The sequence below is a fragment of the Colius striatus genome, chromosome 3 (genome assembly GCF_028858725.1).
Source record: "Colius striatus isolate bColStr4 chromosome 3, bColStr4.1.hap1, whole genome shotgun sequence".
Lineage (NCBI taxonomy): Eukaryota > Metazoa > Chordata > Aves > Coliiformes > Coliidae > Colius > Colius striatus.
In genome coordinates this window covers 93,082,367-93,154,455 of record NC_084761.1, presented here as the reverse complement: position 1 = coordinate 93,154,455, position 72,089 = coordinate 93,082,367, and the positions used below count along the sequence as shown (strand labels likewise).

Sequence of the window (72,089 nt, the reverse complement as noted above, 5' to 3'; positions counted from 1 at the left end):
AGCTGCTGGAGTAAAAGGAGAAGGAGCTGAATGGATACAACACAGCATGTCTGGGCAGCAAAAGAGGTGGGCAGGGAGTGAGATTTGGTATTGACTTCTTTAATATACTTTCTTTTCTTACTGTTCAATCCAGTTTGGTCCTAAGTGTACATTAAGATATTATCTCTTTTCTCCATTTTCCTAAATCAACTGTGCCAACTGGATCAGTTATGGGGGTCTGGAGCACAGTTGGAGCTGTAGTACAGAAGATATGCAGAAATACAGTTTGCTCAGGCTTTACACAAGAGGACTGAAGTGAAGCAGTATAGACTTACAAAGGAGCTGCAGAGGAGGAAAACAACTAACAGTGATGACAGGACAAGGAGTAATTGCTTTCAACAGCACCAAGCATACTTCAAGACTTTCTTCTAATGTGATTAATTTTGTGCTAGAAAATCTTGTTCTGTGAAACCTCCACCAGTGGAAGGTCTCACAAACAACTGAGGCAGGAATTATGTAAGTGTCCATGAACACAACTTATTCTGCCTTGAAGGAATGGGCTGTAGGATGAAATGCTTCTTTAAGATCTCTTCCAATGTTATCTCCCAAAACATCCTTTTATTTTCTCAAAAAACCTGGGATTAAGACAGGACTGATGGCTCAGAATTGGTTCAAAGTTTGGACTTGTTTCTCCCTTAGTCAAAATTTGTGGTCTACACTGTTTTCTCCCTTCCTATCTACCCTTTCAGCTCACTCAGAGTAAAGCAGACTGAAAACTGAAATACAATCAAGGCAGCAGCACTGGGAGCGCCCTCAGCCTCACAGCCCTTAACTGTTAATATCACATTCTTGCAGAGATTTTTCAGATGATATCATCCCATTCTCAGTATTTTTAATCTGAATCCTGACCCCTTTCTTTCCTATTCAAGCTCTACCTCCTCAGGGACAAGAACTGAACACTCCAATGTGTGTGTACAAGAGACAATCTGCTTTGGATGCTAGGCTCAGAAATTATGCCATGGACACAAATTGTTAAACGGGTGGTGGTTTCTGCACTAGTGAGGAAAGATTCTCTGTGTTGCAAGAAGTCACAGGGGCACCAAGCATCTGCTTTCCTGTACATACCTCTGTGTTTCTACACAGGAATTCTGTCTGCACAGATTTTGAGGACTTTAATGTGCTTCTGCAAAATTTCCAGCCATCTTGTAGCTTGAACAGTGATGGAAACCCAGTGACACCTATTGCTCTGGAGAGCAAGGTCAAAGCTCGAGGGGAACAGCAGACAAGGTGCCCAGGTGCTGCCCTGTACTATTAGACCTGCTCCTCTTCCCTTCTGCTCACCTACATAACGAGACCTAATGTAGAAAGGACAGGTTGTCTCTTGTCTATCTTGCATCTCCTTGCAGATAAGGAAACAATCTCTTTACTCTTAAAACTGCATCACTATTTACAGGCAGGCAGACAGTACATATTCTTAAGAAACAGATACAAAGACATGTTTTTCTCCCTGTGAGTACAACTCCCTGTAATTGTGGGTACATCTAACAAAAGACAATGACAGGCACAGAGAAATAAGTTTCCACTGCTCAAGTGTTGCCAGGAAGAGTTCAGGAAAATATTTTGATGCCTATGAAATCATCTGAAAAAACTATTTTGTTAATGTAAAGGGCTTTTATTTCTTTTCCTGTTTAACACCTTTGAATACCTTTTTTTTAACCAGATTTTCTACTGAGCTCATATTTAAGTTCCTTGCTTCTCTACAGACAACTTCACTAGTGCTAAACGTGGGCCAGCCTTGTGTTGCTGGATACGAAGATGCTCAGAAATCACACAACAAAGCTGTCTGTCTGCCTCATGGAGAGGGAGGAGGAATTAATCCTTTTGTACACATTTGTAATTGTGACTTCTGAGTGTAAATCCAGGATTCTCCAGTATATTCTACTGGAGATTATTTTAGATTCCTACATTTCAGTTTCAAAATCACATAGTGGGATCCCACTCCGTACTGTCTTTGCTGACAGCAACCCTTGTAGCAGGAATGTGCACAGCCCTCCTTTGCAGATGCAATGTTTTCAACCATCCTGCAGAAAACATTTTTGCAATGCTGGATTATTTGCAAAAGTTATTAAGTACTCAGTCTAAACATCTAGGAAGTCCTGACATAGTCAGACCATACACAGATACTAGCCAGTCTAAAGCTGAAGTGTTTTCAAAGAATTGGCTTCATGTCCTTGCACAGGTGACAATGTCAGTTCTGCAGGGGCTGTAGCTTTGGAGGACCATTTACACTTGTAGTTTTATCTCCAGACCTTAACTGTTGTTAACATAGGAACTACTCATCTGGATTTTATCCTTTCTCTCCTTATATGTGTATGTACATATGCTATATGTATTTGGACACTCCAGTTGTTACCATTCCCATCCAAACTTATCATCGTCCTCTCCTTCCACTCCTTTCTTCATGGTCCAGTTTGTTTCTCCCTTTACCTTCTCATGTCTCTCTTCCCTATTGCTTCTATATCTAAAACATCCTGACAGTGTCTCTGTTTACATCTCCACCTCAGTCAAGTCCCTTTTAACGAGTTATTCCTTTCAAAATGCTCACAAAGAGAAACTAATGATGGGCCAAAAGAACGCCACAAAGTCATTCACCTCTTTGACGCTGTCACGCACTCTGTCTCCTCTGTGTTCAGCATTTCACAGTGTGGTCTGCCTTTTCCCTTCTCAGTCCTGCCCAGTGCCAAGAAACTTCATAAATAATTAGGGGATGCCATTTGGTTTGGAGAATGAGGCGCTGACCCTGTTCTGCTCTCAGTCCTGCCATTAAGCTGTTAAATGACCTCGAATAACTTTTTTAACCTCATCTGTCCCAATCTGTCTCATACTGTGACTTTTTTCAACAAAACGTGTAAGCTCCTGGGATCTTGTTATGTGCAGTTAAAGCCCCTTGAACAAAAGAGCCCTGTTTTCCCATTGGTTGCCTCAGCTGGGACTTATCCCCTGTAACTACAGACATCTACACCATGAATGTCTACATCTGAGCTATTTGCTAAAGTTTCCTAGATAGTCAGGGGCAGGGGGAGCAATAGGCAGTTTCAGGTTGAGATTCACCTAAGCAAAAGCAGGCTTTACCTTTGGGATGAAATTAGTTACTCCTTCAGAATGTTTGCACATGGAAAATACTTTTCCAAATAGTAACTGATTGCAATTCTTTGGTGAATTTAGCTGAAACACCTAAACTACTTGGGGCCAGAGAGATTTTATATTTTAATAAATAAAGTACTCTGTTAAAACCAACAACACTCAGATCATCTGGGAAATACTAAATATTCAAAACACGGGTTTTTAAGTCTTTTCAGAAGTGTCTTTGTAAATGGATTCTTGAACTTCTGCTTCACCAGGAGGTTTTATGACCTCTCATGCTCCTGAAGAGCTATAACTCCATAATGGAGGTGGATAAGCAGCCCACACTGGATCCACCTCAGAGATCCCGTGTTGGTTCGATACAAGCAGAAAACATGGTCTCCTTAACAGCTCAAGAACTACATCAATATGTAAACCTGGATGTAACATCACAGTAATAAAATGAGACAAAGACACTTCTCCACTCTTAAATGACAAGTTGCATGAAGTGGCATCTGCTGAAGAGCTCATGGGAAGGAATAATCTGGCTTCCTACTGAAAGGAATAAGTTTTGAGAACAACAGACCTTTTGCAAGGCAACTGGATGGAAAGGTCATGTCACTCAGCAAATATGCAGAAATGGAAGAGCTGAATAACTGACTTGCTTGAACATTACACCTATCACTGGTAATCAGCATCACTTCATACAGCTGAAATGGCAGTAGAATACTAAAGTGTCTTTGAAAAAGACTAAATAACAGAATGAACTTTTAAAAAAGAAGTCAAAGATTTGCCAAAACTTATTACATGTGCTCCACAAAGCAGTGTCTGTGAGAAACTGGGAGGGAAACAATAATAATAAACTGGAGGAACAGTTTTCATAGGATAATAAATGAATTGCAAATAGCATACATGTCAGACACACTAATTCTAAACCAGAAAACGCTTCCAAAAGAGAAATAAAATGAGATTGTGACTGGGATAAACAGCCTCTTCATGCTTAATAAAAGAAAGAGACTTTCCTGACTAAACCCTTATTTTATTTTAAAAAAATAAGTCTTTGGCATTTGGGTGTAATATTATGTGCCAAAGTAAAAAATAAATAACATATACACCCATTCAACAACTCCAAAATCCCAAGCACCTAGAGAGGTTACTGCACAGAGTATGGGGCCCAGACAGAGAGCCCACCTGCAACTGGATTAGGCACAACTAGGATAATACATCTAGCCCTAGAAGAGAACCTTCTGCAAGGCAGAAAATCCAGGGAACTTGTTTAGTTGTTAGCAACAGTTATTGAAAATGCCTGTGCCAGCTGCATGAGGCTGGAGAAGTCGTCGTGGACAATGGAAAACAGAGATGGACACAGATCCTGTGAAGGAGACAGAGTAGTTAGTACCTTCCTGTGACTCCCTTCCTCCCAGGGCTCCTCAGGAAGGGCTGGTAAAATGTGGAGGCTTAATTTTTTCAGCTCATGTTAGTTTGATACTCCAGAGAAATATTGGAGTGGCTTGTAATTCTGAAAACTGGAAGTTGCTCAGTCAGAACCTTAGTTTAAAGCCAAGGAATCCACTCCTGTATACAGCAGCTGGAGATGCAAAGAAGTGGAGAAACACATAATACTGGACCACTAGTCCCCACGTCCCTCCGATCCCATGCCACTGTGTTGACCTGTAGATCATTGCTAAGGAAAGAGGGAATTGGCTGCTTTTAATAACTCTGCTGAGACCACTGCAGTGCAACTATGTAATATGAACACCTGGTGACTGAGGACAGATTGGAAGATAATCATCTCATTTTGAATGGGCCACCAGCCCAAATACCATTTGCATTTATTGTCAGGCTGAACTGGACTTTTAGCTGGGCTTGGAAAAGAAAATTGTGTCTCAACAAGCCCCTTGAGCTATCCTATTCAAGGAAGAAACAGCACTGAGATATCACAGTAAGGTAATACAAAAACATAATCTTCCCTCTTGAAATACATGTCTGATGTTTAGAGCTGTATTTCTTTGGTGGTAACATTGTGCAGGCCTATAGAAAACAAAAGCTATGTGCAGGTGTTCAGAAACACCCCAGGAGCAGCCACAGATGAATCCAAATTACGATCCTCCAGTCTTCTTTGAGGTAGAGCAGTGACAACCTGTATCTTCTGAGACTCGTGTTGATATATCCTCATAGAGGATCAGCACCAGTCTTGGAATCACTTAGGACTCTTCATAATGATGGCAAAACCTTTTAGAATTGAATAGGGATAAAAAAAAGAAGAAAACATTCTGTAGATATTAATGTACAAACCAAAGAAATGTCACAGGGAGTGAAAGCCTTTCTATAGGAAACTTCAAAGTTCTGTGACAAGGATGTAAGTCTGTACTTGACTCCTCAGAAGGATTTCACTGCTGGTTCAATCATAACCAGTTTGTACTCCTTGCATTAGTAAACAATGGTCTGCTGTAACAACAGTGTTTGTGTCTGACTTTATGAAATTACTGCTTATTTCATTCTTTTTGGTCAAAAAACAGTTGTGATGGTGTCAGTAAAGGAAGGGGATACTTAAGAAACAGAGGCATGACTGTGGTTTTGTAGTGAAGATTTATTTAGGCAATTTGGTATCTCTTACAAGCTGAAGTCAGACAGTATCTGCATGCAAATGTGGAGAGGCAGTGAAAGGGAATCTCATGCAGTGAGAGGGTCCTTTTTCTTCATTAGCATTTACAAAGTAAGTAAAGGACATAAATACAGGATCTGGTGACTGGTTACACTAGACATATCCTGCGTGTCACGAAACTCTCAGGGCTCTGTGCTAACACCATGTGCTACTATCATGTTCAGGTGCTCTCTTCATCCAGTTGACTTTGAGGATTTATTACCATTGTGGAAAGGGTCTGTAATCTCACATTGGCAGGACGTGACTCTCTGCTGCTGTACACAAGGAAAACCATTGTCCTTTAATTCTTCATCTCATGAGCAAAACAGCTGTACTTAGGGGAAGGTAATAGGGCCGTTCTCAGATGCCCTAAATTCTTTGCCATGCTGTCTATGGCAAGGAAAATGGAAAGAAGGTATGACTCAGAAAATGCCAGTGCATGTCCCAACCCTATCAGTGTTTGAGGCATTTAGACAACACCCTTAATAGCATTTAGTGAACCCTGAATTGATCAGGCAGTTGGATAACATGATAATTGTAGCTCCCTTCCAACTGAAATATTCTATTCTATTCTATTCTATTCTGATAAGAGACTGTGTGTATTCCAAGAAGAGGGGTCAGTTGTCTTTGCCTTCAGATCATGTCAGGACAGCAAGACAAAATTTCCTCACAGAGCATAACAGTAGCAATTACCTATATATCCTATATAAATCCTTTCTGCTATGCTCTGTGGCCACTGTGTGTGAGAGAAGAGAGAGGAGCATGGGAAGAGGCAGCAGCTGGCCTTGCACCAGGGCAGGTGATTTTGAGCAGCTTCCAGATGGCACCAGTACAGTCTGTTTTATCTGTCTCATGAAGAAAGTGGATCTGTCATTCAAGTCATTCAGACAAGGTTTCTTTTCACTCTGGTGGAAGTGTTTGACTTTACCTGGTGGTTTTCTTACTGTTAGCCATGCAATAAAGATTTTTATCAGTTACAGTGGAGTAGCCAGAGCTTCTTTATTGTCAGTTCTGTTGAAACAGGAGGCCAATGATGACTGGAAGAGCTGGCAGCCTGTTCAGGCTGATGTGAAAAATAATTTGCTGAGCCCTGTCATTCAAGGAAGGACAAAGGACCATGTCCAGCTCTGAGGGAAGACTGTACCTTAAATAAGGGCCTGCAATATGGCAAGAGCCAAGGCAGCAGAGGGGTATGGGTAGGGAGATATTTCTGAAGAGGAGCTTTTGGAAATAGAAGCTACAAATGAAGCAGAAGTGACAGGAAGCTAAAAATGCTTATAAGATTTTGTGCAGAAGGGAAGGGACAGAAAATCCATACTACAAGACCAAGTGTGCAAAATCTTCCCACCACTCTCATCTAGCCTGTTATTGTACAGAAAGAGGAGTGAAAAAGGAGCTTTAAAACAGGCAATCATTTCCTTGGAATTACACAAAAAAGCTGGGTTTAATTTCCCTGTTGAAGCACTTCCTTTTGCTCAGCATCAGTAAGTGGCCAGAACAAGACGGCTCAGAACAGTAGGAAGCTTTGTAAAGTATGATTGCAGCAAGGAGTTAGCAGAGACAGGAATCTGAATGTCTCAGTTCATTCCTTTTAGCCTAGCAATGGAATCAGAATATACCATTGGTAAGCGTTACGTGCCACACCTTAATTACAGTACTTACATACAAGAAATATTGTTACAGTGCAGCAGCCCCTCCTTGGCCTCCTCATGCACAAATACATGAGACAATACATTTCCCACGAGTCTTTCAACATGCCAGACAAATGGCTTTTTTCAGAGAAAAGACAAAAAAGGAAATCTGATGAAGGCTGGTGCAGGGGAGACAAGAGGAAGGGAAGGGAATGAGGAGTGATACAATGGTGAGCATAGAGAAGCTGCACTGCCTCTACAAAGGGATAAGGAGGGCTGTGGCACCTCCTTTCTGACAGCACATGGTACCATTTAGTCATTTGAAGGATGAGAAGAATCAGCACAGGAACATCCTTCTGTGTGTCCCACGCTGCAGACATCATCACTGCTATGTCGGATCGTGACAGATGGACAAAATATTGCTGACACTACTGCATGTAATGAATGGGTTCAAACTAAACTACTAAGAAGAATTTTAATATAGTTGTTTGGTTTCTTTTAAACTTCAAAATATTCCTTGAAGGCAGCTCCTCAGCAGGACCTGAAGGAAAACAGGCTGGTCGTGATTTAATGGACAGTCCCAGAGAGCTTTTCATAAAACAGTTACAATATTATAAACAAGAAATGTTGTAAGAATAGCTAAAATGGGAATTTACACAAAGTATGGTGCCTTTTATTTGCATATGACCTCAATGATTATGTGCAAGATTTGGCCCTCCTCACAATAAGTGCCACATTCTGGTTAGAGAAACACGATGCCTTTGTTTTGGCAGAAAATAAATCTCTGAAGGTAATCAAAAATTCATGTAACGTGTTCTAAAAATATCCCCTCCAAAACTGTCTGTGCCAGACAAAACAGGAGAAAATATTTGCTTTTGACAGGGATATTGATCTATAAAATGTTTCTTTTCTTCCCTCTTCTTTGCCCTCTTGATTTTCTTCCAAGCTTCCTTCTTCTGGTGCTTTCAATGGAGCGACGGTTTCTCCTGGGAAGGAACGTCCTGAAACACAATCTTGCCAGCTACCCCGATTTTTGTTTCCACTGAGGTCCTTTGCACTGTTCTGACAATTTAGAGAGGGATTAAATCCATTTTTAGCTCTTTAGATTTCCCCCAGCATGTATAAGGACGCTTGTATGAATGAGGACTTAATACATGCATTATTGCAAAGCTGCTTTGGATGCCCTCTCCCCTGCAGAGAAATACATAGAAGTGAACCTGGAAAAAATGTATCACTTCCTATGAAAGTCAATCCACCTAGGAAAGAATCCTTGTAAAGAGGAATTCTGCTCGAGGAAGGGATTTCTCTGAATAAAGTAAGTGTCTAGGTGCTCAGGAGGTGGATTTCCTATTTATTGGTGTACACTGGTGGCTTTATAATGCTCTGGTGATGCAAAGAGCCTATGCTAGCTTAAAAATACAAGGTCTGGGATCACTGGAACAGCAGTGCAAAGCAGCTGGGCTAGACCAATGTATCTGATACTTGCTGTACTGGTTGTGGAAGCTAATGTAGATCAGCTGTGACTTCTTTACGTTGGTCACTGCTCATCTCTCACATCTTTTTAGTTTAGAGTGAGGAGAAATTGCACCCCTATATGCCCCCAAGACGAGGATTTTGTTTAATGCTCACTTTTCTTCAAAGGCCAAACAGTGTAAAAAAGTAAATTCTGGAGGTCTCTCGCTGGTACAATTATAAAACAGGAGGAGGCCTTTGGGTACAGAGAGGTTACTTCTTGTTTTAGCAGAAAACAGCAAGTCTCTGAGAGGATGACATTTCCTAACAACAAATATCCCACCTGTTTCTTTGACCTGGCACCCTGTCACACCAGAAGAGTGATGGATTAAAGCTTTTATACAGTTGACTGCTGTTTCTGAGTCTCATTTTTCTGCCAACGGCTCTATTTCCCCATTAGCAAATGTTTTTATTTTGGGCAGACCACAATGCTTTATTTGTGTTTGTTTGGCAAGCTGAGGTTAGGCTTGGTCAAAGGAAATTTGGAGAACACAACTCATCCCTTATGTGACCGTCTTTTAACAGCTCTGAAATGCCACTGATGGGCAGCTGTCCCTTCTGCTCCCACATTGTACTTCAGGCAGACCTTTACTAAGATAAACCAATATAACCTCTTAAACAATAGCTGGCATATGGCTTTCAAGGAACAAAATCAGATAGGAAAGAGTTTAAATATTGATTCTGCTTGCACAGACTTGTAATTTGCAAGGAGAAACAACACAGAGGCTTACTCTGAACTCAGTCAGTCATTTCAGAGTGCACTCAGTAAAAGCAGTGTATTACAGTTGCTGGTAACCACAACCATGTGTCAAATGAACCATCATATTTTCTAGGAAAGAGAATTAAGAAAGTCTGGTTATTGGACCACTCTTTTTCTTGCAATACTATACATCTAAACTAGCAGCTTAAGAAAACATGACAAAGGTGAAGAGACATTTGCTGTCAAAGACCAAGGAATCACAGGGTTCCTATACTGACAGGTCTTTGGGGCCTGAAGGAGCGCTGAAAATGGTCTTTCAGTTTCTCTCTTTCTCTCCTTTCTGGTCTATTTTTTATTTGTAGTGTTTTTGCAGAAATACATCCTTGTTCCTTCTAATTCTCAACATGAACTTTCACATGGAATAGGCTTAGCATTTATTCAAGAAATCTGAAAATGTACATCCACATCTTTGTGCATATATGTAAGGACATGGAGGGCAGCTAGCTGTTCTTCTAGCAGTTTCAAGCTAAGGATTTCAGCTTTAGCATTCAAAGAAGTCCTTCAGTTCTCCAGAGTTTGTGACTTTGGTTTACTATTTCCAGTGACCTTTGAGAAACACCATGGTGTTCCTGGTCCTCCTTTCTCTGCAGCCCTCACAGGTAACAGATCAGGTCCTTAATTGCTAGTAGTTTCATACTTTTCAAAGCCAAACAGTAAGATAATCATATTTCATCTATCTTATAGTCCTCTGAACGGCTCTTTGTGGTTTTTATCCAGACCACACTTTCAAGAAAATTCAACTAAAGGATGAGCAGGTCATCAGCATCCTGTAACTTGTCACCTTCTCAACACAAGACTGGGATGCAAAGTCAGGGCTATGCACAACCCCAGGCAGTGCCAGTTTGTTTGAGTCAAATCATTCAGAGCTGTATCTTTGCTTCAGTCAAGGTTTGGCTTTTAATGAACAAAACAAACACTTTCATCCTCTTCTTGAAATCTTGAAGCAGCCTGTATTGTTGACAACATGTCATAGAATCACAGAATAGTAGGGGTTGAAGCAGGGTCACCTAGATCAGGTCGCATAGGAACATGTCCAGGTGGGTCTTGAAGACCCCCAAGGAAGAAGATTCCATAACTCCTCTGGGCAGCCTGTGCCAGGGCTCCCTCACCTGAACAGTGAAATAGTTTCTTCTTATGTTTAAGTGGAACTTTTTGTGTTCCAGCTTCATCCCATCACCCCTTGTCCTGTTGCTAGATACTATAGAAAAAAGAGATGTCCCAACCTCCTGACACCCACCCTTTAGATATTTATAAATGTTAAGATCTCCCCTCAGTCTCCTCCAGACTAAACAGCCCCAGTTCCCACAGCCTTCCCTCATATGAAAGATGTTCCAGTCCCTGGTATAATTCTTGCCAAGGGCATTTAGTGGGTTGTTGGATATTATGACAGTATAAGCTGCCAAACAGCTCTGAAATGTAGGCCCAAAATCCAGATGATCACACCTAGACTTGAGATCATTGAACTGTCTGAATCTGGTTGAGTTCCCACCTTTTACTCATCAGAGAGAAAACCCTCAGATTTCTCATGTGAAGGAGAGGAAGCCACCTCAGCCCCTCATTAAAATCAGTCATGGAAAATGAACTGGGAATTCATTAATATTATTTCCTTTCGCTTCCTCAAAGCAATTTAACTGCCTTACTGGCTGTGTAGTGCACAAAAACTTACGTGCAGCATACATTCAGTAAGCCAGTTAAATTGCTTTGAGGGAGTGAAAGGAAATAATGTCCCTCCTGAGGAGAGCATGAGTCCTTTCCTGAAGACACCATAGTTTTTCCTTAAACTGTGTGTCCAATTTCTCTTGTAAAAGCAGGAAGGAATGGGATGTAAGAATCCCTAACTGCATGGAAATAGGAGGTGTTTCACAACTTGATTGAGTTCCTTCCTCCGCTACCTTTGCCTGCCAGATCCTCCTGAAAAGAGCTAAAATAAAAATCTCATGAGACTGTTACCGACAGCTCATTACATTAATTTGAATGAGATTCTTGCTTTCAGTTTAAATCTGGAGATGGTTTTGCCATTCATGAATGATTTCATAGCTGTTATAAAAACACAGCACTGTGGGAAAGTGTCATTTCAGTAACACCTTTCACCAACACCTTTCATCTCATAGTTAGAATCACTCTCTGATTTTATATTAAAAGACAGGAAGGTTTCATGGACTACTTGGAAGCTTCCTCTTGACCTCTTGCATGTAAGATTAGTCAAATAGTGTTGTAGAATCAGAATGATGGGGGTTGGAAGGGACCTCTAGAGCTCATCCAGCCCAACCACCTGTTAAAGTAGGTTCCCCTAGATCAGTGGGCACAGGAACATGTCCATGTGGGCTTGAAAACCTGCAGAGAAGGAGCCTCCACATCCTCCCTGGGCAGCCTGTGCCAGGGCTCCCTCACTTGCACACAAAAGAAGTTTCTTCTCACATTCAAGGGGAACATCCTGTGTTCCAGGTTGTGCCTGTTACCCCTTGTCCTGTCACTGGGTACTATGGAAAAAAGACTGGCCCAATCCTCTTGACATCTGCCCTTTAGGGATTTACAAATTAGAGATTTACAAAATGTTGATGAGGTCTCTCTTCAGTCTTCTCTTCTCCAGGCTAAACAGCCCCAGGTCTCACAGCCTTTCCTCATCAGAGAGATGTAACAGTCCCCTCAGCATCTTGACAGCCCTCCATGGGGCTCTCTCCAGAAGTTCCCTATCTCTCTGAAACTGAAGAGCTCAGTACGATAGGTCAGATTATATTTGAACTTCATATCTCCAGGACCAGTGTTAATAAATTAGTAGAACAGACTTTCATTAGATATTTTATTGTTTCTACTTTATTACTGGGGCAATGCTTTTTCTATGAATTTGCAGAAACACATCAGTGTGCAGAACTCTTCTTTCAGAGATTTGTCAATTGTAAGTAGTTTTTAAACTGTAATTGTAAAATGGTCCCTTTTTTCCCCCTGGAGATATCACTATTTTGTAGAAGAATTTTGCATATCTGTGTAAGACCTTGTACATATAGGCACAGAAGCACAGAGTATTGCATCATTTGCCCTTGCATGGCAATTTCCCATAAATATAAGTTAAACTAGTCCATAAATACAGTAAACACAGTACAAACACAACCACATCAATGTTTTTCTGAAGCATTTTGGCAAATTAGTAGGATCTGGTTATCAAACATGTTTTTTCTGCTCTTGTAATAAATCTGTGAACCAATTAACAGAGTATTTCTCAAATATCATGAGCTATAATAGACCAAGCACACGTGGAAGCACAACCTCCTTCCTAAAGCTACATACTATGTATCAGACTACAGGGTTTTCTGTGTGCCCTGTTTGCAATGTTCTTTCAATTGAGGGAATTAAAATGTTTGGCATATATTTGAGACCTATAAAGGATTGGATTCATTTCTCCAAATAGCAAGTTTTCACTCAACAGATTTGAGTTTTCAACCAGTGCCTCCCACCATCAGATACAAGCCTTAATATTCTAATTATTAGCAAAAAGCAACAACTTCATTTTTACCTCACTCAATATCACAAGTAGACAAAATATTTTCTGCCAAAATAACATTTTCCAGCTTCAGCCTCAACTCACTAACATCAGACCACTTCTATTTCCTTTACCCTTGTATCCATCCATTTTTTCAACCACTAGCAGGTAGTTTTATGTTCTTAACATCCTGCAGCAATTAATCAGCAAATTTACATCCTTTGCTTCCCCTGTAATAGAAGTAAAACCAGCTTCCCACTGATAAAACAAGTGACAGGTTAAATGCTTTGCTCATGGTTGCACTGGAGCTCCATGGATGAGGTATCTTGCAGAAGAGTCAGGGCAGTGCTGAAAGTCACCCTTCCTTTGGGCAGTAAATGCAAACAGCTCCATGGGAGCTCAGAGGGAACAGAAGTCCTGGTTGATAACAAACTAATCATGAGCCAGCACTGTGGCACAAATTGCCCAGAGAGGGTGTGGAGTCTCATTCTCTGGAGGTTTCCAAACCCACCTGGTCACATTCCTATGCCCCCTGATCAAGAAGATCCTGCACGGAGTTGGACTGGATGAGCTTTGGAGGTCCCTTCCAACCCCCACCGTTCTATGATTCTGTGATTTTGCAAATACCCATAAGTTCAACCTGAGAACAGTGTTGCCCTTCCTGCCAGTAGCTTCACCTCTCACTGCAAAGGAAACAAACTGCAATTTGAATAAAAGCTGGTAATTGTCAGCACTCTGCATTACTGCTCAGCAGTAAAAGTTCTAGTCAAGATTCCAAATGTTCCTCTCTCTCTCTCATCCACATTTGCACCCTGTTCTGCTCCTGACAAAGCTGAGAAGAAGAGTCAGTGATGTTACAACCATCTAGCATACTGTTTACTGAACAATCCTTCATTACATCCCACCAACTGTTTTCTTTGGAGGAAAACAAACGTTCTTACAAATACAACAGATGACATATGAAATGATAAAAGTGCCTGTTGGGTAAATGAAAGATCTCCTTTATACTCAAAACCATACAGCTTTACAAGTCTAATGTGGAGTGCTGTACTATGCCAGATACATTTGGAAACCATCCCAACTATCACTTTGAAACTCTGCCTATTTAAAAGTTTTGGCAACTTTAATCACAGGCACAAAAGTTTCAGGAAAATTGCTGTTTTAATGAGACCAACTCCGCCAGGAAGCGACAAAGCAACCAGTGCCATCTGTTTGCATCTACCCACATTTAATCTATTAATGTGAGCCAAACTTACAATCATCAGTATTGTTTTACTGGTATCATTATCCAGCCTAAAAATAAGCTATGGGTCTTATTCATTGCAGAAGTAACTGAAATCAGCACCCTTAAGCTAGATACAAGTTTGGCCCAATGTTTTTTTGGCCAGAAAGAGGAAACAGGAAAAGTGCAGCTCCATGTGCTGCCAGTGCAGGTGAGCCTTGGCTAAGCAGATAAATGCTTTTTTTCACATGTGCATTACAAGCTGAGAACTAACAACACTTGTGGGCCACAGTGACTGTATTCTGAATCTCCATGGAGTTAAAATACATGGAATAAAAACAAGTTAAAAAGATGTTTTGTGTTCCTGCGCTACCATCAAGTTCCTATTCAGTGATCCAACACAGACTAGCTAAATAAATCCAACTGGCTCCTTCTCTGTGTAAGCCCTAGGTCCCTCAAGTTTTTTTCTCCATATATTTTCCACAGTTATGAAACCTTTGGACAATTGCAGTGATAAAACATGATTATGAGTATTAGTGGCTTCCTTATGCTTCAATGTTAAACCCATGAATTTTGACACTGCAAAGAAAGACACCACTGAGAAATGTCAGCTTCCATTTCGTGATGTCTCACTCTACACATAAAGAATAGAGTAACCAGGATTAACTGTGAACTGCAGGAACCTTGAGCAGTTCTTATGCTCTAATTCTGGGTGTGAGCTGTAGTTACATCACAGCTTCCATACAGAGAGAACCACAGGTATATCTCCACTCCCCACTTCCTTACTCTATCCTTCCTGTTTGCACTCATTTTCTACCTTCTGGGACTGTGTCACACAGATTGAAAGAAATCCAAACCAAGATCCATCAAGATCCCTGCACTGGTAAGCACTAAGGTTGTGAAGATGCCCTAAAGCAGATTTATCCTGCAGTCTAACATAGTTTAAAATGCTTCAAAATGTCTTGAACAACATGCAAGGCAAAGGTATAGGTTTTCACATAGTGGTGATATGAGCTTGTGAGGAACTTGCCTTGGTTGGCAACAGGCACCTGTCCTGCTGAAGTATTTGAGCCTAGAAGAGGAATTGTTTAGCTTTCAATGACTGTACAAACAGAAAAGGAGATGAACAATCAATGTTTACTCATTGATTAACAAGCACTAGCACAAAATAAAGATAATCAAAGCAAAGGAAGAGAAACTGTAAGATCTGTAACAACTGTAAGATTTGGTATGGGACATTTCTAATGGATGGAGAAGGAATTCATCTTGGTTTCCTACTTGCTTACCCCACACAAGAATACATATGTGTGGAATTACTACTCTCCCTCACTTTAAAACACAATTTACTACACGAAAGATGTTAGTTTCATTGTCTGAATACAGACATTTTCCTTTGATAGGAATAGTTCTGCCTAGTCCCTTAGGCCTTTCATGACATTATTTCTTAATCGTTTAAAAAGTAGGTAAAAAGTAGTTAAAAGTAGTTATTATCACTTATATCCTCTAAGTTATTTTGTTGTTGTTTTGGGCAGTTTAGGTTATGATCTCTGAGACTATAATGAATTTAAGAATTTCAGTTTGGACTTTAGTGGCTCAATCATATCACAGATGTAGAACATCACAGAGTACAGACTAAAACAAACCATGTAGCTGAGGATGGCATTTCTGTAGAAGCCCAGCGTGCTGTGGTACCTCAGCAGGTTCATTTTTCATGACTAGGAATTATTATATTCATAAGTCTATGCTACACAAACTACATCCTCTGATTCCAATGAAAATACTCTGTTTTCATGGCAGTACTACTTAGATTGCATTACAGTCCATTACCCATGGTCTTGTTCTGGCTATAAGTGATGACAGATTCCAGTGCCTTATATTTACTTTCAATGCTAGAACAATAGGCATAAACAAATCTGTTTTATAAAGATTTGGTACAGCTTGATATTACCTCAGCCTTCTCTCTGGCCAATACCATATTCTGCTTTTTGATGAAACTTTTTTAATGTATCAGTCTTCTCTTTTTTTCAGCAAAGCTCCTTCTGTCTTGTGTGACTGCTTCTTAATTGTCAGAAAGTCACTAAGCTGTGACATCAAGCAACATTTCCCATTTTCTGCCCCTTTAATGCCAAAGTTCACAATGGTTTATAGCTTTTAAATTACCATGTATACTTCGCATTTTATTGAAGACATTAGTTACAGGGTTTAATGTTGATTTCTCTTAAACACACAGTTCTCAAAATGAAATTACTTAAATGATACTTAAGCCCCAAAGACACAAGCACTGCAGAACTTCTGGAGAGAAGCTGCTATCTCTGATTTGGCTCTAACTTGTGCCTGGTGTAAGCATCAGCTACCACAGAACAAAAAGGTGCGAATAAGCACTTTTAGGGTAACCTCCAAAGAAAATGTCTTTTAAGCATTAGATTAAGCTTGGAAAAAGATGCATAGCAAATAATTGTGAAGAATAAGAAATGTGGTGGGGTTTTTCTGTTTTAGTTTCTTCTTATTTTCTCAGTGGAAGAAGAGGTTTGTGCAGCACGAGAGTGGGTTGGCAGCAGCAGAGACAAGGGAACAACATGCAGTAGTTGCATTTAGAAAGGAAAGTACTTACTGCTAACGACGAACACTGTGCTTTGGATGCTACGCTGTTGTATAGGAACACACAGATAATTCCCCTAAATATATTGACACAACCTCTGCTCTCTAACATCCGTGAACCACAGACCTAAGCCTCCAAACACAAAAAGAGAGAAAAATCTTGATGTGCTTGATTTTAAAATAGCAGCTTAACAACTGTTATAATAGCCTCTGATATTTATTTTCCAAAGCTGAATCCAGACCACCAGCCATATTTAGCAAGCACTGGAGCATGAGCCACCTCTCCAGCACCGGTTCCTCCGCACGGAGCTGGAACGGGGTAGCAATGAATCAGTTACACACTACAGACCACACTCCAGCTGTCTTACAATAAACTAAACTGCAGCAGCTCCAGAAGTTCACAGTAGCGGCACTAATTTTTACCAGCTGAGGACTTGAGTCTTTATCTCTTGTTTAGACTTCGGAATAGACCTCAGATTTCTGCAGCGTGAGTCTCCTCTAAACAAAGGGCTGATCATTGGGTTTTTCCCTCTTGCTCAGCCACTCTGAGCACTGAGTAAACACAGAGGATCATTTCCCAACAAGGGATGGTGTGTTTACACAGTTTGCTCAGCTCCAAAGAGCACGATCTCCTTTGCACTGTAAAGAGCGTGCAGCTCTGGTGACAAAAATGACATCTAATAGCTGGAACAATACTTCCAGGGATGCAGAAAATGGAGTACCTACCACATGGGTGCTACTGAAATGAAACGGGCCCCATGTGCCAACTCTGGAAAAAAGAACACTTTGTTTCTGCCTGGCCTTGGCAAGCTTTTAACCCTGGCTAATTTAACATTAAAGCTACACTAGCTGTCTCAGATTCATATTGTTAAAGCCAGCTGGATATGCCAAAAACTACAAAGAGAGTGAACTTTTTGCCTAAACAAATAATACTGACTGTCACTTTGTATCAGGGCTTAATCTTGTTAATGAGCTACAGGTGGGGCAATTTCCCTGATTGAATGCATTTTTCAGAGACCATTTTCATTCACTGTACAACTTGCTGATAGCCATAAGGTATGTACTGTAATCCAGACTTCACTCTTATTTAGCATTTCATTATGTAGAGTGCCTTTTCTTTTACCTCTACTCAGCCCTGGTATCGCTATCATGACCAGAAGGAAATGCTCTTCTCACCTCTTGAGGGGTTTGCAAGCTGTGTTCAGATTTGCAACACACTGCAGATTCATATTTTGTGTTGTGTAAAGAGGTTGTTTTGGGAGGTTTCAGATGGTTTCATTCCATTCTGCTCTATTGAATATTGGAAATTTCACAGGATTGAATTAACAGCAAGGAAAATGAGGTAAACTCCTTGGTTGTTCCACTTCAGAACATAAGATCTCACCTTGTGCTGCATAGAAACAGGCCTATGAATTGCATAACTTTAATGACTGATTAGGTATGAAAATTAGTCCCAAATCACTATTTATGTTAATTACAAAATTGATATTTTATTTTTCATGGATGTTGCTTTAATTTTAATTTGATTCCACCACGTTTTCATAGATGGAGAAGCAAAGAGAGAAAGTTTTTCATTGCTTCTGAAAACAAATGGTTCAATTCACCTCCCTGTTTATGTTATATAGGCATCCTTGAAAGGCAAATCCAGTGAATGACAAGATGCCACCTCAGCCCTCTGGAAACTGTTCAAGAGCAGCTGTTCATATATTGATTCTGCTTAGGTACAGCAGGTTGGATGAGTAGCTGTTGGGCCAAAATTTGCTATGGGACATTCTGTCCTGCTTAGCTCCTCTTGCTCTTCCAGGAAGAAAAAATATGGGAGAAGGTAGAGAGGAACCTCATGAAGTTCAACAAGGACAAGTGCAGTGTGCTTCCATGAAGGAATGATCCCATGCACCAGTACAGGCTGGGGATTGACCTGCTGGAGAGCAGCTCCAGGAGAGAGACCTGGGAATCCTGGTTGATAACAAACTAACCATGAGACAGCAATGTGCCCTCGTGGCCAGGAAGGCCAATGGCATCCTGGGATGCATCGAGAAGAGTGTGGCCAGCAGGCCAAGCGGAGGTTCTTCTTCCCCTCTCCTCTGCCCCGGTGAGGCCTCATCTGGAGTCCTGTGTGCAGTTCTGGGCTCCTCAGCTCAAGAGGGACAGGGAACTGCTGGAGAGAGTCCAGTGCAGGGCCACCAAGATGATCTTCCTTATGAGGAAAGGCTGTGGGAAATGGGGCTATTCAGTCTGCAAGAGACTGCAGGAGGATTTAATTAATGTTTACAATAATCTAAAGGGTGGGTGTCAGGAGGTTGGGATATCCCTTTTTTTCTGTTGTAGCTAGCAACAGGACAAGGGGTAATGGGATGAAGCTGGAACACAAAAAGTTCCACTTAAACATAAGAAAAAACTATTTCACTGTGAGGGTGAGGGAGCCCTGGCACAGGCTGCCCAGAGGGGTTGTGGAGGCTCCTTCCTTGGAGGTCTTCAAGACCCGCCTGGACATGTTCCTGTGCAACCTGATAAAGGTGGACTTGCTTCTGCAGTGGGGTTGGACTGGATGATCTCTAAAGGTCCCTTCCAGCCCCTATCATTCCATGATTCTAAGGCAGCCAGGATATCTGTTTTGCTATCCTCTGAATATGAATATACTGTTTCAGTTAAAATATTTCGTGTTTATCATCTTCCTGTTTTGGTTGGCAAGTGGGAAAAATATGAAAAGCCTATATATTTTTCAATTAATATGATTTTTAAAAAGTCACTCATTTCTTTTCATTGAAAACAAGTTCTGCTGCTGAAAATCACAGAAAGACCAACACTAGCTGCAAACATGGGACCTGAACACCTCACCTTCCTAGGCTATTTTGCAGGTCAGTACTGTAAATTATTTGCTGCTTGGTTTTAGACTAAGTACTAGACAAAAAGTGCTCTTTTGGGTTAAATGAATAAGTCCCTCTTTGAGTAGAGATACTGATAAAAGGCTGTACTCCAGCAGATGGCTATCTCGTGCTTTGTTTGTTTTTACCTGAATTAGATTAGTGCTGCAGTGCAATTTTGCCCTTATTAGACACTAGGAAGGCTACACAATGCAGCACGAAAATCAAGAAGTTCAGAGAGAGTTCACAGCTAATTAGATACCCCAGGTTTCCCATAGTGAAGCAGTCTCGATGGTAGAGTGGATTCTTGCATGTCTCATATGACTGAGCCACATATTTACTGTCACCAGCCTTTGTAGCTTTTCTGGTGCCTGAACACTCATTGCATCTAGCTAGTAGATTTCTCTCAATGGTACACTCATAAGTGCTGTCTCTCCCCTCTCAGTCTGCACATAATATTTACCGAAAAATCACTGAGAATTCTGTTTAAAATATGAAATATATGTCACATAAATGTTTAAGACAGAACAGCACAAAGAGGCCCAAGTGAGATCCCAAGAAAGGATCTGTGTAGCTACTACTATTTAGTATAACTTTTTGTGTGACTTTTCTAAATGAATCGTAAAGTGCAAGTGAGTTGTGGGGTTTTCTTCTTTTTATTATTGTTATTATTTTTAGGCTAAACAGTCAGACATTAAATATAAATTTGGTATTGCCAAAATGATAAGGCCAGATTTACAGAAAAGGATTCAAAAGCAACTGGTATGAACAAACATTTCTACTTGTTACCTTCCCAGACATAACAATCAAATTGACAGAAGTGTGGTTATTTATGAAATTATGTGACAAAATATGTGTATATTTCTTTTGAAAGCATCAAAAGCCAGGATGTGGGTTGGAACAGTGAGTGTGACCGATGGTGTTTCCTCCATTTGGCTTCTCTGAAAATTGTTTCTCTCCCTTCACTGCAAAAGAGACTTGTTACTCTATTTTAAAAGTAATTGTTGGCAGCAAATAGTCATATTCCAGGCCCCTCTGCCCAAAAACCTTCACCTCTTGCCTAGATGGTTGGGCTCACGTAACACTTCTGCCCTGCTCGGTTGTATTTTTGACTGTGAGTGGGAGACCACTGGCTCACGAGCTGCTTGCTAATGGTTTTTGCTGGAGTGAATTCAATGCTGGATGCTGGGTCAGTGATGGCAAAACCCAGCCTGTGCCCACTGCCTTGGCTCTAGCTGTGCTGTGTTAATATACTCTTTCAGGATCTGCTTATTACTGCTTGAAAGGAAAACGGAAGAGGTTGTATTCCCTGAATAGTCACAATTTTCAGTGTCTTTGGGTATAAAGAATATGGATTAAACACTATGTAAAGTTGGGGAAAATATATAGCTAGCACAGCAGTATCTCATTAAACACGATCTATGCAGTAATAGGACAGTGTATATGGGGCATTTAAATGTTCAGTCCTGTTGAGTGGTAATTCAGGTAAAACACAAGTTCAATCAGCATATCACAAGAAAGATCTGAAGCACTCTACATAAACTTCCATGCTTCTTTTTTTTTTACTCACAAGCTAATTAATTTTTTTTGGAAACAGGTTGCATTTAAGCATTTTTGGAACCCAAATGAAGCACGGCAGGGATCGCAGTTTATTGCCTAACAAAAACTAGTACTCTAGTTAAAACAGTTCTGACAGATACAGCTGAGTCTTACAAGAGCTATTCCCTTCTCACTAACTCTTTTTTTTTGTCCCCTGAAACACTATCACCACACTAACAATCAATGTAGAAAATTTGCAATTACCTCAATGACATATGTTTTTTTTCTGATTTATGTCTTTCTCAACTGATTCTCAAGGAACAGGAGATGAATTAATCATTGCAAACAACGGGAAGGCTTTCAATATATGTGCACCTCAGATACAGTATATGTATATTTCTGACATTTATTTTACAGCTTGTACCTTTAGTGGTAATACTTGTAACTCCATCTCCAACAATCGAGGTAAGGATTTTAAGGGAATAGTAGTTTGAAACAAAGTTTACTTCAAAGAAAGAGAGTTGTGGGTTGAGTTGTGATGTATTAAAAGATTCGCACATGTGAAAAATACTTATGAAGTTATTTCTCGGTTGGAGTTCCAGAGCCAGGATGCATGCAGAAGATTTCACCACTGAAGTGTTAGAACTATCAATCATAGACTGTAGGAAAGTCACCCTGAGTGTTGTGGGAGAAGTTCAAGGGCCCCACCATGCAAGGACTCCAAAGAGATTTCCATACACTGGCACAGAGATGACTTTCTACCCCATCCACACGTTTCTACAAAGACTGCCAAAAGCTGCCAATTTCAGCCTGCTTGTGGCAATCTGAACCCCTTGTTCCTGACCCCCAAAAGGCTGCTGTCTCATCCAGTGTGCAAAAAAGCTTTCATAGAATCACAGAATGGTAGGGGTTGGAAGGGACCTTTAGAGATCATCTAGTCCAACCTCCCCACAGAAGCAGGTTCACCTAGATCAGGTTGCACAGGAACATGTCCAGGCGGGTCTTGAAGACCTCCAAGGAAGGAGACTCCACAACCCCTCTGGGCAGCCTGTGCCAGGGCTCCCTCACCTCACAGTGAAATAGTTTCTTCTTATGTTTAAGTGGAACTTTTTGTGTTCCAGCTTCATCCCATTACCCCTTGCCCTGTTGCTAGATACAATAGAAAAAAAGGGATGTCCCAACCTCCTGACACCCACCCTTTAGATTATTGTAAATGTTAATAAGATCTCCCCTCAGTCTTCTATTTTCCAGACTAAACATCCCCATTTCCCACAGCCTTTCCTCATAAAGAAGATGCTCCACTCTCCTGATCATCTTGATGGCCCTGTGCTGGACTCTCTCCAGCACTTCCCTGTCCCTCTTGAGCTGAGGAGCCCAGAACTGGACACAGGACTCCAGATGAGGCCTCACCGGGGCAGAGGAGAGGGGGAGAAGAACCTCCCTTGACCTGTTGCCCACACTCTTCTTGATGCATCCCAGGATGCCATTGGCCTTCTTGGCCATGAGGGCACATTGCTGGCTCATGGTTAGTGTATTAGCAACCAGGATTCCCAGGTCTCTCTCCTGGAGCTGTTCTCCAGTAGTTTGACCCCCAGGCTGTACTGGTGCATGGCTTTAGCAGGCTGATGCCTGAGCACTACTGGTACCAGTCGTTCAATCTATTCATACACACAGCTACCCTTGCCTCACACATGTCCTGTGAAATGGTTGTAGCAACACCAGTTAGGTTAAAGGAAAAATCCCTACTATATGTAAAAGCTGCTTTCTATTCATTTACACATTTTTCCACAAGAACTATTGAAAACTCTGACAAAGTGATATATGAGCAAATAAAATGTGAGTTTACTGCATACAGACTCACACTTTCTGATGCCTTTTTTTTTCTCAAAACTCTGTGCCAACTGTTTCCCCTGCCATTTTTCTCAAAGCCCACTGTGCCAACCAAATGTCATTGATATGTGACTTTCCACACAGACAGATAGTATTGCCATATTTCAAAATACTAGGCTTAGGCTATTAAGCATATTGCTTTAAACATGCTCTAAAGTGGAGGACATGAAGGAAGCAGACAATTGGCACACTACCCTTTCCACCACATATGTCAGCAAGCCCTATAAGCTTGGGAAAGTGGTGCTTGCTGGATAACAGCACTAATGGATTTACCGTATGCTGTGCTAGAAGCTTTTTTACATTCACACTAATAATCTGCAAACTTGGTTAATTTCACACACACAGACCAGAGCTCTCTTTTTAGGTTGCAGTAAAGATTTAATGGCTGGTGCTGCAACATTACTAGACTGTGTTACTTTTACCCACACACTCTATAGACCCTGTTGGTAAGCTGTGAAATTCTTTCAGAAGCAACAGTAACTGCACTATTGCTTTTGAAATAGTACAAGTTCTCTGCACTATGAAGGTTGCTGGGCTTGCTTCTTACTCCTTTATCTATGTATTCCTTACTTAGAAAAGCTGCATAATCTTTAAAAGACCTGCTAGCCATTACTAGGAAGAGCAGAGATTATAACAGAAGGGGAATTAAATACCTAGAAAGCTGAAAATGCCCGTTTCAGAAAGAAACAGAAAGACACAAATAAAGCATTACAAGTCTGCATATCTGTTCCAAGAAGAATACCAAACCACAGAACAGAAGTCGTCTTGACCAGAGGCATTCAACCAGCTCTCCTTTAGGTATTCCACAGCCTCTCCTTGCTCTAAAGACCTTCCAGCATCAATCCACTACTACTGTTACATGGGCAAAGGGAGAGCATGCATCAACATCTGAGTGCACACGAGGAGAAAAGCTGAGCAAGACTGGAACGAAGTTATTTACACTGAAAACATTCCTTGATACTCCTGGTTGCTTTTGTTCTTCCTCCTTTTTTCTTGCCCCCTGCCTCCCAGATTGGCTTTTCTGTCCCTCCCTTGAACCATGCCCAGTGTAAAATGCTCTCAAGCTACAAGCAACTGTTAATATAGCAACCAACCCAGAGGGCTGTTCCCTCCCAGACTGGATCGTGTTTGCAAATACAGGTCAAAAACCTAGTTGAGATGGGACTGAGAAATCCCAAACGTCCCATCTCTTCCTTATTCCCATCACATGAAGCCTTGTCTATCATCATCTGTTCTGATTCTCAGAGCTCTGTCCATCCTATTTCAAACCAGCTGAGTTCAGAGAAGCTCAAGATGCCTGAAACATTTTTTCACCATATTCTTCACAGTCAAATGCATAAAGACACAGATGGACTTAGACCATCTCCAAAGTCAGCTTCTGTTTGGCTCAAAACTGTGCTGGGCAAGGATGTCAAATACGGCTCTAATGTGTGCTTGGTTGAGGCAGGGGCCAGAAAAAGCCTTCAGGAATGTCTAGTAGGAATGATTTCCTTTTCTCTTTTGTGTTGTTTCTCCAAACGCCTTAATATGGGGATAGACAGCCCTTGATCTTCTTGTGGAGGCTGACCTGATCAGAAATGTGTTGTATTCCTTTATTTGAGGGGCTCTGGGTTGGCTAGGACAACATACCACCTTCACAGAGTGATACTGTGTGGTGTCAGCAGTCAAGTGGATTCTCTCAGGGTTGCTGGGCTTCTGCAGGGGTTTCTTTTTAGCATGTGGGCCTTGGTGGCCCAGCTAAGGTAAGTATCTGGTTTCAGAGTATTGTGAGGTGGATTAGGATGTAGAACAGCCTCTTTTCAAGCTTTAGTGGTTTCTGAATAGTTCTACAGCACAGTAGCAGGGTCAAGGACTGCTGTTTGCTATGGGCAGGGCTGTGGGGGATTTTTCCCATGTCCTGCGTAGAAAAGGAAAGGAACTCTTTCACTAGCAGAATAGAAAGAGTTTTCCTCTTTTGTAGGTGGTAAATCATAAGAAACTCGATAACACAGCTTGTTCACCGATTCCTAATGTTGAAAAGCCCTTAACACACACAGTTATATCCTTCCCCACCTCATCATCATACAAATATCACTCTGTCCCAAGGAAATTCTTTCCTTATCCCCTGCATACAGCTGGCACCCTAGTCCCTGGTGCTACTGTACTCCCATGAGTCCAGGACAAATGTTTAGTATCTTTCCAACAGACAATATTTCAGGGCTTTAGACATAACTGAGGGAAAAGCTGCCCAGAGCCCTTGGGACACACCAGCCAAAAGATCCTTGGAGCAGGACATTCAGTAAGCTGATCCTTTTGTTATGAAGGGCACTGGTGCAAATCAGGTAGTTTTCCCTGCGAAGTGCTATAGCAGTTAGGGGTTCTAGCAATGCAGATGATTTAGTGACTGCATAGTGCTAAAACTTACTGGAGCTGATTAGGGTTTCAAGAAGTCCTAAAGATGCAATAAGAAATAACCCCAAACACTCACAGCACAGACATGAACAAAGTCCTCCTATACACCTGGATATTTTTATCTGCACAGAAGAAATTTGTAGGAAGAGTCTGGCACAACGGCACACGTCTGACATCAGAAACAACCATGTGCTCCAGAGGGACACAAAGCTGGTCTACAGACTGAAGGACATTGGCAATTTTGATACAGAGACCACAGAAGAAGAGAATTCTCAAATTGCATTCCTTCAAGTTATGAGCAGGTTAAATTCTAGAGGGGAAATAGGACTATCATAGATAAGCTCATAGTGCTGCATCTTGATGAGTTATGGCATTCTTCCCTGACTGCCAGAACATGAGAGTTCAAAAATAAGTGGTAGCAATTTCACATTTTAATTGGCACAATTGTAGAAAATGCTGCTTGGCAAGTATCAGGTATTATGTCTAACAGACTAAGCATTTGTCTGCAACAGACTTCCTTTGTATTACAAAGCAATAAATAGACATGATGCTGCCTTATATGGTATAAGCATCACCTTTTGAAAAAGATAAGTGATGACTCTAAAATGAAGCTGAAGTTGGCAAGGATAATGCAAACAAGAGAATACCTTCAGCATTAGCAGTGACTCCAAATAGCGTGATTCTAACCTGTAATAAAATCTCGTGCTATTGTTTGTATGGGCACAAAACACCCTTGTAGTGAAATATATACTCTTGAGTTCTCTCCCAGAACACTGCAAAAGATAAATTAGTGCCCTCTAATGACTTAAAGGAGAAGGCTGCAGAGAGAAAAACTGACAAGAACAGGAGCTGCTCAGTCTCTGTGTTTCTCAAAGCTGTGTTCCACTGTGTTCCAGCTTTATCACTGGCATCTTGTTCCCCAAGTCCCGAATACTCTATGTGATGGTATCCTATCCCTATCCCAAGAGACTAGTGCATCACCAAGGTACTCTATTAACAAAGTTTCCCGATATCAAGCCTAAATAATTTCTTCCCTCAGACCACTACTGCTTATTCCCTCAGCATGACTAATCCCTGCCTCCATTCTTACCTTTCACACATTTGTTGACTACTGTATCTGAATTACTGTCTTAACTTCCAGTTCAGTTTGGTCAGTTCCTCATGTTTGTTCTGATATTTTACCTTCAGATTCTACATCATTTCGTTGCCTTGTTATTATCTGCAGCTCTCCCATATAAATTCCAAACTGAGAAGGGCAGAATAGTAGAGCTTTTACTCCACTTACCCGAGAGAGTAATTTAACCGAATCCATTTCTTTAGAGGTAAGTTAGCACCCTCTGGTGTATTATTGCTGTACTGCAAATTTCCTTACAGACTTAAGGACCTTAAATTCCTCACAAAAGCAAGGAAAAAAGCGATGAAGATGCATGTCTAACAGATTAACATAGTAACTTTTGTGCTTATTACCAAAGAGAAGAAACTGCTTTTTTCCCTCGTCCTTTTTTTGAAGCAGGGAATAATGAAGTATGCAGTTTCAACCTTTTTTGGTTTTTTTTAACAAATGACAAAAGCATTGATCTTGTCAAATTACATCTCACAAATGGCTTTTTTCCCCCCTTTTTAATTATATTTTCTAATATTTATTTTGCAACATACGAGAAAAACACTCAAACGTAAGTTTTGAAAAATTTCCCATTGTAGTCATTTGATGCTTTTGTTTTCAAATTGTTCATTCTGTCCAAAATGGAAAGCAAAAAGTTGCCATTCAAAGGTTTTCTACTCAGAATGTACAGAGCATGTGGTTTTTTGTTTTTTAAACTCAAATTTTATTCTATTTTCTCTTCAAAATGCATTTCAAAGCCACAACACCTCCAAAGATGAGAAGTGGGTGCGTTTTTTTCATACAGGATTGGACTGTGAGATGAAATAAAGTAGGCAGTACCTGTTAAGTAGAAGATACTATTAAGAAGTTAAAAGCAGAAGTAAAAATTACATGAATAACTCTTTTTATACTACTTTATTGGTATGATATTCAAGTGCTCTTCTCAACCTGCTGCTACAAAACGTGCTCTGCCTGTGTTGAGCTTCTACCAGAGGAAAGGGGAACTGATCAAGATTACCAGAGCCATGAAGATCATCACTGAATTTTTGTGGAAACCGCTGTGAGCAGCAGTATAGAAATTGTTTATCTCTCAGGGCATATTTACTCACATCTTTGAATGAAAGGTGCATTTTTAAATACATGTTTTTCTGCAAAACTTACATATATGACTCCTTCCTATATGATTCCTTCCAGGAAACCTTCAGATAAGCCCCATTTATAGATGTAACTTTGCAGCTTTATCAAGCTCAAAGTCTGTTTTCATTTACATGCAATTGAAACCAGGGAGAGACAAAGAATACTAATAAACCCCACATATTTCACCTTTTGTAGAATGCAACTTTCAGCAATCATAAAAGCTATAATAGGTCCTTGCAGACTTGGATGCTGACTCTGTAGTGTGATAAAATAGAAATTAAAAAGAACACTGTCTTGTGATCCAAACAAACAGAAAACCATTAAGCTACAATTAATGTGGAAGGAAGCAGTCATATTTTACTAGCTTAATTTTTTTAAGCTTTTATAGCTCATCTGGAACTAAAGGAGAGCAGGATTTTTTAAAAGTTACACCATACTACTTGTATATTCCTGTGGTATTGTAAAACTAAATCTTTGAGATGGAAGTTTGATTGAAAATAAATTTGCACGGAAATAACACCTAAAACTGAAAGTGTGAGAATACTGGGGAGAAGAATACACACAAACTTTCCCAGGGCAGAAAAGCAAAAGTTTTACATTGAAATGAGGGAAATGTGAACCATAAAATTTCTTATGGAAGCCCCTGCTCAAGAGTTGTTGACAAAACAGGTGTTTCTCCATCTATTTACCTTCATTAAAGGAATAACTGGCACATTTGGCAGTTAAAACTCTTTGCAAAATGAAGAAATCATATTCAGAGATAGTAAGACCAACTGTTCACTCTGCTGGGTGAATTCACACTTTGTCTCATCATCATCATAAAAAAATCCTTTGTACTCCTCTTTCTGCTCTAACTTTTCTTTTAACATTTCAACCCAAAAGAAGTGTATCATGTACTACCTTTGAGTTTTATTTTTTTTTTAAACTGTCCATGTAACAGCAGGGCTGAAACAAAACAAAGGTGCATACTGAATGACTCAACCATACCAAAATTCTGCCAGACACACATAATAATGGTGGGAATTTCAGCTTAAGAGCTATTCTCAAAAGAAAAAAGTTGCATTCTGGCACCCTTCATTCAGAATCTCCAGTTGCTACTGCTGTGTGAGATTAAAGGTAGTCTCCACTGTGTTTTTCCTCCTCATGCCAGTTCCTCTACTTAATTTCATTCCAGGAAGAAATCGTTACTATGTTCTTGGAGTGTGGAATAGATATTGTATTACAAGCTCAGCACAGCCCCCTAGAATGTAACATCCCTCAAAACTTATCCCTTTCAACAGTGTAACCAGAAAGTGATCTATTGAGTAAGAATGCAAGTTTTGGAATTCTGGAATCAAAAATCTATAAATTGAAAATTTTTAGGACTGGGGCTCATCTCTAATACTGTACAGGTGCAACCATTTAAAAACAGAGTTCTGCTACAGCTCAATGCATTCATAGTAAGAAATGCTCCTTCAATACATAAGCATATTTTGTCTTAACAGTTAATAAAGCCTGTTTATTTATTCAATACATTTTAAGCAAAAATTTCTAAAAACAGCAAGAGGATTTTGTACAGCCATTTAAAACTGCTGCAAAGGTCAATCAGCAAGAGCCCTGATGTTTTCAATACATCATTCATGTTGCATAGTTAGCCGATTGATGCCAATTTGACATTTTATAGAACCTACAAATATTTTGATATCCAAAGACCACGTAGGGCTTCTCTGGATGCTTATTGATCAAACCAATTCACAGATGTTTGCTTATCTTTCTGTTGAATGTCCTCCAAAAGTAGTTGATCCTGGAATGAGAATACAAGTACAAATAGAAGCAAGATTAGTAAGACTAAAGGAAAACTTTATTCATATAAATTATCTAGGGAACTTATTCAAGGAAAAGAGAGAAAATTATCAAATATTAAAAAGAAAATCCATATATTTTGCTGAAAACTTTTGTGTAGCTCTATTTATGAATCTAAAGATGCTCTTTTGTTTTTATACAAAATAATTAGGTTTCTCTTTCTGTAAAAGCATTTCTGCCATATTCCAGCTTCAGCTACACAAGTGAATGTCCAAAGCATTATTCTGTATATGAACTGCAATTAACTTGCAAACATGTAGCCTCAAAGACAACTAGTACTTAAGTTCAATATAGCTGGTTTTTCTTAACTTCTATTCCACCTATGTTATTTACAGATTCTATCAGGTTCCTGCATTATTTCACATGCTTTATCACTGCCCAGACATTCCACGAGTGAAACAATTATGATGTAAGCACCCACAAGATATATACATTCAGAACTTGGGTATGAGTGAATTTCTTATAACATCTTTATTTTGGTTTCATGAAGTTTCATTAACTCAGAACTGCTTGGCATGTGTTACGCTTGGATTAGAAAGATCGTATTCATTAATATAGACTGAAAAATGCTTTATAGATTAATTGTATTTTGAATGTAAATAACAAAGATTTCACTCGTGATGTAAACTCTGCAATATGAAGAAGTTTCCAAGATGTGATTTGTTGGGTGCTATATAATCTCATCTAGGCTCCCCTTCCCACAGAGAGTTGTACAATACGATCTTTCAAGGGATCTTCCAGCCTGGGCTGTTCTATGATTCTATAATTCTTTAATTTTGTGAATTAACCTGCTCCAGTGCAGTTCCCACCTACACCCTCTTTGGGCTATTCTCTATGCAGCTACTTTTGTTACTTCTTGCTGTGCTCAACAAACAATATCCCAGATTATCTCTCTTTTTACTGTCACTTGCAGACATTTATGTGAGTGTCTTGACAGATCTGTAACAAATGTGAAGTTGAGACAGAAAATTTGGCACATGAGAGAACAGTACAAGGACTGAAAAAATCATGGGATTTGGAAGTTTACTACTAAAATCTGTGATATGATAATAGGTAAATACAAAGGAAATAAAGTTAATAATGTACAGAATCTGGGAAGAATTGCCAGTAACAGACAATCATAATTATCATTTAAGCCTTTCCTTCCAAACTGTGATGACACAGACCATGTGACAGAAAAGTGTAATGAAATAAATAATATTATTTCCAAAACATAAAAATGCTTTTGCCTTCTTCAATTTTCTTCTCATCATTTCCTTATTCTTTGCCAATCCAGAGAATCTCTTGCTTTTACTTGCTTCACAGTAAAATAGCCTTTACTGTCCTCTCATCTTTCTCCTTTAGTCCATCCTGCTTCCTCCTTTACACTAATATTCTGCATTCTCATCTCCATCTTTCATAAACTCTTTAATCTGCTTCCTCTATAGCCTTTGTTCTGTCCTATGCACTGTTCCAGGCTCCTTCTCTACACCCAATCCTTTTAGTATCTCACCTTTTTTCCTATTCCTTAATATACCTTCCTTCACCTTCTCTGCCTCATCATCTGCTCATACCCTATCCATTGTTCATTTACAGAATTTCATTCATTTGTTCATTTCTATTAATATTCTCCAGTTCCTAACAACCAGGTGACTAATGCTTCACTTCTTACTCTCAGAATGTTGCAATTTCCTTTTATGTTCCTTTTCACTCTGCTGGACATAGTGAGATGTCAATTGTCATCCACTTTCTACAACACATAATTTAGTCACTGTCTAAATTTAGGAACTGTCTCCCATTTGTTCTTTTCATAATAGACATTATTCTCCTGTTTGCCATGTGTCAGCTGAACTGTTCTGCTTTATTAAAGGACTCCTGTTGACTGTCTCAGTTGTGCTGTAACACTCTCTGAATTCACTGCAAATCCTCCACTAATGTTTTCCTATTCTTTGCTTACTTGAGATTTGTTGCAAGACTAGATGTTGCGAAATTATTATATGCTTTTCATTATTGAAAGCTTTTAGTTTTTTTCTAGAAAACAACTATGGACATTATCAGATTCAAATTTCTGTTTAAAAATATCATTCTGAAGTGAAGCATTTCAGTGCAATTCACTGTATTTTCACAGCAGATATTTTACTGCACAGAGACTAAAGCAAAATACTGATCAGGAACAACGACATTTTTCATATTTTTAAATTTCATTCATGTGTTGCTTAATTTATTTCTTACTTACTATTCTCAAGTAAATAAATAATAAGTCTTTGTTTTGCTAAAACTTTTTGAGGAAGTGTTAACTGTTCATTTTATACAATACACTTGCCTAAATGTTGTCTTTGCAGAAGTCCAGAGATGGTAATTGGATGTCTTGATACAGATGGCTGTGGAGAAGGTGATGTAAATGGATACAGGGGAGGTGTTCTGAAATCAGAAGTAGACCACATCCCCCTTCGACTGCTTTGTGATCCAGATGATGATGGAAGTGAGAATCCATTATGTGGCAGTCTTATAGGTGTGGATCTGTTAATGAAATTAATGCAGGGAAATGGTTTGAAGTTCCATTCATAGTACAAGATATTTCAAAATCACTAAAATTTATAGTGCTAATATTTTAATAAAAAATACTATAACTCTTTGTGGTCTACAAATTCCTTATCTTTCTTTTTTTCTTTTACATATTCTTGGGGGTTTTTACATATTTTCAAGAGCAGAAGGATAAAACAAGTTATATGAGACTCAGACTTTAAAAAAAAAAAGCATTTTGTTATATATATATTTAAAATTTGTGTTAGGATCTTTTTTCTATAGTAGCTAGCAACAGGACAAGAGGTAATGGGATGAAGCTGGAACACAAAAAGTTCTACTTAAACACATGAAAAAACTATTTCACTGTTCAAGTGAAGGAGCCCTGGTACAAGATGCCCAGAGGGGTTGTGGAGACTCCTTCCTTGGAGGTCTCCAAGACCCACCTGGACATGTTCCTATGCAACCTGATCTAGGTGAAGCTGCTTCTGCAGGGGGGCTGGACTAGATGATCTCTAAAGGTCCCTTCCAACCCCTACCATTCTATGATTTTAATGACCACAGAAAACAGGAATGTACTTTTTCTGGAACCATTTTAAGTTTCTTCTTGATGCTAATATATCTCACGCTCTGAGACTTTTTCAATGTTTAGATGAAAAACCCAAAACACCTGCTACATGCTACATGAAGATGGTCAGATTATTCAGTGAATAGTTCTTGTGTAGATATTGTGTTGTCATCTTTGATTTTTAGAAGAATTATAAAACAGACATGCTGTTGCACTTTCTCACTATAAAATTACTACCTTTTGTTTAAAAGCACCATGACTGTAAATGTCCACAGCTATGGGAACTAGATTATCTCTGCACATATTTGAAGAAAATTATTTCAAAATAAAACCTTCCAACAGTAACAAACACTATCCTATAGGTGATAGCTAGCCTGCACAAGATAGCTTTTCTTCTAATACACAGAAAAACCTTTAAACATACAGATTAATAAAGGCCAGACAAGAGAAATTTCAGTCTTTCATAAGAGACTGTAACATCTTCAAAAGGTATTTAATTACCTTGTGGATCCTGATCCACTATTTTGACTTGACATTATTCCAGATGATTGAGAATTTCTGTAGGATACGCTACCTGTAAGATTCAAATTTTTGAAACATGACCAACATGAATTACTTATTTTACTTGAGAGATAACCAGAAAAAACAAATATTAACACTTTCATTGCGTTATTTGAGACAAATTCATGATTGGTTTATTCAGGAAGTAAATGTGGTGTACAATTACAACAGATTTTGAAAAACAAGGAATTAGCTGACAAAATAAAGTCAAAATGTCACTTGAGAAAGGATCGAAGTAGCCTTAAAAAATAACAAAATTATTTACAATTTAGCACAGAAGAGACCTTTGCTGAGGCAAGAGTTGTCTTCCAGTACCTCTTGCTGGAAGAAGATCCAGCAAAAGTGATACCTATCAGAAGTCTTCAGCAGTACTGCAGCAGAGGGGAAAGGTGACAAATTGTCTTTAGTCTCAATAGACTAATCCTCCCCAGGGAGGTAGGATTCAGCTTAGCTGTCATGAAATCATATTGCATCATTCCTGCAGATCTTTTCCAAATTAAACCTATATGTTGGTTATCACCTTCTCTCCTTTATTAGACCATCAAGATAGGTCTGTTCAGATGCTCTCGTTCTTCAGATACTTCTTACCCCACCCATATCTGGGAAGGGAACTTCCTTTAATGCACCATTAAAATGTTTCTACTTGCCCTTACTTTTGCAAGTACACTTTGATTCATTCAGTTTCTTCCACTACAAAACTTTATGAGTCGATTCTGAAATATGCTGAACACATAACTGTTCTACACATAATTTTACTATCTAATTAAGTATCTAGTTATCTTTAGATACAGCTCTCGCTATCTTGCCATCCATAAATTTATAGGCAAGCATGCATCTAGGAAGTATCTGAACATACAAATCAGATATGACATAGAAAAAGCAATTTTTGCTGCTTCATTACAATTGCATTGCAATGGCACTTGGGTTTTTAGGGGGATGTTTACGCCATGTAAAAACACAAGAGTGCTAAAAGCTACTTATGTGATGGGAAATGGGTTTTATTCACTGCTGAAGCCAGGTGAAAGACTGTATGAGAATAGACTGTTATAGAAACACGATGAATGTAAGAATGAGAGGGATACAGCATTGCTAGACCTGCAGAGTGTTAGGAATTCTGGGAAACTCCTCACTAATACATGGTACTCAAGGAGACTGCACTAATTTCAGTAGGTTATTATTCATGTCATATTTACATCAGCATGTTATCTAAGCTCTGCAACAACCCAGGAACAAGATAAAGTACAGACAGGTAAAATGTCTTACAACCCATTACAGTCATATATTTAAAGAATTCATCTTTCTAAAGAAATTCTTCACCTCAATTGCCTCATTTTTGTTGCATTAATACTTTTGTAAGTTCCATTTAGTTTCCTCCCCCGTTTCCTTTTGTGATTTTTAACATGGCATTATGGTCAATGTTAACCTCTGCTAACTATAAACAAATATAATTAAGAAAGTGAAGAGAGGGTCAACAACATATGTTGCAAGTATGCCTGTTCTGTTTAACCATACACATCCTTTCAGTATTTTGCTTGCAACCAGAGACTATGATTACTCAGCAAAAGTCTTTTGGGTTACTAGTAATTATTCACAGAAAAAAAGTAGATCGGTACCAGGGAAATTTATTTCATTCTTCATGTTTCACTGTTTCCCATCTGCTGGATTGATGCCTACATGGTAAGTTCCTTACACCTTATCACGATTCAGCTTTGCTCAGTAAATTGCTAATGTATGAACTCTAATTTATTAATCCTCTTAACATAATACAAATGTTGTCCAGTTACAACCGTTATTTTCACTCACCCATTCGTCCATCTTGTGGTGGAGTTATTAATGATAATCTTGTTGGACCAGTTGGTGTCTCAGGCTAAATTAAGGGCAAGTTATTAATTACAGTGTAATAAGTATGTTAATCATCAAGTATTTTAAGTAACAGTGTTACATTTTTCAGGTGCATAAGGCTTGCAGATTTCTGGTGCTCCCTGCTGCCATTTTGTTTGCACCTGTCTTCAATCTCATCTTAGATATGTCATTAAAAGCTTGCAATCCTCGACTCAAATATAAGGTTCTAACATTGCTTTCAGACCAGGGACTTTTTCTTAGCACCTGAAGATACTATACACAAGTTGATTCCCCTGAACATAGACAGAAACAGGATCACCTGATCAAGCAATAAACAAAATTGTTTATGAAAGGTGAAAGACAATGACTGGCTTGATTTCTTCATCATATATGAAATTTCAGGAATGTTTTGAAAATCAGTATGGTGTGAAATTAAGAGTGCCAAGTGATTCACCTCTCAGAACTTTAGACGTCTGCAATGACAGCATTTACATCCAGCCTGATGCCCTGAAATTCTCTTTATGATCAAGAAAGACAAACAGGAATGAAACCAAGAAGTTTCCTTTAGAACAAGTCAAATAATTCATACTAATTCATAGGTTATTCCTGTGGTCAGAGGTCTATCTATGGATATAATCAATCCATAGGTTACACAGGAAACACTGAGATACTAGCATAGATGTGCACTGCAGACATCTACATGAGGACTGCTAAAGGTGGAAATACATACATTTCCACTCCTTAATATATTAGAACTTATATTTAATTGCAGCTCTCAGTTTGATGCATTAGCAACATTTATTTTGGAAACAGTTAAAATATTTTTATAATGTCAACATACTGAGATTTCAAGACTTTGCCATTTAATTTAGCATCAGATTTCTTAAAGGTTGTATATGGCATATGGAGAACATAATTCCAGAAATAAACGTTAGGATTTATTTCCTTTTGGATCCTTTTTGGAGAGCATCTAACTTCTACTAACCATTAAGCATAGCTGAAAGCAGCATGTGTCCAGTTTTTTCCAGTTTTAACAGGATGTAGTGTCCTATTTTTTTCAGTATTAACATAGTAGAAGCAACTGAAAGCATATGTACAGATATATACATACATATATATAAATAAACAAACATACATGCAACAAAAACACTTACTTTCCTCATTGGTGAAGGTATAGAATCAATCTCCATTGACCCCATTCTTACAAGGGAAAAAATATCACATTGTAATAAAAAGAACATATTCATTATAATGACTAAAATTATGTTGCATTCTCCTGTCAAATTTGACTAATGATGGAAAAAGTGTAATACATAATGCATAACACATATGAATGGGGCTTGTTCCAAAACCCACTAGGAGTAAGAAAGATCTATTAATTGATTCTGAGCTTGGGTTGAGACATTTTCAGAGAAAGGTATTTTATTATTAGCATTGTTATTCTTGTATTTAAGTCAGAATAAATATGCATATTTATGTATTTCTCACTTGTCTCCACAACAAGGGCATTCTGAAACATTATTTTATGAAAAGCATAGTCATAGTCACAGGTATAGAAATCTTTAGCCTGAGTAAGCTTTGTGTTGAATTCATTTAAAATTTAATGAGCTTTACTGGAGTTCATCTCATCTAATTTTAGACAATCTCATTTTACATACAGATGTCAGTACAAGTTATTTAGTTTTTCCTTACAGTCAATGGGAATACTTTATCACTAATTTACCTGTCTATCTATCTATCCAAAAAGTCTTTATAGTAAAGTGCATCATACTTAGTAATTTTGTTTTCCAGTGAGTACAAAGGCAATCTATACAAGTAGCTATTATGTACACTTGGATACATAAGACCCTCTGCAATTCTTTCACACATACACAGTTTGCAGAAACACAAAATCAGAAAATGTACATATTTTTAACACACTACAAAAAGAAAAAGGCTTTGCGTATAAAATACCAGTATGTTGTCACCGTTAAGATTTTAATTGAAAGTTAACAGATTTGTACCTACATTTCAGAAGTGGAAGGATGACTAGGATGAAGAGAATATGAAGAGTAATCATTCTGTTTTCTTGAAGGAACTAAAGTCATTAACAAATTTCATATTAGAACATAGCTATATCCAGTAATATATATTTCATAGTTAGTATCTTAAACCAGCACTTCTTACTGGAAAGTGGATTTCTACTTGTACTGGAAAATGGTAGTTGTGTAGTTTGTTCAGGAGGTTTCGTACTAAAGGGGAGACAAAAGAAACAACAGATATAAATTGAGATAATTGTGATTTGATTAGATCATGTTTAGGTGATCGATAAACCATTAAATCAAAGTGTTTTGACTAGCTGTAGTTGGTTTTAACATGACACTGCCATGAAGCAAAATAACAATCTATGTGATAACCCATTAACTTCTCTCTATCATACTGTCTATATGAGTCATTACATATCCAACAGTATCAATTTAGGATAACATTATGGCAAAGTATTTTATAGAACAACAGATGTTAAAATGCAACTTTAAACTACAGTTGAGCCCAAGAATCTTAATTTAAATGTATATATTTCCCAAACTTTAAAAAAAATCTAGTTCTCAAAAAGAAATGTTGGCATACTTATGCTAATTGGCTAACAGCTATGTAAAACTGATATCTTTGCCAACAACCATAAATAGGAGGAATATGTCTATTGAGCATGCAAAAAGAAGCCCTAGATCACACTCTCTTGGTAGTACACTGACAAATCTGAAATTCACCAAGAGAGCTGTATTTGGTATAGCCAAGGCAGCATTTGTTTGAGATACAAGAAAAGGGAGGTAGTGGATAAAAATACATAAACTATAATAATCCGTCACAAACATAGTTTCCTTTATAAGTTTTTCTTTCAGTTATATTAAACCAAACATCACAAGTGAGCATAATAGAGTACTATGTGCATGTCAAAGTCAAAAGAAAGTCAATACTGAAAAAATACAGAAAAGGAACAAAGATCAACAAAATTTTGCAATTAAATTGCTGGCTCCATGAACTGGGTTATTAAGGAGATTTCAGCACATTTGATCACTTGTATTCATAAAGTGGCATTCATGAGGGGCTTTCTCTCAAGAAGGTTGATATATTGGGAGAAGTACATTGTAACTATAAGTACTCTTAACAGCATATTCACTAAAATGGAAAAGCAGATCAAGCCTGTTTTTTTTCCCGTGTTCTTTTTGAAACTGTAGAAAATATGAAGGATAAAATAGGATACAGAAACAAATATTATAAGGAAAACGCAAGAATTTTACCATAGGTGGATCACAGTAAATCAATCTGGTATCTTTTTTTGTTTTGTTTTCTGTTCTGGTAAGAATATCTCTTCAAACAGTAGTAAGAGTAAATTTTTTCCTGTGCTAATTCAACTTAAACTGAAACATTTAAACATTAGAGTGCTCTATAGGCTATGTGGACTTTCAAGGAGAATTAAGAACCATTAATTGAGGAAAATATATCATAAATAAAGTTAAATGGAAAAACAATAAAAAAAGGTTTAGAGAGTGATGTTGTTACTGTTGTTCCTTTCAGTTCAATCTTGCAACCAATTCTGTTTAATATACTCCCTGATGACTCAGGGATAGGACACTGAAATTTGAAAGCAGAAAGTTCTAAAGAAAGAAAGTATCATCAATATTGATAAGAGCTACATAATGATTTAAAATGGTGATATTTTCAAAGAAATATTGAAATGAAAAGTGATAATAGAGTGCACTTAGGAATCGATAAGTACTTGGGCTTTAATTTGGAAATAAATGTGAGGAAGAAAATAAGATGTATCAGTCAATGAGCAGGGCGTTACTGATGAGCTACCTCTTGACTATCTCTTTGATGCATTTGTGAAGAAAAGACTAATTTGAGTTAAGAAGTAGATTTTTAGTAGAAAGAAGATGAGAAACATGTTACACAACTGTGGTAATTTTTAAAATTGGCTATATACTAGGAAAAAGTTTATAGCACATTCCAGGTTGATGTTGGAAAGCCCAGTGGAAAAAATACAAACATGTTCATGTAAAGGTAAATTACAATTTTTAAACTAAATGTCTATATAACAGAGAGTGACAAAATTTCACTTGTAGAGTAACTACTGACTTGAAATTAAGAATAAAATAGTTTCTTCCTGACAGGCTTGATTAATGTGAAGGAAATGGTCCAGATGATAGAAACCACTGTTCCTTTAAAAAACATGCTGTTCTCTTTATACAACATAATATATGAGGAAGGCAAACAGAGCATGAATTTCTTATTATCAATTGAAATTACTGTTGTCAAATTACTATTTCTCATGTATTTTTGTTGCATTACTCTTACCGTTGTGTCTGATGCAATTGTTGTGTAACTTTCTTGAAAGATTCTTCCAACTTGACCATCTGTGAGATAATCATAGATTTATATAAAATCAAGTTGTGTGATATACAACTGACTTTCCATACAACTAGTACTCTAAAATGTTGAAACACTGTTTTCTATTGGTTTTAATCTCAGATATCATTGCTATTCCAGATTTATTGGGACAAGACTACAAGCTGTTATATGGGTACATTAAATAGTCAGTCTGAAAAAGATTTTAGTTGCAGACTTAGTTTGACTACCTTATGTTAAATATGCTGGCACTACTGAATAAATGAATACTAAGAAAAGTGCTTAAAAATAAGTTGGTTTTTTTTTTCTTCCTCTTTTCCATATCTGATATAAAAGTTATGTTGCATTTAATATGGAATGGCTTGGAAAAGATACAAATAATTGTTTAAAACATTAAATGACATGTTCCCATATTTCTTATTTCAAATTCAAAGTTTATTCAGTTCTTTGCAGTATCTATTTGTAACAAGCTTACGTGAAGGGTACTTCCTATTTTGTTATAGACACAACCAAATATATCTCTGTTAAAGAATGTTATGAGCTTGCAAAATTGAACATTAAGGTCAAGAACATTAGGTCAGCTCACTAGTTTGTTTAATTTTTACAGTCTTTCATTACATTATCATATATTATGAGGATGTGATAATTTCCTCAATACTGCATCTGCATTTTATTCTTCATTTCCATCTTGTGACCTTAGTCCTTCACTACTTGAAAAAAAAAAATGATTTTAATACAAATCATGAATTCTCCTATTAACTTTTCCTGCTTCTGCTCCCAACAAATTGGTTTAATTCTTTGATAACATTACCTGATACACCTTTACAAAATCATACTGTTTGTGGGAGATATTGTGTTCTTTTTGCAGATGTGAAACTCTACGAAAGTGATTAAATACAAAATCTGCCTAAGATCTGGGGTTTATCACTTCATTTTTACTTTTTTCTAATGAAGGCTAGGTTGGATTAAGAAAGTGACCAGTACAGATGTCAGGAACAATGTACTTGACACTGTTACTCAGTAGGATTGGATGTTTTTAAGATCAAAATGTTTTTAAAAGGGGTTTGGGTTTTGGTTTAAAAAGAGTTTTTGTGTCCTAGTATAATACAGGGTCTAGACTTGCCAGGAATATAAAGTGCCCACACCACACACCATTATCTGCACCCCACTATATGTATAACTTACAGAAACAAAAAAGCTTTTTTCAAGGTCATGATAGCTGCTGGTTGACAGTGAAAGGAATGATACACCAGAAACAAGGAAGAGGGCCACAAACAAGGTGGCCAAGCCTGAGAACCTGGTTATGAATTTCCTTATGCAGCACTCTACCTTTCCCAAAAGCCAAAACCTGCAGCATGGAGAGTGACAGGAAGAAGCCCTTGTGTCAAAGGGTAGTTTTCTGCTTTCTCACTTCTATGGGTGTCATTAACATTTGCCAAAATGTTTATTATGTAAATCCTTCTTGCTCCATCCTTTTCCCACTTGGCTTCATCTCAAAGCCAGTGGCAGTAAGAATCAGTGTGAGATTATAACCCCGACTGTGTGCATCTACCCCACTTTCTCATCCTCTGTGTCTCTGTCAACTGTGATCTAGCCCTCCCCAGGTCCTTCAGACTCCTTCCCAGTACCCCTCAAAGGAGGGAACATTGCTAACCAGAACTCACAGGAAGAAGATGGGTATATCACTGTACCCTTCCTTGCTCATCTCAAACTCATTGTCAAATAATTTCTCCACCAAAGCAGCCTCACCAGCTTTAGCCATAGCTGCAAATAGAGTGTTTAACACAACCAAGCCTCTTTTGACCCTGAGCCAATGCAAGCAGTTTTAAAACACTAACACATACATAGAATGGACAAGATAACAATAAAAATATCCAAAACACTGTGCCTTTGAAATAGAAACAAGTCAAGCCTTCAGCTGTTTCTGTAGTATCACCTAAATACTTTCCTTATGTCAAGCAGTGTCCTTGAGTGCTTTACAACTACTGTTGAATGAATATTTCAAGAGAAATAACTTAAAAACTTATCATCAAAAAGAATCAAAGCTCTGCCCAGATTCTTTGGAGATAACATTTCTATTTATACAAAATTCTATGAAGGAGTTTATTGTCCTTTGCCTACAGGTTTCACTTTTGCCATCTGGAGACAGTACAATAAATTCAAAAGGGAGCATAAAGTCAAGATTCTTCATGGCCTGGCTTTGAAAGGACAAGATCTTGGAAGAACTACATGCTCCACAGTACATTAGGACTGATATCAAAATGTAGTTATGGAGAACAGGGGAGAATAGACCATACAGCACTTAAGTTTCCAAGCTGTTCTATCCATGAGTGCCATATCATAAGCTCTAATGACACACAAAATATCCAGTTGAATAACTATATGAGTTTGTCTCTGTCATTTCATACAGAGAGAACCTACCAATGGGTTGGTACATCAATATTGCCACACAGCTTTAAGTAACACACTTGGCCATGTCCTAAAAAAGGAGTAAAACAGCCAACTGTGTCAGCAAATATTACAAGTATCTGGGAAAGGAAAAATAAGTTTTCTTTCCAGTGCACAGAGGAAGAAGTATAGTCACAATTTCAGTACCTGTTCTTCACAGAATAATTAATGTTATTCCTCTTCCCATTGAGCTATCTCTAATTCAAGGTACAAGCCCATAGTCTTGTCCTTCATCACTCAAACTTCTTGCTTAGTTTGTTAATCCTACTCTTCCTCTAGGCTTATCTTAGTACCAATCTCTACCCACATCTTCCACTTTCTCCTCCATACAGTGAATGAATTTCTTCACCCACTGTCCTTTGACTCGATTTAATCTTGGGCAGCCCACAACTAAAATCTGTTTTACTATAGAATAGTAACCAAAGATAGATTTTGAATAATTGCAGCCTGGTATTTCTAATGACAGAAATTAGGCAATCCTGACAAATTTTTCAAGATATTCTAATAAAAGGTGAAAGTATTTTTTAATAATAAACCAAAGTAAGGGGGCAAAGATAAGCAATAAAAATGAGAAAATGACAATTGCTGTTACCTTTTGTCTGCGGTATGCTAATAAATGTTTACGGTGTTTTTCTTGAAATTCTGAAGCCTACAAACAAATACAGTTAAAGGAAAGCTTCACTTAATTATACTCAAGCAATCTCAGCAATAAAGTGATGGAGAACTACTTCACAATATTCCATTTTTTCTATATTTTAATAAGTATTTAACATATCTTCTTTAAAACCTCTCCAACAAAACACTCTGAGTTATTATCACTAGCAGTGAAAGTCTTATAAAGATTATTTAACCTAGTGTGACCTAATCTAGAGCTAGTAGATGTATTTAACTGAATTTATATTTTCACACACTGTTCAATAACAAGGTAAAGACATTGGAAAGCCAGTTTAGCTGCGATGCTCCTTATTCATTAGTGCTAAGCAAACACATAAAATTAATGGCAACATAAAAAGTAATGTGTCTTACTTGCAATTATAACTTACCTTGTAAAAATATCCTGTTAATTAAAAAATAATTGTTAGATACACTGTCTGGTGGTGTGTAAGCACTCCTTGTGTCCAGATGAGGATCATAAACCATCACAGTTTAAACATAAAAACATATCAGGTATGCAGGACAAGAGCTTGTGGAACAAATTACAATAGTTAATAACTTACTAATAAATCTTTGTTCTCACATGTAAGGAAACTGCCAGAAAATGTGAAGGGATAGATATAACTGAAGAAATAATCTAAAATAAACCCACAGTAGAGTATCTAATTGAATTGTTTACTTTGTATTCACTGTAGAAGACCCTGAGAGGTTCCCATTGGATATTTATCAAAGGATAAGAAGTGTGTTCAGAACTGTTGGAAGAAACAGCCACACAGAAAGTAATGGCTCTGAGCTGTCTCCCACCACTCAGAAGGGAGGTCTTGGTTCTATAAAGGAGAAATCCATGAAAATGTCAATTCAGTGACAGAATTCAGTCCTAAAAAAGCAAATCAGATCTTAAAAAATATCTATCAAAAGCTTCTGAATGCAAAGAACTGATCCCACCTTGAGAAATCCCTGTGCCAAAAACTGCTAGAAGCTAAGAGGCTAGAAGACACAGCAACACATGCCAGTCTTGCTCTCCCATGATTTCCTACGCACCTCCTGTAGCGGCAGGAATTTAGACTAGATAAACCTTTGCCCTAACAGCACAAGCTGCTCTTATGTCTTTTGATGGTGGTAGAACATACCTTAATGATTTCATCATTTGTTTCAGACTACAGAAAACCCACCTGTGTCTTTAGAGACTGTCTTCTTTTTCCTTTTTTTCACACATTACAGAAGTGTGAATTCATCTGTGCTTGGTGACACAGCTGTCTGTGTTTGCTCAGTTTACAGAATAACTGCTGATAATCACACCTGCTTCCATACTAGAGGAAGGCTTCTCATCTACCTTGTGTCACTCATGCATATTAGGATGAGGAATGCTGGGGAAAGTTTCCAAGCCCAGCTTTGGAGATGTTTGTGAAGCATGCAGAAAAAAACACTTGATCTTCCCCATGTTACATTTCTGCTGCATCAGAGAGCTCATCACAACATCAAACAAGTCCCAGATGAGAAAACACAGTGCAGATGGCAGGTGAGTTCAGGGAGGAATGTATTACCACAGGTGAACCTAGAGTGGTTGAAACTGCACTGAAATGCACAATAAGAGAGACAAGGACAAGTCTCAAAGCCAAGCTGAAGAGATGCAGAAAATGAGGAGGCAATGAGAGTTTACAGGTATGAGTTTATCCCAAGTGGCTACTAAAGCTCTGAACTGGAAAATAAGTCTGAAGAAAAGGAACCTGTCTGGAGTTTACAGAAGACAGGGAAAAAAATTACCCTGGAAGCAATTATTGCATGTGTCTTAAAAAAAAAAGAAAAAAAAAAAAAAAAAAAAAAGAAAAGAGCTGTTCTGATTTTAAAAGAAAAAAAAAAACAGAGACATAGAAAGAGTCCATTCAGCTCAGGACTGCAGCCAGCTCAGGTTCTCACCGTGTAACTTTTTATTACTATCATTAGGGTACACTGTCTGGGCATGTTTAAAGTTGTGGCAGATCTAATTTTTCATTGTATGGCATTGAAAGTGCTCTTACACCAGTAAAATAACCAGATGAGCAGTCCTCAGAGAGAGATTGAAAACATAAGCAATGGCTGTGAACTGTAAAACTGTGAAACTGGGAAATGAAGGAAGTAAAGACAACAATGAGCATCCATTAATTTTCAAGCATCTACTCACATATTTTTCCCATTTACACAAAAATCAGTAGAAGTTGCTACTTATAGTTAGAAAGTTTGAAAGCAGATTCACCTCAGTTACTTCTTTTGAATATTTCTTGCATAACATATCTATTCCCATGAACAGTGACTGAATATCAGGATTTGTCTATCAAGAAAAAAACATACAGTAAAGTTAATATTTTTATTTGTAAGTTATATTAACTAAAGAATTTTGCAAAAGGTTCCTAAAATTCATTGATGTATATATATAAAAAAATGACAGATCAAGAATAGCATGAGACAGAAATTGAAAACAAGCTTAATGTTATTTAATGCTCTTATTATCTGGAAAGTTCTGTGCTTTTGTTTAAATATATTACACACATATATGGTTATTGTAAGACAGTACAATTTCCAGAGGAAACTCAATGAATATGTTGTGGTCTCCTGGAAGAGACATTGCCCTCAGACCAACAGCTGAGTTTCTGGCAGTCACTTTCCAAGGTTGTTGATTCTCACCATCCCCAGTTATGTGGATGCATCTTATAATCTCTTTTGTTTCAAAGTCATTTTTCAGAATAGTGTCCATGCTGTCTGGGATCCCTTTAACTCTCTTACCTGTTGGACAGCAGAATGTTACCCTAGCATAAGAAAAACCCCTAAAATGATAGTTAAATTTTTCAACATATTTTATGAAAGACACTTTTGATCAGAGACCATGATGTCTCCTTACAAATGGCCATCTGTATTTTTAGAAAATACTGAGTTAAGTGCTTTATACCTAAGCTAGAATTGGAATAAAGACATATTTACTATTTATAGTGTGAAAGAAATTCTACAAAATATAAAATAAATTTCAGAATCAGAGTGACATTTGGATACCTATTCAAATATAAAAAGCAATGTAGATGACCCAATTTTGTGTTAATCTAGAATGCATGTATACGTGTTTTATCCAAAAGAAAAACAAAATATAAACCCAAAATAGTTACAGTAGTTATAGTAGAAAGATAAAATAGTTATATTACTAAGAATTAACTGTGATCACGTTTCAACTATCTTCTTCTATTACATTAAACAGCTTTTTAAAATGAAGAATGTAGCCAAAAAGAGCCATCTACCCATAACCTGTGAACTACAAAGTTCTTTGATCTATCATAATTGTATAATAGAAGTTATTCAACCAAAAGTTGAATAAAAAAAGCAAAATCAATCCTGACAGAGGATAAAAGATCTCATCTTTCATGTACAATACTACCTTTCAAAACTCAGTCAAAGAACTGAAACTGTTGCAGGCAAAACAGAAATCAATTGCAGAAATACAAAAGAATCTCAAGAAGTTTAAAAATTTACGAAGGTGAATTATTGAAAGAAATAAGAAGTATCTGTGAATGAAACAACAGTTTTTCTAGGCTACTAATAAAATGGAAAGATAAGTGTTAGCCACTAAATTAAAAATATTGCATTGAAATCAGAAAGAATTAGGCTTAAGTCCATTTGTAAATGCACAAACACACAGGAAGACCATATTTTTACCTACTCCAAATATAGTATAGCACTACTATAAAGTCAGATATCAAAGACTAGCTAACTGATGTATTTGCCAAACCTATTTTCAATGGGGGCTTACATTTTATATTTTTAATAATAAGAGCAGATTGAGCCTCATATGTATGAAAAAACAAATATGTGATGAGCTAAATTAATAACCTGGATTTGCAGCAGGTTTAAATCTTTTGTTACTCATTTTCTAGCATCAACTACTGTGATGTCCTGCATGTGAGCAAAGATGGTATGCACTGTTTGGTTACTGCAGATCTGTGCACATGGCTGACAAATGCAGAGTTCTGATTACTGGTGAGCTGCAGTTGCATTTCTCTCACCCAGAGAACTAAACTGCTTTTCCTTGATTTGCACAGCTACTAATCTTTATAGAACTCATGGGATGAAATTAACTGTATTTGAGACTTACTCTATTATTTTGGATTTGGTTGACATTAGCCAAAGCATTCAAAAATTCCCACAGAGTGAACTGGCAGACTGATAAAGAGAAAAGCAGATAGCCATATAGCACAGTCTAACCTATCTGTGCTGTCAAAGTATAGAAAATACAAGAAGACAATAACATTTCATCTAGAAAAAATAATGTATTCATAAAAATACATTTAAAATCTTTAATATGTATTGACAGAAGCTCTAGAAAGCTTTTTAGAATCCTAACAATGACCTCAGTTTAAGTATCTATCAGATCTCAAAAAACTAAAAACTAAAAAAAAGTTTGTAGAACACTGTATTTTAGCTATTGCAGGGAGGAGTAGCAGATGTTAATATGAAATTCTGAAATAATGAATGGTGAGATTCTGATTTATCATAACACAACCATCCTTGGGGAAGAATAAAGTGAGGGATCATGAGATATAGAAGAAAGATGTGAAGGTGACAAGCGTGCACTACTCTAGAGATGAGAATATTTGTGGTGTAGATTTTGATTGTCTCCATATACAATTCAATTAGTTTTAACACTTCTATAGGATCTCTTACTCATGGGGAATACTTCCATGGCATCAAACTCATAGGTGTTACCAGATATTTTTCCACTCATGTTCCTGAATTATAGAGCCAGGACTTTTTTACATACATCTTTAATTATCATTCCAATCATTTTATCTGTTCTTAATCAAGGCTAAGCAATCATCATTAATATCTTTTTTAAAGAATATGGTAATTTGCTTCCTTCTAGTCCTCCAGAGCACTGTCATGTTCTAATGAAACAACTAATATTTCTGTTACTATCTCAATCCTTGCATTTTTAAATTCCTTCATTATTTTTGAAGCAGATTACAAAAATTGGCCAGCTATGGGACAAGATGACCTCCAGAGGTCTCTGACAACCTAAATTTCCAGACAGGGTAGACTGATATTGAAAGCTTATTTAAAGATCTCCTTTAGAAGTTTTATGAGGGGCTTTTTTTGTTTTATTTTATTTGATTACTGAGTGCATTGTTCATTTGTATGATATTTGCATTCTGTTGTTTTGTTCTTTGTTTTGTGGAGCTTTTTGGGAAGCATTGTCTTTTTCACTCTGTTCTTGTTCTGCAAGATTCTCTGTTTACAAATATTAAATATAGTGTAACAGTTTTTTACTTTTTCATATAGAGTATGTAGTGGTTGAGATTTCTGTATTTAGATTTACATCAGCTAAGTTTGAAATACATTTAGGGAAATCATGCTCTCCTTCAATGTCAGCTCTTAAGGGTTAATCCCAAATTGTACTCTATTTCAGATACATGATTGCTTTGTAGGACTTTATATGTTAGCTGTACTGAATGCTCTCAGTATTTTTCTTCTATTATTCTAAGATAAGCTTGTCTGTTAGGCAGGCATCACTCTAGGAAAACAGAAATGTTTTCACAACCTATTTATGAAATCAGCTAGGGGAGAAGGCGGTTCATGGGAGAAATTGGAAAATTAAGTCTCTAGTGATTTCTCAAGAAAGGAAATTAAGAGCTATTAAATCTCTAGTGAATAACAAGAATTCCTAACAATATTTCAGATTCTCTCTTAATCACATGTCAATAAAGAAAATAAGAGAAAATGGGGGAAAAAAACAATATACTTAAGAGCATTGATGCACCACCATGCACTTCTTTGATTCAGTCCATTATATGAAATAATTAATTACAGTCAACTTTGATGAACAAACGAAAAAGTCAATAGACATTTTTCCACATTTTTAAAGTCAGTCCCATTGTTCTTTAAAAGGCTGGAATGAGTTACAGTCCAGCAGAATCTGAAAACCTGAAAAGTCTTTGTAGGCTTTTATTTAAAGAAATCAAAACTACTAAAAGCTGTATAGTGTATAAGTATCTAAGCCTATCATCAGTAAATATTCATGTCACAGTCAGTAAACTAAAGAGAAGTATTTTGTAATGCAAATAATTTAGCTGTTAAACAAACTCCAGATTAATGTAATACAACAATACTAAAGCTTCATTTACCTGTTTTGAAAGGACTAATGTACGACAAGGAGTTCTACAGATCAAACATTCATCTTTTTTACCTGTAAGTTAAAGAGATATTTAAAATATACATCAAACTGAGTACATATTGAATGCATCTTAAATAGAATTTGATGTGTAAACCTTTGTTTGGCACTTGTGGAAGGAATCTGAAGATTATACAAGAAATGCAAATAAACATGAATAAAGAATTTGATTCTATAACCATTACACACAGTTGCACAGGGAAAATTTGTGTGAATGTCATCAGGTCTTCCTCCTGCAAATAAACATTTATGTAAATGATTTTATGAATATAATTAGTGTCTCTGAATGCAGGTGACTTTTAATTTTGTTGATTTAAATAAGACTACTTGCCTGGTTTAATTAAATGTATGCTTAACTGCACTAATGATTCAAACAGATACATGACTTTTCAGATTGGGGCTCAATCTTGCACTCTCGATAAAATATATGAAATTTTAAATTCTAAGAGTTAATAATTTTACCTTGTGATTTTTTTCAGTGAAAAATTGATCAAATGTTTTAAAGCTATCATCTTCTAAAATGTCTCTGATTATTTGCAAATGTACAAGCAAGTATTTACAGTAAATGCATATTGTGATAATATTTATAATTGATAATTTCACAAGCTGCTTCTTTTCTAAGGATTCTAAGAATCAATGTTTATAAGTGTTCTTAAAGAGTAAATACATTTTAAAGCTGATATTATCATTATTATTGAATTCATAGCCAAAAATATATGATGTCTCAGGTTATTTTCTTTCTGACAAACAATACTAAAAGCAGAAATGAAAGCTGTAGCTCAGGTTCTATGAGTCTGCCAGTTATATTTAGAGACTGAATTTTATGACCCTATCTCTTCAACAGAAACCCTGTGAAAACATTTAATCAAAAGTTTTTAATTGTGAAATACAGATTGCTCATTTATTTTATATGCCACTTCAAAAAACTCAGAACACTTGGCATGACCTGAAAGGGAAAAAACGTTGATGTTTTTCTGCTATGTGTTTCTTTTGGAAAGCAACTTCCTTATTTGTTCTGCACATATCTTCACCTATGCAAATCACAGCAGTCCCAGAATATGACTCAGAAATTATGTACAACACAAAAGAGCTTCAAAACTTCACCTCAGTCCTCCTGTGCTGCTGAAAATTGTCTTATGTTTCAGTGACAATACAAAGATTTAAAATAAGACAATATTCAAAACTTGCCCTAAACAATCTTACATTTTACAAACTGTTCTTTCATGACTTAAAACCATGCCGTTTCCAAAACTAGAATAAAATGCCATCTTATTTTTTTTTCACAATCAGCCACGGATCACAAACATCCAGATACAATTTTTATTAAACTCTCCAGTTTTTTGATTCCAAGGCTTGCTCTGAAAGGCACAGTGCTCCAGATGCTTTCATCTGCAGGCAGACACAGGTGTTCTTTACTCTTTAAAGGACATCAATAGCAAGAATCAAAAAAGTTTATCAGAAACACTCAATAGACATGAAGTGCTCAGGCCTTTTTTTTTTCCTCCAGAGTGAGTTAGAAATTCTAATGATTAAGGTATACTGTGTAGACGCCAGCAGTGCCTGACCAGCCCAAGCCTGCCTGCAGCAGCCATTACCTTTCTGGACGCAGATCTCACAGATAACATGGCCACAGTTTGTGAGGTTGAACCGTGGAGTGGGTTTGCGGGGCTCACAGAAGCAGACATTGCAAAAGACATGGACAGCCATGGGGCAGAGGAGGAGGAGCAGATAGGCCTGGGAAGGAGAAGAGGGCTGAGTCAGGTGCTGGCCCTCCTTGCCGCCCCCCAGCGTGAGGCCTACAGGCCTCTCTCCACCACCAGTTCCTCCAGCCTGGGCCTGGGAGGAGGGCTGGCAGCGCCCTTCCCCTACTGAAAGAACAGGGCCTGAGAGCTGCAGAGTGGAACCCTCACACCTCCCAGAAAAGGAGGTTTTCTTGGCCTCTCACTGCCAAGCTGATGAAGTGCCTACGCAGGAGATCCTCTCTGAGAGATTTCTCCCTCCCTTCCCCAGTAGGCAGCTGAACTGGACTCCAGGCAGGGACTTCACTAGCAGCCTGGTCCTCCACTGCGTGGTCCTGAGCCACGCAGCAGGGGCTGCCAGCGGGACAGCAAGTCTGTGGAGAACAGCAGTGGTTTTGCATCTTAAACACAGGAATTTGGAAAAGTTATTCGTTTACTGTCATAGGTTTGTTGTTGCATCTTTCAGTGAGGAAAAGGAGCAAAACAAGGAATTCCAATTTTTATTTCTTAGATGAAAAAGCCAAGGGCTGGCTAATTTCCCTCCATGACAATTTCTTTACAGACCTATGTGCAGTACCGGCTCCAGCTATGACAGAGATGCAGAGTACATTGAAGGAACCTCAGGCTCTTAACTTCTTAAAGACTACTGCCCCCCAAAGTGCTTCCCAAAAGAACAATGATTCAGCTTCTACTTTCTAATTAAAAATCTAGAAGGAGACTGAAAGCATTTAATCAGATATATTTAATCAAATATATTTAATTATTATAATAGATAAAGAATGAAGTTATCTCAAGCTACAGTCCAGGCTCCAGGTCTCAGTGTTGGATTGAGTATAGACCTAATTAAGTTAGTCAATAGGATGTAGGTTGGAGCTTACATTAAATATCAGGTAAAGACTGAGAACAACCTTGTAGCATTAAACTTTCTTCTTGGACTTCATATAGCATATGGTTGTAACGCATATTTCCGTATTTTCCACCACCAAAGATGTTATTGCAAGACATGTTGTGAGTGCTCTATTCTAGTGAATTTAATACAGCTTATTTACTAGGCATTTCAAGTGACAACTCTAAAGTCTCAGACATATTAACTATAGGACACACCTCAGTGAATAGCTTTATGAGATTTTACTTTTATTTATTTGGTCCACAGAGCATTGCTTTTTGTCTCTACTTTATATAAACTTTATGGATTTTCAAATACTCACAGATGTATTTTCATTCCCACACTGTAAATGTAAGTGAACTTAAAGGCCAATGCCATTTGCTTGCTAATGATAACAAAAGGTGAGGAGATAGAAAAAAGAAAGCAAGCAGTGCCTTTAAACCAATAATTGGTCTACAGATATTTCAGATTTCACTATGTTTTAGACTAGCAAAGCATCTGGAAAAAACACTAGGAAGCAAACCACAGTATTCTACTGTCATATATCTCTAGAAATTTTTCAAGTCATGGTTTTACATGTTGACCGTGAGCTGAGTCATGTTATAACCACCTCCAACCTTTCTTACACTACTGCTGCTTTGTCAAGCTAATTATCTGAATTTTTAAACAGAATTTAGCTGATACTTTGCATGCTACTGAAGCCACTCCGCTAGTTGTACATCAGCCAGCTACATTAAGGCATTAAAAGATTTTCAACCATTATGCAATAAGTGAAACAGAAATATATGATTAAATAAAAAACTGTTAAGTTACTTAGACAGTGATGTTACAGTTGCTGAATAATTAAAATAAAAATAGTTCTCCAACACAGAAACTACACTGAAGAATCTAGGAATAACATAAAATATATAGACACAAATTCAATGTTTACCAAGAAACCTGTAATTTGATTTACTTTGGTATACTTCATGAAAGACTATCATTTACAGAAACATCTGGGGCAGAAGTCTGATCTCAACTCTGTAGCCTAATGTTTAGGGCCTGTCTGGAAGTAAAAAGTACATACAATTCCAAATTGTTTGTCTCTATTTCTGTCTTCCATAGTAATTGCTGCAACCACTGATCATAATCTTGAATGTCAGCTCTACAGTAACTTAAAACTTTGAATGATTTAACTTAAAAGAGTCACAATTATATTTGAGGAAAAGCTAAGTTTTACATACATATAAATTGAGTTCAAGACTCTCTTACAAAATTCACAGGGTTTATAGTTTCTCTGCCTACTATTTGAATCCTAGTCAATCTGAAATGTTGAAGTGTTCGTGGTAGCAAGAAATAAGATTACTAAGCAAGTGGAGAAATTTAAAATATTAAGAAATGCTTTTTAGATTTCTGGTTTAGATTTAACAGTCCTGAGTTGAATTTAAATGCTGCCTTAGTCATTGAGTCCTTCATCTATGTTCAGCTTTACATCTGTAGAGGGAAATAAACTGATAAAAGATGGGATTCAAGGAGTAAAATGTACTGGGATGCCAGAGGTTATGACTTAGATGGAGAAACCTGAGTTAGAGTAAGAATCGGAACAGAAGATGAGAGAAGCTTAATAGTTATATGCAACCAATTTTCTCATATGTGTACCATTGCTTGGGGTTTTAGGTGTTATGTGGTATGCAGTTTTTCAATCTGTGTGTTTACTTTGTAAAACTTAAACAAGCTTCTTAGATATAAAGAAATCTCTGAGGGATTTGATTTGCCAAATTCCAACAGAAATGAGGATTAATGTTTGTACAACAGCCCACCACAAGATATTGCTGTTGGTTTCTTCACTTGTCTTCCGAAATTTTTCTTCACGCTCCTACAGAAAAAAGAAAAAGGAGAATTATTACCTTTGTCATCTGTAGGTTTCATGTTGCTATCCAGGGAACTAAACAGGCATCCCTGATCTAGGTGACCCTGCTTCTGCAGGGGGCTTGGACTAGATGATCTCTAAAGGTCCCTTTCAACCCCTACCATTCAATGATTCTATGATTCTATGATCCCTCTTCTGCACAGTAGTGAACAAACACTTTTTCCATGTTGATAACAAATTAAGTTTGTTCTTATCTAGAAGGCAGTATCTTTATCAATCAAAACTGAACAGCAGACACAGTGCATTCTGAAGCAGAAAGGCAAACAACTTTTCCTTGTTCACAAAAGATATATTGTGCTAAATATGTTTCATTAGTACAGTCTTAAGCCTTTTTAGGTTTGCAGTTACTTCCATATTGCAGTCAAAAACCATTTTACAGCCAAATTTCCTTTCTTAGGTAACTAGTTGATATTTCAAACACAATCTGACTACAAATGTATAGAAAAGTGAAGACAACGTGTGTACACTTGATTAAGGAGGGCTTTATTTCTAACTGTATGGAGATAAATATACACTCAGTCTTTCCCTTACTCATTCCAATAACGTTTCTGCACACAGACAAGCATGGAAACAGCAACTGGCAACATCACAAGCAATGGTACCTGACACCTGCTCAGCTGCTGTTCCTCACTCTGGCCAAGAAAACTGTACTTGGAAATTCCTGCCTTAAAATAACACCTCTTGCTATAAGCATGAGTTCATAGTGATTAATTAGTTTTCATGTTACAGCTTAAAAATATTTGCAAGGTAATGTAGGCTATTTTGGTTAAATGCCAATAGGTTTTTATGAGTTAGTTAAAAATTACACTGCAATTAAATAACAAACCTCATAATATTTTATAACTCAAGAAGCCTATGTACAATATTTTTAACATTACCATTAGGGAACATACATACTCTTTCATAGTTTTGTTCTTTGGATATGTGACGAATTTGCTCCATTAGATGTTCTAGGTTAAAGTAAACTTCACTCATTTGGTCTTTGGCTTGAGCAACAGATTCATCCAAAAAATGTTCTCCAACTCTAATGTCCAAATGAATACGCTGCAAACAGAAAACATATTCTCATTACTGTGTCTTCTGTGTTTTCAAAATTCCTTAGGAAAAAAAGAAGCAATGAATAATTTCCCTTAAAACTCATTACAGGATAGTAGTTTTAATTGTTTACAAAAATCCTTCCTAAAATAGGAATCAGATGTGATATCTAAAGTGTTTCTTAATTTTATTTTTAAACAAATTATACAAATGTACAACCTTCACTGGTGTTAGAGCATTATTTTATGATAGCATTGATTCAACTACCATTACTTTTTCTTTTTTCTGTTTTTTGTCCAAACTAGTTTAAAAAATGAGCACAATTAAGTCTGCTCATTGTATTTCACATATGATCCTAATATTGTGGAAATCTCATTTTTCAGTAGTAATGCAGGAAGCTTTTTATAGATGCTTTTCTACATTTCCTCCACTAACTGTTAAAAATATAAGACTGGAAAGAGATCAGCTGAATCAGTATTTGCATTTTGTCATAGGTATTAAAGCAGAATTATCCATAAATACCTTTTTTCTTTCTCCACACACCATTTACCCAGTATGAAATACCTTTCCAAATTGCTCTGTTATAGCAAAAATGTCCCAAACCTGCCAAACAACAGAGCCATAGAAAGAAAACAGAAAAATGAAACTTGCAATGTTGTGCAACTTATTTTAGCATAAGTGAAAGATTTTCCTAAAACTAATAGGATTTCTTCTAGAATCCTGTTTGTAACTAAGAGAAAATAAAAAGTTTTAGCCAAATGATCTGGGGAAATCCTAGATCTTGGAATGACCGTAATAGAAGTTTAATGTGTAACACATCTTCTTTCAGCTATTTTAGAATTATTTAATCCAGTATCTGGAAATCCATCTCTCAAATTTATGGAAGCATTTGTCCATTAATTTATGTAACTCTGGTTTGAAGCAGTTCACATCACCACCACAGCATCTGGTTATTACAGATGACCAGTTAAAGAATTATCTTAGCTAAATAATATTTTTCCTTTTTTAGTCTTTATTCCTACAGGTATGATTAGGAAAATCAATGTGTTCCCTTTTAATTGCTGAGTTAAATTAATTTCTGCTAAAAAAACCTACCCTATTTAATACATATGCTATTAATGTTCTTCCCTGCATCACTTCACAGTTTTTAAACAGAATGACATGTACATGGTACATGAATCATGTAAAATACTAATATGGTTCCATCTACACCAAGTAAAAATCTCCTGATTTATACTCAAAATTGCAGTTGTGGTGTCTACTTAACTATGACTAACCAACTCTTTATACCCTGTGCTCTATCTAATTGATGAGCTCCACAAATTTTATTATTAGAACCTGAATGCTTTTGCAATGTACTTGATTAAAGTTCCATTCATTTTCATAAATCAGTCCAGAAGAAATATCTAGTTATTCCCTTTTCAGTGCTGTTAACTCGTTGTGGTTCTGTGTCATCTCCGTGCTCCCAAAGCATACTTCTAGGATTAAACTTGCCCTACATCACTTAACATATGTAAATGTGTTAGGAGATGTTTATATCCAACTGGTTATTTAACTCTTCTTCACTCAACTGAAATAAAAAACACCTCTAGAAAATAATTCTCATCTAGCTAAATATCTTTTCAGATATACATTTTCAAATATTTTCAAAACTGTTTATGGCATTGTTTGCTGAAATAGATTAGAGCTGTGACATCTCCTCTAATGAATTTGGTTGATTTTTTTCAAAATCTGAATTAAGGCCAATTTTTTTTTGTAGTAGACAATATTGAATATGCTAATATATTCATAATTTGGATGTCTTCCAAAAATTAAAAGTTAAATTTTCTACAGGCATTCAATCTAACTTAGTAAAGACATGGAATATCTTTACTACAAGTGTTTGTGTTAGTCAATCATAGATACCTATCTTTTTTAATCAAGTAGCTGTTATTGTTGATCAGAATCTTCAATAATGAAAGCACTGTACCAACTTCTGTACCACTGGTGGGTGTCAGGAGGTTGGGGCAGCACTTTTTTCTATGGTATCTAGCAGCAGGACAAGGGGTAGTGGGATGAAGCTGGAACACAAAAAGTTCCATTTAAACATAAGAAAAAACTATTTCACTCTTGAGGTGAGGGAGCCCTGGCACAGGCTGCCCAGGGAGTGTGTGGAGGCTCCTTCCTTGCAGGTCTCATGTGGACACATTCCTGTGCAACCTGATCTAGGTGGACCTGCTTCTGCAGGGGGTTTGGACTAGATGATCTCTAAAGGTCCCTTCCAACCCCTACCATTCTATGATTCTATAAACTTCAGATCAATCTTTAATCTCAGAGTCTTTTTATCTCTTCATCTTCGTAATTGTAGGTTTGTCTTCTTTAATCACTAGGAATGTTGAATTTTCTGCTAGAAATTAAACCAACTTCTAGTTTGTAATTTCTGCAGTTTGTAAACAATTGATAATATTGCAATAGTGAATATTTAAGAAATACACCTACCAGTTTACTTCCTGCAAATGCCACAAATCTTGTGGAGTTAGACTCTAAGCAGATAGCATGCTCCCCAGATATATAGGATGTAAAAGAAAATGTTCCTTGTGGCCCATACAGTTTTGACAGTAGTACCTGTAATTTAGATATTGTATATGTTAAGTATGTACATTCTAAGTCTCAATAAACCAATCAAAATCAGTACTGTGAACTGGATGTAATAAGGAATCAATTAACCTCCTGACATCATGAAATTCACTTGAATTTCAAAATAGATTTGGAGAAAAAGAAACAATTTTAGCTCAGAGTGACAATTGAAATGTTATAGATTTCTGCTATGCACAAAAAGCCATATAAATTTTGAAAACTAAGACCTTGTCTAGGAACAGAAATAAATAGTTCATTTCTGGAAAGGCTCAAGATCTCATGGCAATCCATGCAATTGCTAAGTGTGATGGTTACATGCAGGCTCATGGTAAACTTGACTTTTTCAGTTTAGTTTACCATCAGGTTTCTTTCTGCTGCTCAATTACATTCTCTACAGTTTTACTTCATTACTCAATAGTCATGTTTTAAAAATCTAACCCATTTTATTAGTTGGCACTTACTGTTCCTAATGACAGTTTCCAAAATCTAGTAGCAATGGAAAAATTGTTCCTGCATATCATTATCAAACATTGTCCTTGCTATTTATTATGACAGAACTCACAATGCTTACATCTTTCAGTATCAAAATACTAAACTAGCTAGTAGATTGTAGATTTACTTTTTCCCAAAAGTGTCTATTATTAGATAATACTGTCTGCCAGTGCCAAAAGTCACCACATAAATCCTACAGAAACATTTTTAAAGCGTATTTACCTCATCAGAAGGAGTTGTGACAGTCACAAACATTCCCAAACCAGGAGCAGATTCAAGAAATTCTTGTTTATGTATATCCCAGCGTTGTACTTTGTAATTCCCTGAGTAAAAACATAGATTAAAATCTGTTAAATAAAACATAGCTTAATATTAAACATCTTTATGGCTTTTTCAGAAAAATAAAGATAAATTATTTATAATAAGACAGTGCATGCCTTTGATGTGCTTATGATTAAAATTGCTCAGCGGGCACTTTATATCTGTGTAAAATGCAGTAAATGTTTACTACACTAGAAAATGTTCTAGAATACTGCAAAAATAGTTGATTAACAAACAACACTTTCTGATTACTTCTAATTACTCCCTACAGAAGGCATACTGCAACCTCCAAAAGCATGTGTGCTCTGTTCAAATTATATTTCTAGAATTGTCTTTCATATTTATCATATTATCTATAAAAAAGGTGATTTTTCTTTTTTGTTATCCCTTTTCAATCTTTATTTACAGTCTTGTAGACAAATCTAATGTGCTTGTGATGTCTCAGGTGAAATGGAACTCTAGCACATCTTTAATTACTTCTTTCCAGATCAGTGTTGATGAAAAAAGTAATTCTCCAATTTATATAAGCAAAAACATGTTACAGAAATTCTGGTATGAATGAGTAAATTGGTCAGCGTGTGTGGAAGCACACACAGAAGTAGCAATTCCCCTGCTGTAGAATTAGAAGGCATTCTTTGACTTCTCAGTCAAGCTCTCTGTAAACCTGCACTTCTTTGTGTTATGGATATACACAATGTGTGAGGACACTGAGAATTATTTTCAGTGTGCCCTCTTTCTTATCACCATGATTTTACCATATTCATCAACGACAGATTTTCCTGTTACATAGCCAAGCTACCTCTATTATTGCATAGGTTAGATTATCATATAGCATTAACAAGTACCTACCAATTACCAGTGTGTCGCTGGGAATATCTTCAATTATACATTTCTCTTCTCTTTCTCCAACCTGAAAATACAAAGCAAGTGAAAAAGAAATACAAAAGTTCATAAAAAATCCTATTAGTTGGCTTTTCATGGTTTTTATGGATCCCAGTTGTACTGCTTTTGAAGATAACTATTTACAAATGTATGTAGTCTTGTGGTCGTTTCTTGTTTGCTGCTTATCAGTGTATTTTTCAGAAAGAAAAAAACCTGTGAGAAAAGGCAGCTGGTGGTTACACATTTATAAATAACTACAGCATGTTCTGCAGAACGAGATAACATGAAAAAGATAACTTGTAAAGTCTTTCTTCTTTCCCAGCATCTAGATTAATTTTTATTTTATACACGTAGAAGAATGTGAAACTGCTGAGGACCTCCCAGGTACTTGAGATCAGTTCCTTAGATGACTGTAAGCAATGGTATTAGGTATCACTTTCCATAAACTGCTTAATTTTCAACTTAAATTAACTTGTTAACTTGCATTTGCTATTTCTTCTGAGTGACTATTCCAGAGCTTCATTTCTCTTATTGATAAGTCTTGTAATTTCCAACCTAAATCTTTGGACATATCTATACATCTGTACAAAAGCCATATGGACTACCTAAAAGAACTTGAAAAATAAAAGAATCTGAAACACTAATGAACATGATATTGCAGGAATAAAAAACACCAACATAATTAACACTTTCTAATAATATTTTTTAAAAATAAGAGTGACTTTTTCTTAGATACTGCCTAATAAATAATCCAAAGAGTCTTACAGTGTAAGTCAAATGATTGAAGCTTTTATTTTTACTCTTTGTACTAATAGAGGTCAATCTATATGTCTGATGATCAAGTCATTTACCACTCATGTTCCTTGCCCTATAAATTGAAATTTCTGTATGTGAAAGTTTTGCCTCAATGTGAGAGGATATTCAGAATCTTGCTACACTGCTGTTAAAAGCTCTATGGTTTAAGCACCAACTTTTCCAGACATTCCAAACTGACTCTGCCACATTTCTCAGCAGCACCTGGCAATTGTAGATGAAATTGTTCATTGGTAGCCTTGAATGTGTCTTTGATGAACCTCTCAGTTCACTTCAGAGTTCTGGCATTTTGACTTAAGGTTATAGGATTTTAAACTACCTCTACTGCACTTACACATGCTATATATGTAGTACACAGTGCCATAGACAGGGAAAACATCATTTGCTTGTTGGAATTTTACTAGCATTTATCTTGCTTGAAAAAGTGGAAGTTGGATTTTATTTACTGTTTTGTTTATATATAACTGTCAAATGCTCAGCTGCCTAAGTTACATCCTCAACACTATGCACACACCAAGGATCATGACAAGCTCTTTCCTTATATTGTCCAAGACCTCCCCTGAATTTTTTGTTCTATTACCTCATAAAATTTGCATTTACTGCATTTGCATTTACTGCTATTTGGTTACACCTAAATAGAACTGTGTTGATCTTCTTATCCCTTTCTGGGCAGCTCTTCTGAGAACCTGCTTTGCAGGAGATGCATTCTGCTAAGGCATCTATCAGTAAAACTGGTAGCACAAGAACATGCATTTTCCTAGTGGCAAGGAGGAAGGGTGGACAGCAACTGCTCTTCACTATCTGGAATCTAAATACCTAAAATTTCTTACTGTATTATTTCACATCTGTAAAAGGAGGACTGTTTCACGTTTATCACCTTTCACTGCACCTGTTCTTTATTAAGTTGTCTGGAGAAAAAAATGTCTTTGTCTAGCAATGGGACAGGCTTAGAGCCATCATTGGTTCAGTCCATTTCACAGAATGAAATATCTTCACAGAAGTTCTCATACAAGTGTTAGTTCACCTCCAGACAAATTTAACATCCCTATACTGATAGATTGTGAGACAAGGGGACTTGACCCCTTAATTATTACTCTATATGGTTAAGGACAGAGGGATACAAATTGCATTTCATGGCCATTGAATCCTTAGAAGTCTCAAGGATGATATTAGGATTCAGTTACTACTTTAGCATCTACCCATCAGAACTCAATTTAGATTCTATAGAATCTCATCATGTAATTGGTCTCTACTCCTCTGCCATAGAGAGATCTTGATTGACATACACCTGCATAAAGTCTCATGCCATGACATACCTGCAAGAAGTAAAAGTGTTTGCAGGTCATGAGCGACTTAAGTAATCATCCTTTCAGCTTTTCATTGACAACTTGAGGTTTCCAAAATTCTGTGTTCCAATGGTAGAACATAAGATATACAAGGGAATGCCACTTTATTCTTCAGTCTGCCCAGACCAGTTGGAACAGACACATTATTTCTGTACTTTATGTTAACATAGTAGGGCTGCTGGTCTTCAAACAACCAAAAATAAATCAGCCTCCAGGTGATCAGGTATATTATATGTATGCAGCATATTGAGGAATATTTTGTCTCAGGCATTCACAGTATCTGTAAATTATCGTGGATACAACTTCTACATACTATAACCCGTTCAACAGGATTCAGAATTGCTGTTTCAAGTGCTAGATTTATTTTCTGAGACCACTAAATATTGCCATAGAATAGTTTGATTCACCTTATTATGTTGGATCATCCATGACAGAACAGATATTCCCAATGTACTTCAATTGCCTGGGACTGGGAATATAACGAAATTGACTTTTTTACCTTCAATATCATCAGGTACTCCCAGACCTCTGTTCACCCTTCAGCTATGTTCTGCTGGGGATAGTGCTTATTCAGTGATTAGAAAGGCTAGCATATGTTTTCCCTCCTCTTTCAGAAGTTTGGTTAACATGTTTCTGTAACCATGCTTAACTTAGTGTGGCTAGGATCTTACAACTATTTCTCAGTTAATCCAAGACTTCCCCTCCCTGAAATAATCTTTAGCAGCAGACCTTGTGCCATTTTGACAGCTGCATGCAACACTTCATAGCAGGCCTGGTGGACAAGATTTGGTTAGTTAGAGTTGGTTTATTTATACAACTATATATATAGATTGTATAGTATAGTATAGATTTGGCCCTCTGACACAGTTTCAACTCAGTTGTGGAAAGGCATGTTTACTTAGCTTTTCAGTTCAGTTCATAGATCACATCAATCTTTCCTGTATCCTGACTTATCTACAAAACTACCCTGCTCTTTTTCCTAGTCATTAATCACCAAGGTACTCTATTGGATGTTTGCAGAGAAGCCACAGTCCATAGAAAAGCATAAATAGAGATACAGCTGGAATTCCTAGCTACCAGGAGAAAGGAAGAACCAGCCATCCTTAAATTCCTTAAGTTACTGAAGAAGTTGATTTCAGTAATAAATTACCCAATTCCATTACAGGAATTTAATTTGGTGTTCATGATTTTTGTAGGACCACAGTGCAAGTTTGTGGTGACTTTTTTGCTGCTACGTTCCTTTACCCTCAACCTTGTCTTTCTTTCTGCAAGAATATCTGCCGAGGCATCAAAGCTGATTCTTCCTACAAAATGTTCTTGCTAAAAAAATTATCTTTACAAATCCATTTCAAATTTCCCCCCAAAAGTGTTTTATGAGATTATTTTAACCCAGAAATTAATTTACCCATTTCCTTCCCTAAATCTCAGGGCATTTAGTTTCACAGCATTTTGGCTGTCAGCCATCTGTAATACTGGGTGTAAGGGAAAAGGAAGGAAGAGCTTCTCTGTGGTTTTTTTGCTGTCTCAATTTTTTTAAGACAAATCCAAGACTATGCTGAGAGTGAAAGCTACAAAGGCCTAGCCACATCCACAGAGAGATCATATACTTCACTCATCAGTTTGACAAAGATAAGTTACAAGAAACATGTCCCATCATTAGAATGTTCTTCACTAGTACCCACTGTATCCTCATTTTTGCCAAGAACTGTTTCCATCCCTGGTGTTTGCAAAGTGAATGTCTGGAACACTGGTCAAATATTATAGAGCAAAAAGGGCAACCTTAAAGAATGCCATCTTTACCAAAGTCTACTGAAGTCACTGCTCATCTAGAAGAAACCATATCCAAGTAACTGACTGGATAGGAAACTTCTGCTTGAAGGAACCAGCAGTGAATATTCGTGTATATAAGTATTCTAAAATAGCAAAGTTATTTGTCACTGACTGGAGTTTCCTGAAGTGTGTTGGCCTTCTAGATTTTCACTTCCTTTTCTACTCCACCTCCTCCTCTCATCCCTCCTCCTCCAGTGGCCCTTGGGGAACTTATGGCTGCAGGATTTTGAGTAAACACTGGGAATGCTCTTGTAGGACTCTAATCCTAGATTTAGGCCATATATACAATTACAGATGCAGATAATACTCTTCCACTGGACTGAGTTGTTCAGGATACTTGAAGAAGAAAAGTTCTAGTGTTTAGAGAACTTTCAGGAAGGTTCTTCCAAGTATACCTCGTGGTTTGTAGGTTTTCCTTACTCATAGTTTAGACTTTCATCTTATTTCTTCCCAAGACCTTTATTGAGTTTAGTTTACTTGTTGATCAATCAATTTGAAGTTAACTCCTATCCTCAGAGAATATTTAAATATAAATTTCAGTACGTGCTTATGTTTTCTGAGGTGGTGATAGCTTTGTGACTAAATGTAAATAAATACATAAATAAAAAGTACATATATGTAACAGATAAGAAACAAAAAATAATTTAAAAAGAAGAAAAAAAAGAAAAGGCAGAGAAATTAGTCAGGGACTGGAACATCTTTCATATGAGGAAAAGCTGCGGGAACTGGGTCTGGAGAAGAGGAGACTGAAGGGAGATCTTATTAACATTTACAAATATCTAAATAGTGGGTGTCAGGAGGTTGGGACATCACTTTTTTTTTTTGTTGTTGTTGTAGCTAGCTACAGGACAAGGGGTAATGGAATGAAACTGGAACACAAAAAGTTCCACTTAAACATAAGAAAAAACTATTTCACTGTTGAGGTGAGGGAGCCTTGGCACAGGCTGCCCAGGGAGAGTGTGGAGTCTCCTTCCTTGGAGGTCTTCAAGACCTGCCTGGACATGCTCCTATGTGACCTGATCTATGTGGACCTACTTCTGCAGGAGAGTTGGACTAGATGATCTCTCAAGGTCCCTTCCAACCCCTACCATTCTATGATTCTATGATTTTATAAACACTAAATATAAAAATGATAGTATACTAACACCATTTCCATTATCGAATGGAAATAAGGGAACGTGAATAGAACAGGTATAATAGAGTAAATGAAATTATTTTGAGAAGCAGGCAAGAGTAGGTGTGTGAAGAATGAAAGGTGTAGGAATTCCTGTACTCCAACAACTATGTGTTTATCAGCATTTGCAGGACCAACTTAGTCTTCTCTGATGAAGTTTCAAATTTCTCTGGGGCTTTGCAAGATTTATCTGCTGGAAAAAAAAAAAAGCTAAAAGAAGAAAAAAAATGAACCTTTTAAATGTTTCAGCCCTACAGAGAATACATTGTGCTCTTTTAAGTACATAATAAATTTTCTGATATTTGACACATTCCAGAAAATCTACTCAGGTCAACTCTCCTATTCAATATCTGTTCTGTCTATTTGTAAAATTGGAGTCTGTTGCAAAAGTTTTGTGAGCTGACTGTAAACATATTCTATTGAACAATGTTATTCCAAAATTCTTTTCCTAGTTCATAGTCACAACTCTTTATAAGCCATATGTTACATTCATTTTGTAACAGGTATTTGAGTATTAGAAATTGCATTCAGGAACTGTTTTTTCATATTGTGTTTTGTTATATCCTTGTATACCTCAATTATAGGTAATGTTAAACCATTGCTAAGATTTCTCTGTAAAAAGGTCAGGATGGCACAAAGAACAGGAAACAGATTTAAAGATCCACAGACACGTTTACTGCATATATAAAGACAATGCTATGTTATGGTTGACAATGTTAATTTTGTTGTCTCATGAGGGACACACACCAAAAATCAGTCAGTTTTTAGAATGTCAGCTAATACTTCTAATTAAATTCAGAGGTTTTCTACCACTATCCACACTTCTGATTGTTTTCTAGTTGTCTGAATGTCCTCATGCGGATATTCTTCTCATTTGTTGTGAAAAAAAGAAAAAGTTACTTTCACGTCCTCATAAATCTCAAGACAAACGTACTGTTATACTATTGTCTTAACCACACTGCAAACATCTGGTCACTCTGATTTATGGAAGTAATTTCTAAAGAAATGCATGTTAAACATGTCTAGAAAGATAACAAAGATACCAATAAATTATATAACATAGAGGGGGAAAAAAGTAACTCCTAGGTATAAATAGCTGTAGATAACAAATTACAATATTTAAGAATGTTATTACTTTAGGTTTTGTGATTGAATCTTTCCAAATGTCTTCTTTTCTGCCACTAGAGGGTACTCAAGAACTTAGAGTAGATTTATGGAAATTATTTATTTGGGGCCTTTTGGTCTGTAAATGATCAAGTAGTGTAGTCATGCTAAACCTTAGGAATTTAACTCCCAAAAAGCCTGATGTTAAACAATAACTTTGAAAATCAGTCTGATACAGCTTTTCAGCAAAACAGTACAGCATATCAAAATTATAAGGAACATTGACTGACATGTAGTTAAACTTATTCTGCTTTTAAATTATCTGAATTATTGTCTTTCTTTATTTCAGATACAATTCTCTGGTTCACATCCTGTTTCTTCATCCAGATTTGGACAAGGCAATCCATTATTGGCGGGATGAAGAAGTACAAAACGGGTTCTTATCTTGGTCCCTGTTTCTCTGCAGACACCTCTGCAGAGACCCCAGGAAGACCATTGTGAAACCTCACAGTCCAGTGGTGTTTCTGCAATATACACAATAAAAGGTAATTTTACATAAATTTGTGCATAAGACAAATGCATAGTTGGCAAGGCATTAAGGAACACTGATCAAATAGTATCCTTACCTCTATGAAAATGCATATGGTATTAATAAAATCCATGTTGTCTCATAAATTAAAATGTCTGTTTTCACTCCTAAGCTTATCAGCACTGATATTACTATTATTATTATTACTACTACAGCCTAGATACTGCCTGAAGTAGTGCAACAGATCATGTATTGAACTGAAAACATAAAATTCTTGTTTAAAAGAATTGCTTACTAATGAAATACGAAAGATTGAATTAAAAACATTTACTGTCGATTTTATAACTCATTTGCCTTTTCATGGCTTACTAAAAACACTGAGATTAACTATTTCCTCTGTTTTATTTAGATATATTTAGATTTCTTTGCTGATAAATATTATTCCTATACTTGTTCATACTAAATTAAATTTTACTTTAATTCTATTTTTCTTCAGAAACAAAGTCTCACTTCTTTTATCACCAAATCATCTTGCTGTGGTTTAGTATGTATACTACAGTTCCTTTTGCCAATAAAGATATTCTATCACTAGAAGCTATTTAATACTGAAAAGGTTTTCAGTATCTTATTAATTTACTGCAACAAGTCAGCAACTCTAAAGTGCTTTTCATAACATATACTTACATTGAAAATATTTCTCAAAAAATATACCTGACTATTTCTTGGCAGATCACATGAAAATATTACTTGTCTCAGGAAATTGCATCAGAACTGTGTATCGCTGCATTTGTGCGTCAAATATGTTTGCACTAAACCAGCTTTAAATGCTGTACTAAATGTGTGACCTCTGCTATAAATTTCTGGTATTACATTGGAACTCACTATTTCTATTGTTATCACTCATTCACATGTTTTTGGAGGAAATATAGGACAAAGTTTGATCTCTGGTAATTAAATAATAGAATCATAGAATCATTTCATCTGGAAGAGACTTTTAAGATCATTGAGTCCAGCCTTTGTCCCAGCCCTATCAACCAGTGAGCCATTTTGCTAAGTGCAACATCCATCTGTCTCTTAAACACCTCCAGGGATGGTGAATCTACCACCTCACTAGGCAGCCCATTCCAATGCCTGCCAACCCCTTCAGTCAAGAAATTCCTCCTTGTATCCAGCCTGAGACTCCCAGGTGCAACGTGAGGCCATTTTCTCTTATTCTGTTGCTTGTTACTAGGGAGAAGAGACTGACCTCCCCCTCGCTACAACATCCTTTCAGGTAGTTGTTGAGAGTGAGAAGGTCTCCCCTAAGCCTTCTTTTCTGCAGGCTAAGCAGCCTCAGACCCCTCAGCTGTTCCTCATCTGAAATGTGCTCCAAATCCTTTCCAAGCTTGGCAGCCCATCTCTGGATCCTCTCCAGCACCTCAATGTCCTTCTTGTAGAGAAAGACCCAAAACTGGACACAGTGTTCGAGGTGTGGCCACATCAAAGCCAAGTCCAGGGGAATGATCATCTCTCTCCTGTTGACAACACTGTTCCTGATACAGGCCAGGATGCCATTGGCCTTCTTGGCCACCTGGGCACACTGCTGGAAGAATCTATCCTCTTGAATTCGGAATATATTAAATAAACTGGTTTATTTGTTAATTTACTTGTTAATATGCAAGCAAGTAGGGATTTACAAGCAAAAATTGTGTTTTAGATACCATACTTTAAATACATTGTTTCAAATTTATATTAAAAAGGCCGAATGTTCCTTTCAAACCTGATGGGAAAGGCACATGACTGCAAATGAGATATATATAGCACTCACTTTGAATGTATCTTATTTACTGATAAAAATGAATTAAAACACTAAAATTTTTTCTATAAATACATTTGTTAACGTATAAAGCACGCATTATTAGCTGTGCAGGGAATGAGCTTTATTTTAGTGATTGCGAGGTGACTTCAGCTCAGAGGCATGCAATCTTCAGGCATTCTGGAGAAGCTCTTGGAACATGGCAGCTCTTCTAGGATTACTCTGGGGATTTAGCCTATTGCTGCCTCTCAAATAGTGTTTAAGATATCAGTCTTCTTATTCTTAACCCTTCCTCTTACACTTCATAAAAATCCACTTAAGACAAAATCTTAGGAGCAAAAATTATGTTAATTATGTATTTGTTAGTTTGGAGATATAAGAATTACCCTGAAGGTTGACTTAACTCCCTGGATATATTTAAAAGATAGGATGTGCTGAGGGACATGGTTTAGCAGTAGGCTTTGTAAATGTGAGATTACTGAAGGACTTGAACTTAAAAGTCTTTTCCAACCAAAATGATTCTGTGATTCTATGAGTCAGTAGTTTATTTATCTTCCTACTTAAACAAGGTTTTTACCTGGTATTTTTAAGATAAGAAAAATGAGAGAGAACACTATTTTTATGGTCAGGAGGTATGCTTCTATCACAAGTATTTAAAAATCAATTGAACTAGATCAATTCCTATTGCAAATAACTATCAAGCCCTCTGAATCAGAAATAGTAGTGGGTTTTTTACTCCGTTGTCATGTAAAAACTTATTTACATCAAAGTTGCAAAGAACTTAGAAACTCTGATTCTGATCAAGTGTTGGTTTTTTTCTCATATAATTCATTGATCCATGCTGATACTATGGCTTGATAGCCATTACTGTGGATACAACACAAACCTTCGAAACACAGCTCAAATATACAATCCCTTCCTTATTCTTTCAGGGCTTCTCTTGTAAGTCAACTGACTTGTTTTACTTCTGATGTGTGTCTGGAAACTATTCCTATACAGATAAGAGACTGTTCTGCCTAATCAGCACTTTCATCACCTGCCAGATTTCCACCTATTTTCTAAGTGAATGACAATAACAGAATTGAGCATATCAAAGTACTAATCACTTACCTGAGACAGAGTCTATTACTTCATTGCTTCTAGCTGGGGGATTAATGTAAGGTGCAGAAAGACCCAGCTGGTTTTTCTTTATTTTCACCATCGTTACATGGGCAATAGGTGGCAAAATTTTGAGTTTGGGATAATAAAATGAGTTTGCTGGGTGGCTCGGAGAGGAACAAGTAATCTGTAAAATAAAAAGAAGAACCTTAAAAAAACTACATCACATTAGTAAGAAGAAAACTGTAAAATCATGTTTACACATCATGCTAACACTTTTTGGCAAGTAAAATGCATATAATCAGCTTCTATGAACTTCAGTTCACAGAACTACTGTTGATAATCCCAGAATTTACAGGCATAATGCTTTGAGACAGAGCATAATGAATTGTGCCAACCTTTGTTTAATGAGAGATACTGAAAACACAGTAAAGTATGGAACGGTTCAATGGAAAGAAGTAGATGTTACAAGGAAAACTGTAAAAGTATTAAGCAATAATATTAGGTATGCTATAGCAGCTGTCATATGGATGTAGGAGGCCAAATATGTTGTTTTCCAGCTTCTCTGTTCTTTTTCTCATTACTCATTAGCACAGTATTTGGCTCTAGCAAAACTGACCTTAAAGAAAGGATTAAGTGAATGCTTAACTATTCAAAGCATTTGAATCAAAATCCTCTATTCCCCATCACCCTTAAATGATGAAAGTATGAGGTATATAGAGTATTGAGAGAGCAAAAGAGATAAAAAGTGGAGTCACCATAGTAGCAATGAAGTTCTCATCTGCTTTCCCTTAGCTCCTTTCCTTCAAATGTAACAGTTTCAGGTTTCAGCAATGCTTTTAGCTGAAAACTCCTTCCCATCAGTATCCCATGCTAAGAATTTTCTTGGTTGGATGCATAGTTAATAATGCCAAGACTTCTGTGAATGTTTTATTTTCTTAGTGTTTAAGAACTGTTTTAAGAGCCAAATTTTCATGAACCATCTGCATTTACCTAATAAATTTGAAAGATAGAGACTAAAAACAGAAGCAGTAGGGGTATTAACTGTGTAATAAATCCATTTACTGCTGTAAATGGATTTTTGGGAGTGTCTGCACTATCAAATACAGAAATAAGTTTCACAGGAGTCTATTATGTTGTCATAGGACACTTCTGATTTAAAGGGAGGACCCAAACCATATAGGTATGAAGTGCCAAACTATGTCTATGCACCTACCTCTGTAACCGTGTCTTGTGGAATAGTGGCAAAGTTTGGGGAGGAAAATGTGAAACCACTATCGGTTCCAGCATCATATGGAAATAGATCTACAGACACTTCTTCCATCCAGTGGTCTCCTTCACAGAGATTTAGGCTGTCAATGCCCACAAACCAGTCAGGGCTTGGAACAATTCGTACAACGAATGAAACCTAATGAAACAAAATGATCCATTAGAGTTGCATCACTTAATTTAAAAAACTCCAGTCCTGCATATAGTATCTTTAATTTAATTTTCTTTGAAAGATAAGTCATTTTGCTGTTGTGCTTTACAAGACCTCTGCACTGCCCCCTGGAATGTGACATGCTTTTTAGTAACTATGCACTATATTTTTCCTACAAGTGAGAATTTAAATATTTATTCTTGGGTGTTAGTGACATAAAATAAACTTTTTAAATTAATAAGTACATTTACTTACTAAGGGATGTCTTGAATGCACTTCTAATTCAGTGGAAGTTTGTCCTGTACCACTGGAAATGGCAGGAGCAGAGAAGATTCCGTGTACACTCTGAATTTTCTCTCCAGCTTCTTCTATTTCTTTCATTAATACCCATGCTTCACCCTTTTCAGCAAAATCACGTACACCATTGCTGGCATATTCATTTTTTTTCCACATGCTGTAGTCAGAACTATGAGTAACACCTATTTGATTGAATACATGGCATGACATAAAAGTCTGGTTTAAATTGCCCCTATTTCTTCTCTTTCTCTGTCTTGTTTCTGAGGTTAAAAAATGTGTATAAAAATGATTGAACGCTAAAACATTTGGCTTATCACTGTTTATTTCAGCTGCAGCCAATTGAAAACAGAAGTCAATTGAAAACAGTTGAAGATGTTTGAAAGAATTGTGGATACTTTAATTTCTGCATTTCATTCTTAATAACTCTGGCTTTTTTTTTTCTTTTTTCATTAGTTATCTTAAAATTCTCTACTAAATAGAAGAAAGATCACAGCAGTCAGGAGAGTTATCTGTTCTTAGAACTGTACATACTTCACTTACCTAGCAATGATGACCACTGTGCTGGGGGCCTGTAAAGTGGGTATTGCTTAGGGAAAGCAGTCTGACTCCATTTCCCTGTGAAGATTATGCTGTACTTAGCAAGTTCTTCTGCTGTGCAAATAGAATCCTCATTCACAGGCAAGCTGCTGGCATAACCTAGTATTGTTACAAGTACGGTCCAGAGAACTTTACAGGAGCAGCAGATAAACATCAGGTTTTCCATTCCCTTCCGTGCAAAATGAAAAAAGTATGTTAGCCACATTAGTTACTCTAAAAACTGAATAACAGTTACATAATAAAATGTAATATACCATAAGTTATAACCAGAAAGAAATACTAAAAATTGTTATGCTTCTAAAAACATTATTATAATGCTTTCAGATTTGATATTTCCACGCTATACATTACAAATCTGTAACACTACCTGGGACAAGTGTTTCTAATGAAAATAAAAACATCTTAACCTTGTTCATAGTACTACCTCCGAGAAAAATCTGTTTCTGATTTTCTTTTGAAATCTTATTAGAGTCACATCTTGAATTAATTAGAGTAGCAACTGTGTCTGTGGAAAACATTAGTGGTATATTTATTCTTCTAAAGATTAAATTGCAGGTTACTTTGCCAAAAGAAATGATTTATTTTAAATTTGTGTTCTACAAAGACTGTTTTATGGCATAACATTTAAAATCAAATACATTTCATATTTATATAAATTACTTTACTGTCATAACTTGTGCACTAAAAAATACATCGTAATTGCTTCCGATTGTTTAAGCTATATGGTTATTAAAACCAAAACTTTGTAAAAGTTGATATCACAGATTGTGCAAATCTTTGTTTCTAAATTAATATCAACATTGCATCAGACTGTTGAACTCCAGCAATTGTTTAAAATGACAGCCATAAGAACTGATTTTTAAATGCTTTTGTCATTCGAGAAAACTATACAAATATATCTAAAACACTAATAATATATGAATTTGCAAGAAGAGCTGTGAATACTCACTAAATACTTCCTCTGGAGCACTGGTAGGGGGAGAGCACCTGCTTTTGCTGGCAGCTGAGTTGGTCTGCAAGAGAAGACAGTAGGAGTCTTGCTATTTATGCCTGAAGAGGGTCCCTTTGGTCCAACAATTATTGTAATCTTTAGACTTTCCAGGTTTGCAAAATCATGCCATCTTCTTCGTTGCAATTTTTTTTGGATGGACTATCAGAAGTTTCCTGTCTTTCAACTGGTTCAGGTTCCTATCGGAAGACTGTGATGCCGAATAGACGAAATGCTTTAAAAAAATACCTTGGCTTGTAATAGCAGTTTGAGTTTTCTGCTGCCTTTACAGTTCTCTGCTCTCATTAATGCCTCCAAGCTATAAAAATGAACTGATTCCAACACTGAAATAGTTCTA

At 37.0% G+C, this 72,089-nt stretch overlaps 3 protein-coding genes across 3 annotated transcripts; all 3 read right to left on the bottom strand.

The window, feature by feature from the left end:
- Positions 1 to 29,615: 29,615 nt before the first annotated feature.
- On the bottom strand, positions 29,616 to 50,567 carry RNF212 (ring finger protein 212). The gene is made up of 12 exons (XM_010207815.2): positions 50,456 to 50,567; positions 48,814 to 48,875; positions 44,907 to 44,981; positions 42,612 to 42,668; positions 39,521 to 39,579; positions 37,352 to 37,416; positions 37,193 to 37,262; positions 36,340 to 36,385; positions 35,147 to 35,210; positions 33,284 to 33,356; positions 32,015 to 32,211; positions 29,616 to 29,653 (listed from the first exon to the last, which is right to left on the bottom strand). The coding sequence occupies exons 1-12, from the start codon at positions 50,565 to 50,567 to the stop codon at positions 29,616 to 29,618; spliced, it is 918 nt and encodes a 305-aa protein (XP_010206117.1).
- A 2,623-nt stretch (positions 50,568 to 53,190) lies between these two features.
- LOC104551281 (transmembrane emp24 domain-containing protein 11) lies at positions 53,191 to 59,025 on the bottom strand. The gene is given in 6 exon segments (XM_010207814.2): positions 53,191 to 53,340; positions 54,292 to 54,438; positions 56,908 to 57,033; positions 57,760 to 57,860; positions 58,708 to 58,899; positions 58,902 to 59,025. Coding segments are annotated over 6 exon segments (840 nt in total).
- A 6,327-nt stretch (positions 59,026 to 65,352) lies between these two features.
- On the bottom strand, positions 65,353 to 71,772 carry SPON2 (spondin 2). The gene is made up of 6 exons (XM_010207813.2): positions 71,693 to 71,772; positions 70,687 to 70,912; positions 70,105 to 70,328; positions 69,646 to 69,837; positions 68,442 to 68,616; positions 65,353 to 65,531 (listed from the first exon to the last, which is right to left on the bottom strand). The coding sequence occupies exons 2-6, from the start codon at positions 70,907 to 70,909 to the stop codon at positions 65,353 to 65,355; spliced, it is 993 nt and encodes a 330-aa protein (XP_010206115.2). The 5' UTR covers positions 70,910 to 70,912; positions 71,693 to 71,772.
- Positions 71,773 to 72,089: the final 317 nt, after the last annotated feature.

What these genes read in the sequence shown, in the direction of transcription:
- RNF212 (XM_010207815.2), bottom strand. Translation starts at nt 50,567, where the DNA reads ATGGCTGTCCATGTCTTTTGCAATGTCTGCTTCTGTGAGCCCCGCAAA. An exon ending in CAATTGCATCAGACACAACG is followed by an intron (nt 37,417 to 39,520) that starts GTAAGAGTAATG and finishes TCTCCCCTTTAG; the next exon opens with TACGAAACCTCCTGAACAAA. An exon ending in AAGTAGAAATCCACTTTCCA is followed by an intron (nt 37,263 to 37,351) that starts GTAAGAAGTGCT and finishes TAATGACTTTAG; the next exon opens with TTCCTTCAAGAAAACAGAAT.
- SPON2 (XM_010207813.2), bottom strand. Translation starts at nt 70,909, where the DNA reads ATGGAAAACCTGATGTTTATCTGCTGCTCCTGTAAAGTTCTCTGGACC. An exon ending in CACAAGACACGGTTACAGAG is followed by an intron (nt 68,617 to 69,645) that starts GTAGGTGCATAG and finishes TTTATTTTACAG; the next exon opens with ATTACTTGTTCCTCTCCGAG. An exon ending in AGTAATAGACTCTGTCTCAG is followed by an intron (nt 65,532 to 68,441) that starts GTAAGTGATTAG and finishes TGTATATTGCAG; the next exon opens with AAACACCACTGGACTGTGAG.